Genomic DNA, 59275 nt, shown 5'->3' with positions numbered 1-59275 from the left:
AATAAATAGAATTTACAAATAAAATAGTTCCATTAAAAATTACGTGTACTTGTTGAGCCTTTCTGAGAAATGATCCATGTGATTGATTAATTATGCCTGCAGAGACCAAAAGGGGCCCCAAGAGTCTGGCTGCAGCCACTGGGGGGCGCCATATTGCGCCTCGCTCAGACACATGAAAAATTAGAGGGAACATTGCCCGGCAGCCTACGTCTATTGCAGCATAACTAAGGGAGGATTCAGGGTCACCTGGTCCAGCCCTAACTATATGCTTTAGCAAAAAGGAAAGTTTTAAGCCTAATCTTAAAAGTAGAGATAGTGTCTGTCTCCCGAATCCAAACTGGAAGCTGGTTCCACAGAAGAGGGGCCTGAAAACTGAAGGCTCTGCCTCCCATTCTACTTTTAAATACTCTAGGAACAACAAGTAGGCCTGCAGAGCGAGAGCGAAGTGCTCTAATAGGGTGATATGGTACCACAAGGTCATTAAGATAAGATGGGGCCTGATTATTTAAGACCTTGTATGTGAGGAGCAGCATTTTGAATTCAATTCTGGATTTAACAGGAAGCCAATGAAGGGAAGCCAAAACAGGAGAAATATGCTCTCTCTTTCTAGTCCCTGTCAGGACTCTTGCTGCAGCATTTTGGATTAGCTGAAGGCTTTTCAGTGAGTTTTTTGGACATCCTGATAATAATGAATTACAGTCGTCCAGCCTGGAAGCAATAAATGCATGAACTAGTTTTTCAGCGTCACTCTGAGACAGGATATTTCTAATTTTAGAGATGTTGCGCAAATGGAAGAAAGCAGTCTCACATATTTGTTTAATATGTGCATTGAAGGACATGTCCTGGTCAAAAATGACTCCAAGGTTCCTCACAGTGTTACTGGAGGCCAAGGTAATGCCATCCAGAGTAAGAATCTGGTTAAATACCATATTTCTAAGATTTTCAGGGCCGAGTACAATAACCTCAGTTTGATCTGAATTAAGAAGCAGAAAGTTATCATCCAGGTCTTTATGTCTTTAAGACATTCCTGCAGTTTAACTAAATGGTGTGTGTTATCTGGCTTCATGGACAGATAGAGCTGGGTGTCCAGTTGTAGACGATGATGCTTGAATTCAAACAGGCACACAATATGAAAGATGAGGAAAATCCCTGAGCACTGTGCAGAGGACTCTGAGGACTGAGACGCATGTTGTCATGCATGTGATAATATGACAACAGGACGGCCCTGAGCCCTCAGAGGCCGACACAAAGCTGAGTGTTTATCTGCACGTCTCAAACACGCCTCCATTTGTCTGCAGGCTGAGTGATCTGACTGAGCTCAGCCTCCATTTTCTACAGGGAGACGCTCAGAGAGGCTTTCACTTTCATTTCACAGGAACAGCTTTGCTTCTGTTTTACATGCAGGTGCTGCACAGAACACACCCTGTTCAGTCTGTTTGTGTGACTGACTGCAGCTCAGACTAAAGGCTGGATCAGCTGTTCAACAGCTCAGCAGTTTGTAGTTTGTTTTCATTTTGCCCCGCCTCTGTCAGTGCGCCCCAGGGCCGCTGTGGCTACAATGTATGTCTGCCTTGCCATCACCAGTGTGTGACTGGGTGGATGACTGAATATAGTGTAAAGCGCTTTGGGGTCCATAGGGACTAGTAAAGCGCTATAGAAATTCAGACCATTTACCGTTTATGTAAACACCAAACAAAGTCCTGCACACAGTGAGTTTAGTGCACTGGGTGTGTTATCTGTTAGTAATCGTGTTGAACATTATAAAAGTGTCACAAAAGGTTGATTCTGTTTATCTGGACGCATTCAATTGGAGAAATGCTTTGTCACTCTTCCAAGTGATTTCTTCAGTTCCATTCGATTCCTTCTTGTGGGACATGCATGGAACAATTCACCCAGGAGGCATCCTCGTCAGATGCCCAAACCACCTCAACTGGTTTCTTTCGATGTGAAGGAGCAGCAGCTCTACCCTGAGCCCCTCCAATAGCCAAACTGCTCACCCTATCTCTAAGGCAGAGGCCAACCACTCTTTGGAGGAAGCCCATTTCTGCCACTTCTATCCGCAATCTCAATCGCTATCCGAAAGAATAATGATGATTGATCAATGACCATTTAATCAGTGGCCATGTGCACCATTAACAGAGAGAGTTGTGGAATAGCTGCAATCACAGCATTGTAAAATCAACAAATCAGTTTATTTCTAAGCTCAGTTGATCTGACTGAGTGATCTGAGTGAGCTCAGCCTTCACTTTCTACAGGGAGATGTTGTTTTCAGGCACAGAAGTAAAGACATGTTTACCCACAGCATTCAGTTACAGAGGAAGACGTTGCTCTAAGGCACTTCAGAAACAGAGGTTTGTCCGTTATTGGAGGGACAAAAACAATGAAAAGAGAATTCAACAGGTACATGTAAATCTTTATTAACACTTACACACTTACATAGTGCTCATATTTCATTCAATCACAGAAGGAATTCACTGATTGTCATTGTCTTTAAAAAACAAACTCTTATAAGGCACACATGAACTGAGAAAAACCCCACAAACACCAAGAGGATGTTTCAAGAAGGCCACAGAGAGAAGAGTACAGAAGTGGAGCAGTTCAGTGATGTAGGTGGAGGCGTCACACCATCAGGCCATGAAAATATGAACCATGATTTGAACCTGAAACAGTGCAGAAGCTCTAACAGTGGAGAGATGTTTGGAGTTAAAGCTTCGGTCAGACCAGAGATCAGAGCATCAGTTCATCACACTGTCCTCACTGCTGTAATATTAATGCCACACTGTTGTTCTTTCATGTGCTGATGTGATGTACTCATGTTTACATGTTAGTGTTACTGACCATTAAGTTCTGTAGGAACCACACATTAACACACAGCATACACGGATAAATAAAAAACACCCGTTGATGTCTTTGGACTGTGGGAGGAAGTCAGAGACCCAGAATCCACTTCAGGAGATACATGTATGACCTTTGTTCCTCATGCGCTCCATGTGTTACTTTACTAATTCACAGTCTGTTTCTGTGGGCAACAGGATGACTGTGACCTCCGACACTGCTGTCTCATTACAAATCCACACAAACATGACGTCTATATTTATACGTTATGAGTGGCAAGTTTCCCTAAAATCACAATGTTTCTAACTTGAGCCAAACTGGTGGATCTGAAAATCCATCTAAACAAATGAGTCAAACTTCACCCAAAAGAGCACCAGTGTACAAAAGTTTGCATCATCTATACAACAGTATAAAATGTGACAATATGTTTCATATTTTTGAGTCTCATGGGTCTGTTTATGAAAAGTAATCAGGTCTCAACCCAGCAAAGTTGTTCAGGATGTTTTGCTGGTGTCAAAGGTCAAAGCAGTTTAAATCTGAGCTGAACAGTGTGTCATGTTAAAGAAAAGTTGAAGAGGTTGTCAAACTTCTCAGTGCAGGATCAGAGAGAGACGTTAACAGTTTGTACAATCTGTTAAACTGGGTAAGATTGGTTTACAAACTAAAAACAATGTCAGCCAAAGAGATGATTTTTATACAAAGTGTTTTCCAGTGGACTGTACTTAAAGAAGAAAAAGTCACATGAAGCTAATAAACAATCACACCAACATAAAATAGTTAATTTGTCTAACCTGAAGCTCCAACACTCACTGACTCTGAGATCAGAAATTCATGTGTGTTTGTAACACAGTTTGACTTTGTGTCAGTAAATCTCATGAACAAGATGAATAAACTGTAGTTCAGAGTCACTGACAGCACAGACACACACTGTTGGTCCGAGTCTGAACATGATGATCATCAGAGTCGACTGCTGGATGTTCAGGAGAGTTTCTGTCTGTCCTCAGATCGTCCGACTCACAGTTCATCTCTGTCTCCTCCTGGCTGACCTGCAGGTGAGAAACAGCTGTGAGGTGTCCTCTTCTAGTTCAGGAGATTAGATGAAAAAATCATTCATAACATTTATAAAGTGAGAAAATGTTAATGTTGATTTTTCTGCTTTTTATTTAAAAACATGATCTGACCAAAACTGCAGTCTGGAATCTTGCTTTCACCATAAAAAAAATCATATTTTTTTCAAATACACAGGTCTAACAGCTGCTTCGGGGTCAGAGGTCATGTTGGGTTGATCCAGCTGTTCTTTATAATTTGACCTGTTTGGCTGCAGACTGTGAGAGCTCATTAAAACATGTCTGAGACTTTTGGAAGGTCAAATCCTCGAGTCTCTGAAAATGTGTTTGTTTATTATGAGGCTGAAACATCTGAACCTGTGATTCAGTGACAACAGCTCTGTCACACCAAACACTGTGTACACAGTTTACTACTTTTATATACGAAGCACTTCAAACAGTGCAATATATCAATACCATGCAATATATAATACTATATACCAAACATCATACTTACAGTTTGATATAATTGTTCAAAACAACCAAACATCTAAAAATAAAACTGACTTTTTAGGTTTCTACACTGAATAAATATCCAAAAACATTTTGACTGGTTAAAATCACGTTTGCAGAAGATTTGGTGGTTTCCTGGTGTAGAGTTACTAGAGTTAGAATAGAGTTAATATTCCTTCTTTAATAATCCTTTGTTATGACAAATCAGACTATGAGGCAAAAAGAAAGTGCAGCTTTATGGTTTCATGGACAAAAGAATTTCTGTGGCTGCGATATGATGAGCTAAATAACCAGGGCTGCACATAAGTGGTCCGCAGGTGCGCATTCGCTGTCAAAATAAAAAACACGCACAAGGTTTAGGGTTAAATTTAAAAACTGTACTTTTGAGTTAAAATATATATTTATAATTTTAATAAATGACGAATTAAAAATGCATGAACATTTTTTTGTATCGAAAAAATATCGAACCGTGACACCAAAGTATCGAACCGAACCGTGAATTTTGTGTATCGTTGCACCCCTAATATATATATATATATATATATATATATATATATATATATATATATAAATTTTTTGGGGTGGTTTTGGTTGCATTTTTCAGGATTTATGTTCTAAAACATCTGCAGCTCCATGACACTGAAACAAACCAATTACCATGCAGTACAGCAATTTTACATTTTTTCACATTTAATAATCACTTTTTAGTTTAGAGTCCAGTGCGTATGATTAAAAAAAACTGCTGTTGTTTCAACTGGTCAGTTTCAGTCTTCTGACTCTCCACCTTTGCTTCATGCTCTAATGCAAGTGCAAAATGAACTGTGCAAGATCTTCTTCCTTCCGCCATCAATTTCTCTGGAAATTACAGCAATATTGTCATGTCACAAATTACCATTAAGCATAGTCTCACTACCCGACCCAACACTTTACCTTGGATCTTCTTTTCAGACGTAGTATGTGTGTCTGTGCAAACCTGAGCTTTTTATACCATGACAGAAAGAGGGGTGAATGAGTACTTACTTACTTAAGTACTTACTTAAGTACGGAGGCATAAAGGGGATGATATGATAGTTCTATAAATCTTCTAACATGGTGGAATCAACATATTGTTTAGTTTATGTTCAACGGCAGTGTGAGTACCAGTCAAATGTAGTGTGGACGGGGTTGTTGGAGTGCAGTCTGCTCGTGGTCTGATCTGTGGAAAAAGAACAAAGAAAACTGCAATGATCTCCATTCAGTCACTGAAAACATAACAGCATCTGTGTCATCTGCAAACGTCAATGATTTTTCTACCTGCAGACAGAAAAATAAATCACTGAGCCGACACAAAGTATAAATAAATGTAACTCTAGAAACATGGATGAAAACAAGAGAGGACAAAGCAGAAAGAAGAACAGAACACTGAATGTTGTTTAAGGTCAGACTCTGAGGTGAGGTTAAGGTTCTTCTCACCATTTTGGACTAAGTTTAAAGAAGTGACTATTTTACTGTGGACAGGCTCAATTCTCTAACAATATACTACACTCTGCTTTTTAACATGACCACAGAAAGAAAAGGCAAATAAAGGAAACATGTTATAAAGCACACAATCTGATCTATTAACTAAAAAGAGAGAAATTATGTTCATGATAATTGGACTCAAATGCAGGACACATTGGTTTTACAGTATTTTTTTTATCAAGTTTAGCCAGAATGTGTAATGGGGAGGGCAAGGAGGTCTCTGAGTTTACAGAGGAGAGGACAGTCCAACAGGCACATGGGTGAAGATCCAAGCAGAGGGGAAGAAGCAAAGGTAAGACCAGAGGTAAGCATGAGGAGCATCAGCAGCAGGTAAATACAAAAAAACAGAGATTCAGAGGCCCGAGCAACTGCACCACTGAAACATTCAGTGAGGAAGTGATTGTCAGTGAATCACACCTGCAGTAATGTCACTGCGGCACATGTGTAAAGCTTAACTCATTTTAAATACTTTATATTGTGTTCAGTTTACAGTAATGCATCATTTTCTGTGAAAGAACCACGGATCTCTAAACAGCTTTCAATTAGCTCAGAAAAAAGGCGGATTTAAAAAGGAAAAATGCCACAGCTCAATTTACCCGTGGCATATTAAAGTGTTTGTGCTACTTTATGTAATTTTTATGTCATTCTTAGTAGGCAAGTTTTAATTATGCCAAATATTACTCTTTTTTTGCGCTTTGGTTATTATTATTTTTTGTAAAGATACAAATATTTGGGGGACCCATGAGACTCCACTCAAAAGCATCTTATTTTTCCTGCCCAGTTTAAAATCATTTGCTTGTCCTAGTGCCAAGTTTATATCCCATTATTTACATTTTTTGGTACTTCTCCCAATATAAAACGCACCTTTGGTTTCATAGACTGATCATCTCTGCAGTTTTATTCCAAGACTGCAGCACCCCTGTTAGCTTGTTGTTTAGTTTGTATTGGCTGTTGTTTGTGATATTTAATCAGTAGGAGTAATAAACTTTGTCTCTTCCTGATGTGTGTCTTTTATCCTGTCGCCATCTGCCCTCGTCTCTTTTCCGTCACCCCCAACCAGTCACAGCAGATGGCTGCCAAAACACCTATTGGATCAGTGCCTGTATAACCTACGATGGTGTAACAGCAGGCACGTGCAGGGGGGGGGCTGGAGGGGCTTGAGCACCCGCCCCTTTCCTGATGGGTGCCCAGAGTGCCCTTTTGTTGAGGCAACTTTTAAAAATTTTTTGCGGAGTCTTGTCTGTGCCCCTCAACAATAATATTTAACTATTAATCATAGTTTTGCTAAATAAAAGGATCTGGCTTGCATCAGTCACATGATCACATTTAACCAATGATCACCCTTGACGGCAGAACGCGCTGGTTACGAGCCGGGAACGAGCTCACAAAGAGCACGCGCATTTTTAGCGGTCCGGAGCTGTAGGAGAAACACAAGTTAACTCAGAGACACAGACTGATGCGACACAACCAGTAAGTAGGTGTACAGCGTACACTGTAGTGTGTAGCACCCAGGAGTATCAGCTTATTACGTACACGTTGGTAAGTTGTCTTGTTGCAGCTGACGAACTGAAACAAATGAGCATGCTGTGTGTGCAACAGGGCGACAAACATTACCTGTCCTTTTATTAACTGCACAAGTAGTGCTGGTCACAGCTGCTGGCTACCTGTGTAAGGCTGTCATGTGTCTGTAGCTCTGTCACCGTTTTAGGGAACATATTTAGTTTTAAAGCAAGTTACATAGGTTTTCCTGCCTTTCTGGAGGGATTATATTCCACTAAAAAACGATCTAATATGCATGTCCACATAATTATGCATTATTATAATTATGATATATTAAAAAACACAAGCTGTATGTAACGTTGGACCCAAGAAATATAAGCTGGAGCGAATTTGACGACAGCCGAACTTTTATTTAATACTGTGCGTTTGTACAGGGACACAGACACTCCCGCTCTCTCTCTGCTGTCATGTCCGCCCTCCTCCTCCGACTGTCACTGCCAACATATAAAGAGACACAATCACTGTCAGATCCCAGCACACCTGTTCACCCCGCCCCTGCACCGCCCCGGGAGCTCACTGCGTCACCCCTCCTCTGCAGCTGGCCAGAGACCACACCCACGCCACACTGTATTTTAAAGAACATACATTAAGAAGCAGATTATATTAGATTTATATTTTAAATAAGACAAAATTTGGATTTTACAGCAGTAAAATTATTGTATCTCTACAGTTTAAACATGTAATAAGCTTTGCCCTGCACAGAGTGGATAGTGAAACAAATGGAATCATCATAAATACATTATTTCATATTTATTACTTCCCCCTCCTCTTTGCTTTATTATTGTAGCTCTAGTAATAAATAATAATGTAAGGATTCTGGATCAGCACCGAGATGCCCAAAGTATATACAGTATTCTGAAGGTCTAAAATGTCACTGTGTGTGTGCATGTGTTTGTTTTATGTATATGGATTATTTTTAATTATTACTCATGATATGACATTGTCCAGGCAGAATTTTATTGGAATTCCACGTGAAAGACCAACACAAAGTGGTGCACACGTGAGAAGTGGAACGAAAATCATACATGATTCCAAACATTTTTTACAAATAAATAACTGCAAAGTGGGGTGTGCATAATTATTCAGCCCCCTGAGTCAATACTTTGTAGAACCACCTTTTGCTGCAATTACCGCTGCCAGTCTTTTAGGGTCTGTCTCTACCAGCTTTGCACATCTACAGACTGAAATCTTTGCCCATTCTTCTTTGCAAAACAGCTCCAGCTCAGTCAGATTAGATGGACAGCGTTTGTGATCAGCAGTTTTCAGATCTTGCCACAGATTCTCGATTGGATTTAGATCTGGACTTTGACTGGGCCATTCTAACACATGGATATGTTTTGTTTTAAACCCTTCCATTGTTGCCCTGGCTTTATGTTTAGGGTCGTTGTCCTGCTGGAAGGTGAACCTCCGCCCCAGTCTCAAGTCTTTTGCAGACTCCAAGAGGTTTTCTTCCAAGATTGCCCTGTATTTGGCTCCATCCATCTTCCCATCAACTCTGACCAGCTTCCTGTCCCTGCTGAAGAGAAGCACCCCCAGAGCATGATGCTGCTGACACCACCATATCTGACAGTGGGGATGGTGTGTTCAGAGTGAGGTGCAGTGTTAGTTTTCCGCCACACATAGCGTTTTGCATTTTGGCCAAAAAGTTACATTTTGGTCTCATCTGACCAGAGCACCTTCTTCCACATGTTTGCTGTGTCCCCTACATGTTTGCTGTGTCCCCCACATGTTTGCTGTGTCCCCTACATGTTTGCTGTGTCCCCCACATGTTTGCTGTGTCCCCTACATGTTTGCTGTGTCCCCCACATGTTTGCTGTGTCCCCCACATGTTTGCTGTGTCCCCTACATGTTTGCTGTGTCCCCCACATGTTTGCTGTGTCCCCCACATGGCTTGTAGCAAACTGCAAATGGGACTTCTTATGGTTTTCTGTTAACAACGGCTTTCTTCTTGCCACTCTTCCATAAAGGCCAACTTTGTGCAGTGCACGACTAATAGTTGTCCTATGGACAGATTCCCCCACCTGAGCTGTAGATCTCTGCAGCTCGTCCAGAGTCACCATGGGCCTCTTGGCTGCATTTCTGATCAGCGCTCTCCTTGTTCGGCCTGTGAGTTTAGGTGGACGGCCTTGTCTTGGTAGGTTTACAGTTGTGCCTTTCTCCTTCCATTTCTGAATGATGGCTTGAACAGTGCTCCGTGGGATGTTCAAGGCTTGGGAAATCTTTTTGTAGCTTACGCCTGCTTTAAATTTCTCAATAACTTTATCCCTGACCTGTCTGGTGTGTTCTTTGGACTTCATGGTGTTGTTGCTCCCAATATTCTCTTAGACAACCTCTGAGGCCGTCACAGAGCAGCTGTATTTGTACTGACATTAGATTACACACAGGTGCACTCTATTTAGTCATTAGCACTCATCAGGCAACGTCTATGGGCAACTGACTGCACTCAGACCAAAGGGGGCTGAATAATTACGCACACCCCACTTTGCAGTTATTTGTAAAAAATGTTTGGAATCATGTATGATTTCCGTTCCACTTCTCACGTGTGCACCACTTTGTGTTGGTCTTTCACGTGGAATTCCAATAAAATTGATTCATGTTTGTGGCTGTAATGTGACAAAATGTGGAAAAATTCAAGGGGGCCGAATACTTTTGCTGTATTTAGCAACCAAGACTCTTCAGCATGCTCTTGTATTGCTTATAAGATTGTTCACTGCATCTGGAGGAGTGCTTGGAGTGGAAGGGTCAGAGATTAATTCATTCTCTGAAAAGCATTGAACACTAGCTTTCTCACCTAAGTGGTCAGAGAAGAAAGAAACAAAAAAGGACAGCTGTGGTTTATTGAACTGGAGTGGGAAGGGTGGTCAACCAAGTGTCATGTTACACATGAAGAGTAGAAGTTCATCTTCAAGTTATACCATGTCAGTGACCTTCATGGTTCCTACATTCACATTGGATTTTCTAAAACAACACGTGCTGATTAATTTTATGAACGGCTGATAATCATGGACATTCACTTGTTTATCTCTTTGTAGTCTTGTACCTTGTAAAAGTTGTAAAGATTACTTTATGCATTTTGTCGCTTAGAGTATTTTTGCTCTGAGTTATTAGAGGAATTCCATAATCAAAGGCAATTACTTCCTCAGTGCCAAAAACTTCCAGATATGTTCTTTCACAGCTGCTTAAACATCTGTATCTGAGCACACATTTTGATATTTGTCCTCTAAGCTCTGGTCAGTTGGTGGAAACACACATGCTCATGTTTTACTATCAGTTGACAATCATTGATACTCACTTGTTCTTCTCCTTGTACTGCATCTGAAGTCATAAAGATTACATTAGTCACTGATTCACTAGAATAAGGTTGAATCTAATGCTACAGTGACCTCCCCTCTGTACTGTGTAATATAAAAGTCAGTCAGGTTTGCAGATGACACACAGATACTGTTGAGTTTTCACTGACAGAATGGAGATCACGCTGAAGTTCTCGCTGTTGCTTCTGGTCTGCTCTGTTTCCACAAATCAGACAGAGGCAGATAATGAAATTCTTGACCAGCAGATTTCAAACCAACAACCCTGTCCACAGGAAGTCCATGCTGTGCTCAGAGAGCTGACTGCCTCAGTGGCTGAACAGAAAGTGGAAATCAGGACCTTAAAACAAGAGAATAAAGGTAGAGTATGATGTCAGGTAGTGAGAAAAATGACAGCATGAGGAAACCTTCATATGAGCCCCTGTTACAGAGATATCAATGTCACTTCATGAATCTATCACTAACGTTTCTCATTAATTTTTTTATTTTTATTATTTATTCATTATTTATTCAATAATCTAACCTACTAAAAATGAAAAGATTCAAATGATGCAGATAAATAAAATTCATATTGACTTATTTATGTTCTTTTCTGTCAGACCATGTCGCAAAACTGAAAGACCTGGAAATGCAGAACGTTGAACTTCAGAGACAGAGGTCTGAAATTGACAAACTTAAACAGCAACAAATAATAAATAAATAAATAAACTTTATTTATAAAGCACACTAAAAAAACAAGGGTATACCAAGGTGCTTGACAAAAATAAAATAGGAAAAGGGAGATGGGAGGGAAAAGAGAAAGGACCTGGCACGTATCAATTATAAAAACCATCATAAGATATAAAAGTAGTTCACAAGCATAAAAAATGTACCAGCGCACACAAGTGTTAACTGGGTGGAAAGGCAAGATTAAAGAAATAAGTCTTAAGCCGTGATTTAAACAGTGGCATAGAGTCAGACGCCCGGATAGCGACAGGAAGGTTGTTCCATAAGACCGGGGCAGCTACAGCAAACGCGCGGTCACTGCGAGACTTCAGCCGAGAACGAGGTTGCTCCAGAAGAATTTGGGTAGCAGAGCTAAGTGCTCTGACAGGAGTGTGTAACCTGAGAAGCTCATTGAGGTAGCTCGGCGCAAAGTTATTAATGGTTTTGTAGGTGAAAAGTAATATTTTAAATTGAATACGGTATTTAATTGGAAGCCAGTGCAAGCCAGCAAGAACAGGAGTGATGGAAGAAAACTTCCTGCTACCTGTCAAAAGGCGTGCCGCCGCATTCTGGACAGTCTGCAATCTAACGAGAAGGGTGGAGGAAAGGCCAATGTAAAGAGAGTTGCAGTTCATATCCAGAATCGGATTCTTTTGGTTATTACCCAAAGCTCGTGACCATAGGTGAAGGTGGGGACAAACTGATAGGAAAGAGCTCCTGCCAGCCACACAGCCACCTGCGACAATCACAGACATTTATCTACCGGCTTGACTGGCGGCTGCAAAACATTGCAAGATAATCTTGGTCAGGTATTCTTCCAGTCCACAACTTTACCACGAGTGTTGTTATATCAATTTAATTGTCCCACAAGGGGAAACTTGGGTGTAACAGCAGCAAGAAAACACATATACAAACAAACAGTACACATGACACAGAACAGAAACATACACAATTCTTACATATTTACATGAAGGACAATGGTTACCAAAAACTGAGTACCATACTGTTGTTAAATTAAATAAAATTAAATACAGATAAGAGGCAACCCTGGTTGTAGTGTGAATCGGTTGATAAAACAGTGCACGATACAGCGCTGATGTAAACATCTGTGTTTGTTGGGAGCAGTTCAGATTGTACAGTCTGACAGCTGCAGGGAGGAAGGACCTGCAGAAACGCTCCTTCATGCATCGAGGATGCAGCAGTCTGTCACTGAAGCAGCTCTGCAGTTCAGCAACATCTACATGCATGGGGCGGGAGATAAACTGCTGCTCCAACATACCACACTGTAAAAAATGACAGATGCCACCACAGAGTCATAGAAGGTCTTTAAAAGCGCTCCCTGGACTCCAAATGACCTCAGCCGCCTCAGCAGGTAGAGTCTGCTCTGACCCTTCCTGTAAAGAGCATCATCCCTGTACTTATACTTTTGTGTTGCTCTCTCATCACATCTTCATTATTCTCATCACTGCTTAAAACAACACACATCTTTTTTTAACTGTCCTTTCTCCAAAACAGAAAGTGGCATTACAGTTGTTTCAGGCTGAGAGACACAAAACACTCTTCGTATTATCATTCATATATCATCCACACAACTATTTTATTTCTTTTTGTCCACTGGGCAGGTGACCTGCAGAATCATGTCTGCCCCAGCTGGATACCTTTTCACACACACCGTGACGTCAGACACACTCACAGTCACTTCATTCGTCAGACTTCTTTTAAGTTTGCAGCAGGCAACGCGACTGAGTATTGTGTCAAGATAAGTAGGAAGACCACGCTATAATGGACAGTTGAAGGAAAAGGTCAAATTTACAGGGAATCTTTTTGTTTTGTTTTTGGACAGAAAGATGAGAGTTTGATGTGTACATGGCTGTGAACAAAAATATAAATGTGGTGGATCATAAATTTGATTAGTTTTGAAGTTGTACATCTCTGTTCCTTACATTTCATGTCATGCCCTTATTAATGTTTTATTTGTTGCTTTGACTGTTTTCGAATAGAATATGCAGTGGGAATATAGAGGGAGATAAGTAGTGAAAGTTTTGCCTGGGTTGATTGTGCGTCGATCCATTGTTAATGCCTCAGGGCTCCAGTAGGTGGGTTCGCGCGCTTCCTCCTTCACTCAATACAGACGAGTGAGAGTGAGAGCTGCGTGTCTGTGCCGCTCTTTCACCTCTCCTCACTATTTCCCCTGTTTAAGGGCACAACATAAACACTGAGGCTTCAAAATGCAGCATCTACAACACTGTCACTCTGCCTCCACCATGGAGACCGTCTCCATGGTGATGAGTACAACTGGCAGCTGAAACTGTTGTGAACTTCTCCATGAGTCATATTTCCTGTTTCAGAGCTGCTGATTGGCTCTTTGGGCCCTTTACCTTCAGGAGGTCATGGACGAAGCACTGAAGTCGTTTATCACGTAAAAAATATTTTTAGTTTATAATAATTTGATAAATAATAAAATATTAATAAAAACTGGAGGTTTTTTTAGAACTTAGATTTTAAGCTATTTATGCCTTTTTTGCTGCTCCTTTTTAAACTTATTCCCTTTAAACTGTATTTATTCTTTTTAAAATATATTGGTTATTGCACTGTAGAGGCTGCTGAGGAACAGTATTTCGTTTCAGGCTGTGTAACACGAAATGACAATAACCAATAAAGTCTTGAGAGCTGCCATCATTGTTCCAGCAGGAGGCAGTAAAACACCAAACTGCACCTGTTGTGCTGAAAAGGTGTGAGCATGTGCAGTAACCCAGTAAGTTACCTGAATATCTCTCTCTCACACACACACACACACACACACACACACACAGTACTGATACTAATGACTCGCTCTCACATCTATTTGGGTTTAATGTCAGGGTATATTTGTGGATGAAAGTTTTGGTAGGACACATGATGTGGACAGTCTGGTAATCCCAGAATATTTTAATGTAAGAAAACTCCAGACAGCTCTGGAGAAAGTTTCAGAGTAAAAGCCCTGGAGTGTTTTACATGTTATTCTGTTGGATTCAATCTGACGGAGCTGATTCATAAACACTTCACTGCCAGGTATCAGGTGACCTGCAGAGACTGATCCTACAAACACTCAGAAACAGAGTAAACCAAACTGCACCACAGTGATCAGACGAAACCTTCCTGACATGAACACAGCTCCTCAGTAAAAACTGTGAACCAGCAGAGAGACTACACCCAGCACCATACACCACCTCTCTGACACAGTACACCCTCGGGCAGGTGGTGTCCCCATAAACAGTGTGAGAAGCTCTGATTATTTACTATGTTCAAACAAACTGAGTGTCCACAAACGTCTGAGCTCACAGTGAGAGCTGCTGGCACAGTTTGGAGGTGTTCTGCCCCCTGCTGGACACACAGAGCTACAACATGAGGATCAGAGGAGGCTGGTGCTGCTTCACCTTTAAACCTGTAAAGGGGGAAATCCTGACGAACCAATCCACAGCCAGAAAAGAAGTCTAACTCTGTGCTGCTCCAATCAGGAATCAGCTCTGTTACTGTGTGAGTGTGTAAAGTCACAGAGTAGCTGGTTTCAAATGTATCTATAAAGTTTATTTACATTTTATTTAGGCTTCAAAAAACAGTCCAAGTTTATTTCTTTGGACTTTGTTCACTTAATGGATGTTTCCCTGCATTTCTATTTTCACACACTTTATTTCTTACAGCAGGAAAACTGAACAGAATGTATGTAAGAGGTCAGAGTGAGGATGACGTCACTTAATACAGGAAATACATGTTTGTCTGTTTTGATGATGAAGGACTTCTTCAGCTCTGTAAACAGCTACACTTGAGAGGACAGAGGTGATTTCATGGATCAATAACAATGTGTTTATCAGCTTTCATCATCGCAGTGCAGACATGACGTCAGATCTATCAGAGTGAAGGCCGTCTCTCTGATGACGTCACAGAGCAGAGTCCTTCTGTCCAATAAAGGATCTCAGATCAGCTGCTGCCATCTTGTGGCCACAGTTGGTTACTGTCTCTGAAAGTTGTCTCATGTTTCCTGTTGTCCTGCTAACAAAGGCTGGAGCTCATCATGCTGAGAGGGCAGCAGCATTTTGTGGCTCTTCACACATGTTCATTATATTCTGATGATCCTGGATGGAGACAAACTACAGATAAGTGTGTTCAGCCCAACTAGTTTATCTCATTACAGCAGTTTGATGTTTCCCTTTGAATCCCCCTGAAGATCCTGACAGTGAAGCACGTACATAATACTCCAGCCTTTCAACTCTGAGCTTATTTAGTTCTATTAATACACTGAAATCTCATTTGTGTCATGAAGAAAGTCTTTAATCAAACAGAATTCAAAGATCAGAAACATTTCATATATGGAGTTAAACATGAATCATTGTTTCAACAACATATTTATTGTTGTCATAAACAGACAAGAAGACAACAACAAACTGCTCCTCCCATTCAACACATGTCAGTCCATATCCCAGCAAACTAAATCATCTCCATTTACACATCAAATAGAAACATGAATCACTTGTAATGATTAGAAACTTGATAGAATTTCAAATCTAGTTTGGGGAGTCATTCAGTGAGAAACAGTGAAATGATTTTCCATGTGAAAAGGTGGACAGCAGAAACAGAAAGAAACAGTGAAACTAAAAGAGAAACAAAGAGCTTTGGAACAACGAGGCAGCAGGAGGACAGCTGCAGTTTAACAGCTTCAACTCACTGACAGGAAACAACATTAGAAACATCATCATCCTCAACTCATCTGCTGCACTGACACTGACACCTTCAACGGACACACCTTCACTTTACCATAAATGCTAATGTATGGAAACATCCTGTGAGTGAAAGTGTGTGTGAAGGTGTGTATGTGTGTGTTAGTATCAGGATCAGAGAACGACAGCTTTCCTCTGTTCCAGTCCAGATTCACTCTGATCCTCTGGAGCTTCTTCTGGACTGAGAGAATAGTGAGAGGAGCTGATGGTGAGTGTGCTGAGTATTTACCTTTAGAGAGTCGTGGATCCAGCTGATGGTGACCATGCTGAGTATTCATCTTCATCAAACCATATTCTCCATAATCCAGACTCTATGTATCCCTTCCTCTGCACAGACTCTGCCAACACACCCAGTCTCCACCATGTACTGTCTCCAACATCGACATCCCAGCTGTGAGTCCCTGAGTTAAAGCCCTCAGAGCCCAGGACACAGCAGGAATGATCAAACCTCTCTGGATTATCAGGAAGCTGCTGCCTCTCTCCTCCATATCTCACACTGGTCAGATCTTCAGACAGGATGAGGTTTGGACCAGCAGTGTTTGGGTCCAGAATGAGAGGAGTGTAGGAGACCATGTCCTTCATGTTGTTCCAGATGTTGAAGGTCAGGTTGCCCAGGTGTTTGGCCTGGTCTATCAGAGCTCCTGAGGGCAGCTGTGGATCATCCAGCAGGGGGCAGCGCTGGACTCTTTCCACTGCAGCCTTGTAGTTGTGCAGGAATGAGACGTCTTCAGCTCTCAGCTCCTCCTCTGTGGCTCTGACTGTGTCTGAAAGAGCTGCTATCTCTCTGCTCAGAGCCTCCATCTTCTCCTTCATTATCCCACTCTTCTGCTCCTCTTCCTCCCTCAGTGCAGCCAGCCTGGCCTCCTCTTCCTCTGCTAGAAACTGGTGAAGCTTCTTAAACTGCTCCTTAATCTGCCTCTCCGTGTGTCGGGCCTGGACCTTAATGTGTTCTGCTGTTTGATCAAACTTCACTTGAACTTCTTCACAAACCTTTAACTTCTTCTTTAAGGGCTCCAGAGTTTCCTGAAGTTCCTTCTTGTGTTGTTGTGCAGCTTCATCGATGGGTCTGAATCTGTGATTGGTGTGTTTTTCTGAGGCACAGCAGACGACACACACTGGCTGCTGATGGTCCAGACAGAAGAGTTTGAGTTTCTCAGAGTGCAGACTGCAGAGATCCTCTGAAGCTCTCTGATCTCTCTCCTGTAAGAACGACTCACACAGGTTCTTTAAAGCTCGGTTTAAAGGTGGATCATAAACTGATAATTCCTTACAAACTGGACACTCGTGTATTATTCTCTCTCTCCACCATCTCTTCAGACAGTCTTTACAGAAGCTGTGGCTACATGACAGAAGAACAGGATCTCTGAAGACCTCCTGACAGACCGGACAGCAGAGATCCTCCTCTGATCTGGAAGCCATTGAGTCTGTGAGTGAAGCTGAAAACAGCAGACAGGAAGTACAGTCAGTCCTGGCTCCCCTCCCTCCTCTACCACCTTCACTGAAACTTCCTTTGAGTCGTGTTTTTGCTCAAACTCACATTCAGTGTGTGGAGCGTCAGCAGCTTGAAGCAGCAGTGTTGGAGTTTTCCACTTTTCTCTCCTGTAGCTGGACTCACTCAGAGGAAGCTGCTAGTTTGGTCTGAGCTCAGTCTGATCGTCTGTGCGTCTCTCTTTACTGAGGACGAAGAACTTCCTGTTTCCTGGTTTGTCACATTTGAGTGACGTGAGGGGAGGAGAAAATATTGCTGTTTGACTTTTAACTAAGGTGTGTTTCAATCCTGCCTGCAGCTCAAAAGCTGTAAAACAGGTTTTGTGTCTTTTCACCTCCACAGGTCACAACATGAAACCTGTTGTGAAGTTTATAAAATAAAGTGTCACTCGGTGGTGCAGCTGTTTGTCAGCTTCTATTTTAGACTTTGTTCTGGTTCTTGTTCAGGTTCCCAGCAGTGGGAGTGTAATGCAGTCACACACACACAGGTGGTGTTAAGGTGGATTCACTTAGTTACAGACAGTGGTGTTATTTCCTGTAACTAAGGTGTGTTTCACTCCAAAGTTCAGACATTAACCTGCCAGAAGTTGTAAAAGTTACTAATAAAGAGCTTTTATCTCATTTCACATGTTGTCCACAATCTCCTCGTGATTACCTCTGGAAAGCCCCGTGGCACAGCTCTCCATCCAGTGCAGCTTTATGGTCATTGCTGTGGTTCCAGAATCTTCTCATGATGACCAGTAGGTCCCCAAACAGCATGACCTTTGACCTCAACCCCTGCCTGGGCTGTCAGCTATGGTCCCTACTTCTCGCTGGGTCTCTGAAGGTTTCTCAGGAGATTCCACCCTTGGGATCATTTCTTCCAGCAATGCTCTGCTGCACCTGCATCTCCTCACTAGAGGAAAAACTTCTATTTGGAAAACATGTCAACCATCATCAAACCAAAATTTCCTTTCAGTTCAGTGAACTTCACTTATCAAAAAATATAATTATTTATTAATTATATTATTGGTTTATCACGTTTTCACTTTCACTTATAGGCCATCAAAGTGTTTATTATCTTTACCCAAATAATTGGAGCAGAACTTGTTCCATATTCAGTTTTTCAGCAAAACGTGTTTGAGAAAAGATTCATTCTTATATCTGGAGGAATAAATATATTTCAATAAATATTAACGTTAGCCTGCGACTTTGTTCCAGTTTTGAATTTTGGCCCACTGTGTATTTGAGTTTGACACCCCTGATCCATAGCTGGCGATTTTTTGTTTTTATGGGCCGATGGATTTTTTTTGTTTTTTTAGGAAGGGTATATATAATGAAAGGTGTTGGATTGGCCAGTTGGTCATGATCGACTCTGGGCTGGACCAATTACAGCCGAGGAGGCCGGATGCACCCGCCCCCTTGTTTAGCAATCACGTGATTTTCGCGCATTGCATGCCGGGAACTCGTGGCAAAACAATCCAAGTACCGCAGCAAATGCAAACATTTGCAGCACCGCAAAACGTTCATTCTCCGGTTCCAATACCTTCTTGTTTTTTCTTTGCCGCACAAAAAAGTCTCGACGAAAAGACAAAGAAAAGATACGAGGAAAAAATCAAAGGAGTGAAAGGGTCAGACCCTTACGAGCACACAGAGGGACCAAAGACGTCAGCGTGCTGCCCAACTTTCACCACGCTCATATTTATAATCATACGGTTCTTGGAGTGAGTGCATACACTCATGAAGTTTAGTAACTTCAGGTCACTGCAACAAGCCCAGGTACAGTTTACCGACGGATGGGTGCAGGACCTTGAAATGCACCGTGTAGAACGAAAGACCATCGTACGAACAAAGGTAAGTTTACCAGTCTCACAAATCGTCGTCATAAATACACATTCGTTAACCGTTTATTAATATAACCTTTGAGCTCAATGGTAATTAATTAGTAGTGGAAATAATTTCTGGTAGCATCACAGAAATGTAGCAGTGACAATAATATTGTATGCTGTAATCGTACTGGACAATTAGTGATACAAAAAACCTGTTTTACCCTGTGAATAAAAGTACATGTTTTTGTCAGTGTACCATAATAACAGAAGCGAAACGCAATATTGTGTCAGGACAATTCACTATTTATGCACAATAAACAAAGGAGCAATTTCTGTTCAGTGCCAGACTTGCTTGTAACCTATATCACCAATTATGTTAAGAAAAATGACGCATTAACTACAACAAAACTCTGACCTTTGTGGGAATGCTTGGAGCAGACTAACCTGTGAGCTGGAGAGTTCTGGGACGTTATATTTGGTATATCCAGACCATCCGTCGGCTCTTACTTCGGAAACATGGCTTAAAAATTTTCACTTCAACGACGTAATCCGATAAAAAAAACGATCTCTTTACCCGTCGGCTTCCCGTGGCTGTCATGCGACCGGCTATTGCAGTTAATAATACAACAGCTTCTTGCCATTTTTGTGTTTCTTTTTATCGCTGTGTGACTGAGTTCAATTGAAAGCCTGCGTGCGCTAGTACCTCTTGCCACAAGTTCCCAGAATCCTTTGCGGTTTTACCCCTGAATGACGTCACATTTTCAATCTTCATCCCGACTTTTTGTCCCAGTCCAGCCTTGCCCTGATCTAACCTCTCCTCTTCCTCACAGCTCTGATGTCTCTGAGGGAGATGTTGTGACTGTAATCTGTGAGGAGGACCAAAGCTTTTCTGATTGGACTGTGAGGAGAAACACAAGCAAACTGCAGAGGGCTGAGTGTGGAGATGGGCGGGGACAACAGCAACGTGATCAATCATGTTCAATCAGTACGCTGGTGCCTCACGACACCGGAGTTTACTGGTGTGAGTCCAGTAATGGTGCCATCAGTAACCTGGTTAATATCACAGTCACTGGTAAGCTGATCACTCTCACTTTACTTCTTATTGCATCCACAAATTGAGCTGAACATGCAGGTACATAGATTCTGTGCTGTTCTTCACTGATCACCTACCTGACTGACAGAGTAATGAAGGACTTCCCTCCCTCGGTGCTTCTTAATGTGTGAGGATATTCTCCATTACTGAGTTAAGACTTCCTTATTTAGATCTAAGCTCTGGATTATCTTGCACGTCTCGTGGCTCCCAAATGTCTCTTAAGTTATTATCCTCTGTAGCCTCATACTTTAGCTTTACTTGGCAAATGTGAATGCTTTGTGTGCTGACAAACCCTTTTGCATGTAGTGTTTTTATGAAAAGCCTTATAATTGCCTAATTTTGTGTTTTTGTTCTGTTACAAAAGCAGGCATTCTTACTGTTGTTTAATATTTTAATCAAACCTTTAAGTTTAATTCAGCACAAAAAGCCCCACTGTAAACAAATCCACAGAACAGAACCAAACTCAGCAGCCAAACAGTTTGTCCTCAGTGCAGGTTGACATTCAGAAAAATCAGCTGCCTCAGCTTGGATGGGCTGATGTGGTTTCTCCTTAGTATCTGCCCAGTTTTTGAGAAGACCCTCCAAAGGAACAGATGTTGCCACAATGCACAGTCTCCCCTCCATCACCTTCAACAGGTAGGGAAAGACTGTGGCCTTGGCCTCCCACCAGCTCTGTGGGCCTTCTCCTTGTTGGATGAGGGGCTCCTCAAGATAACATTTCATCTCCATCATAACATCAGCTGTAGTATTTCTCTTTGCAGCATCTCCTGCAGCTCTTTCATCAAAGAGGCTCCACACAGCAGACGTCTGTGGCTCCTCCTTCACTTGGCCCTGTAATGGTGGAGCTGGGTGGGAGTGCACTTTGCTGCTGCAGTTATTCTCTGAAGTGCCTCATCAACAGCTCTGTTGTCACTGAATGCAAGCTTTTTAAATCTACCATCCAGTGATGCAGCTTCTGAGTGGACGGTGTTGAACTCCACACACAGAAACTTTTCACACTCACTGCTAATTTTGTTTTACAGTGAAGCCACTCTGCTCTGCTAGTCCCAATATCTTTCACCTGCAGCAGATGCTGCTTCGTTTGCAGCTGTCAGTCATATTTCTGTGTTTTTGTGTCGCACTCTCCTCCACACTGCTGTCTGTCATCTCACAGGTATGATGTGCGGAGCGATGCTGAACTTCCAATCCCAGCGTTTCATGTTGCAGGATCAATTCCCATATGAAAATATCAATATCTAATTTGATTACATTTGTTTTTCATCATAAATATGACAGACAAAAGTAAATTCGGCAATTAGCGGGATGGTCTGCAATACCCTGTCAACAGGAACTACACTCACCACCTCTCATTCATGTGCGTGTTACGGCTCTGCAAGAGTGTGAGCCAATGAGAAACCAGAGGCACAAAACTTTAGACCACAAAACACACAATCTGATGTTGGTTTGTAAAGATGTTGCTGATGAGACTTTGTAGAAAGCAGCTGGTCTGAGTGATGTGATCAGAGTGCAGCAGATAATGTCTGACAGCAGTTTGAAGAGCAAATGGATTCTGTTCTGTTCTTCATCATCACCTACCTGACACCTCACAGCTGTTTCTCACCTGCAGGTCACACAGGAGGATCTGTTGGACTGAAGGTCAGCCTGTCAGTTCCTGCTGTGCTTCTTGTTGCTGCTGTTTTCTTGATGTAGAGAAAAGAAAAACAACAAAAGAATCAGGATCCAGCCTCATGTTGAGCTGCAGCAAAATAAAATGTCTGAATCTTTTTAAATCAGCACTCTTAGTCTCCCGCTGGTGGTTTCAGCGTTGTCAGTGAACCTGGGGAACATGAGATGATGCTGGTAACAGAAATCAAAGGTAGTGAACAGCAGACAGGGATCAGCTGCAGGTTTAATACACGTCCTGAATTTGGTTTAGTTTGAAGTTTCTGTAAAATAAAACCAAACGTTGTGATTTGTCTCTTTATGAATAAAGTTGAATTGAATTTCTCTCTGAGCTCCTGCTTCTGTTGTCTGTCAGTGATTTTATCAGTTGGACATCAAGTAAAACTTTGGATAAAATGAAAACTGTTCACACAGTGTCTGTAAATCCACGGGTGAAAATAACACATGTAACATTCACACAAGTCCACGAGTGATTGAATGAAATGTGATCATGGAAAAATAAATTCAAAACTATTCAAGACTTTTACCATTAACTGTCATTCTATTATGAAGTAACAGGAAGGTAATAACACTATAATATAATAATAATAAAGAAAATTAAAAAATATGGTATAACAGAGCTCACTGCCTCACACTGTCGATAGCAGCATTTCTTTTTAACCTTATTTCATTTAAGGCTCAGACGATCATCTGTTTTCACTTAAAGTAGTCTAGCTCTGATATCACTTTAGCCTCTGGATGGAGGATTTGCTATGTTAACTTATAGATAATAAACTCAACGTATTACAGACCAAAACCAAACACGTCCGTAGTATAAGACTGGATTTAACTCCCTTCACACCTGTCTCGACACAACAGTCAGGTCAGTCCCTTCCCTTTTAAGAAATCCACCTTAAATGTATTTTAAATGTAAGTGATGCAAAATGAATTTAATATTTTATCTTTAGTTTGTCAGGTAGCATCAGGTCAGATGGATGATGGTGGGTGAGATGGAGCAGACAGAGATGTCATCACAGCTGAGAGGAAGCAAAAGCCTCAACATCCAGGCTTAAAAGTGATGTAGGGAGCTAAAGCTAAAGCTCTGCTTTCTTTGTGTGCTTGTGCTAACAGCAACTAATGAGAAATGTGATGACAATTGTCCAGCTTTGTCCTTTTATATTCTACCAAATGTGAAGTGAACCTGTGGTTATACAGTAACGATAAGAGCATCTTTATTAGTCCCACATGTGGGAAATTTGTTTTGTTACAGCAGGAAGTGGACAGTGCAGTTACATAGCAAACATGAGAGAACCCTGGAATAGAATAAGAAACTGTACACAACTGTACCCAATAGAATAGAATAGAATGATAGGATAAAAATAGAATACACATGCTACATACAACTGAGTACAAATACAACGTTGTCAGAAAAAGAGTGTTACACTTAGTCCTATTGCACATGTGTGTGTTTGATCAGCTGCAAAGTCTTTGTGGTGGAGTCTGACAGCAGAGGGGAGGAAATCTCTCCGTCCCACATCGTGGGTGCTGCAGCCACTGAAGGAGCTGCTCTGAAGTGCTATAAAGGTTTGTGATGATCAATACAGGTTTACAGCTCAGATCATACTGAGTTCATTATGACTGATATAAATATGTGATAGAATAATAATAAATCGAGTAAATTGTGATTGACAAACAGTTTTAAAGAGAAAGTTTGTTAGTTTAAATTGTGTGAAAGGTCAGAGATGGAGAGAACACCAGGCTGGGGCTGAATATCAGTGTATTACATGCAAATCTGATTGGATGACAGGACAGAGCATAAACTGAAGCTCGCATGGATGTTCTGGGTCTCCTGCCTCTGTGAGATCAGCAGGTCAAAGATTCAATAGCAAAACTTGGTTGTTCCAGCAGCGACGCCGAGGGCAGTGAGCTCTAAAAGCCTCCCAGATGAAAACGTGCCCGATCGAGAGGTGATCTGCTGCTGATGGGTGACGAACCTACTCAGGTCTCCAGCTCTTATCAGAGGAGGCAGTGAAGACACCTGAACTTCAAGGCAGTCAGGCTGGGCGAGTCTGTGATTACTTTTATCTAAGTACAATCTGAGTATTTTACCTGTAAGTAATCTTACAGTATTATGTTATATTGTGAGTCCTTCTTACAGATCTTCCTAGGTTGAAAATTAAACAGTACTAAATGTAACAAGTAGACATCAGCACTAAAGGCATCAGTTTAATGGACACAGAGGAAGCTTTTCAAAGGCTTAAGAAGAATAACATGATGCTAGAACATCACATTTTATAATATGACAGTAAAAATAACTCACAGAGATCATCTTCTATGTTTTCCTCCATAAGGGCGGCGAGCCTGGGTCCAGCTATTTGAGTGGTGCCTTGTTTTGGTGAAGCTTTTGAATTGCTTGGCCTTTGAGGCCTGCATGGAGCTCAGGCTGACACTAAGCACAGGAAAGGCCCACAGTGGGTGCACACACAGGATACAGATCCTAGAAACACTGAAATTTCTAAAGTCTCCACTAAATCAGGGTCAGATGTGTGTGAAGGTCCAAGACGTTTGCTGGATGTGAATTATCATGTGCAATGCTCTAGTTTGACCTCACGGGGGCAGTGTTGTTTTACACTCAGACTGCAGGACATAATAACAGTGTTGGAGTGTGAAAGTAAAGCGGCTTTTCTCTCAGTGTATGCAGAGGGATTTCTGATGACATCAAACTGTTTGTGTGTCTGTTGTCACAGCAGCAGCCATCATTGACACCAGCACACAAAAGCAACACAACAGCAGGTTCAGATACTCAGAGGAACAATTCATTTCAATGTCTGACCAGTTTGTAGTTTGTGTTTGAGTTCAGTTTAAAAACTTTAAAATACTGATCACAAGTTTCAAACAAACAACATATAAGAACATAAGATGGAAACAAACAGAGTGAAACAGAGTTTGTTTCCTTCCTGGTTTCCTGGTTTCCTGGTTTTCGTATGTTTGTCACACTTAAATGTTTCAGATCAAACACATTAAAATATTAAACAAAGAAAACACAAACTGAAGTTTGTAAATGAAGATGTTTGTTATTAAGGGAACAAATCCAAAGCTACATCATCCTGATCTGAAACATTTAATAAGTGTGACAAACATACAAAGAACAGGAAATCAGTTTGAGCAGCTGTAATCAAACTGTCAACCTTCACACGTTTTACTAAAACCTTTAATTCTCCACTAACATCACTTTGTATCCACGGTCACTCTAATGGACCCTAGAAAATAAGATAAAACACATTCAAAGACTATTTTGTGTTGAGAAGAAGTTTCTGGCTCTTATTCTATTTTCTAAAGGAGGCAAACAGCAAACAGGACTCTCCAGCTGCCCCGGAGCAGATTGTAATCATTGCTCTAGACGAGCTTCATCATGTTGCAGACACACCTTCATGCTCAGGGCAGCCGTTACCTGTGTGCTCTAAGAGAAGCAGGAAGATTTAGGGTCAGATTTACTAACATGTGGAGCAGCAGCAGCCGCATCACAAAGTTTAGTATGTTATGTATTTGTAATTTTGAGTTTTACATCTCTTGGAGAGAGATATCTTTTGCATACTTATAAATGCACCATGTGGTAAGCTGTATACTGTGTCTACTGCTGTATTGACAATAAAGCTCTTGAGTCTTGAATGTGTATCTGTAAGAGTGTCACTGTCAGGAGACGTGTCTGTCATAGTTGCTGCTGGGAGGTTATTACTGGGAGGGAGATGTTATCAGAGTCATCAGAGCTTCATCGGCTCAGAGTCGTTATCGCAGCACCAAAACTTTGTCAGTGAACTGGAATGAGCTGGATCTGAAACAAAGGCAGCTGTTACTGTGTTAGATTCACGTCTGCATGTTGAAACATCTTATTAAAAGTAAAGATGTGCACATACAGGCACGTGTCACAGTGACGCTGAGGATCCTCAGAGTCCTCTGCACAGTGCTCAGGGATTTCCTCATCTTTCATGTTGTCTGTCTGTTTGAATTCAAGCATCATCGTCAATAACTGAGCGTCTGACAGCCTCAAACAACCAGAGCCTGAAAATAAAAAGCCTCTTTGGTGGAATTATGCTCATATTTAAAATTTCTGTCAGTTACTTTATTTTCTGAGGGTTTTTTTGTTGTTCTTAAATTAGTTTTCAGAGCTATAAAGAGTTGAGTGCAGGGGTGTCAAACATAAGGCCTGGGGCCCAGAATCAGGCTGGCAAAGAGTCCAAATCGGCCCAATGGACGTTTTTGGAGAATGTGAAGGAGGAACTTCTCTGCCATGACCACTCATACAAAACCAAATGAATGAAGTAACAGAGAAATGACAGAAAGTTCCTGTTTTTTTTTTCAGTATTTACAGAAATTTTTAAAAAAATATTTCTTTGCATTAACAAAAACTTTTTTACAGATATTTAGATGAGCTGCATTCCTCTGATGAGGACTTATAGAAAATGTGCATAAGGACTCAGAGTGTGTGCAGAGAGTCGTCATGCACTTGATACCATGACAACAGGACGGCCCTGAGCCCTCAGACCCCCAAACACTGAATTCAAGCCACAGTACTCTCTGAAGACTGTGAAGCATGGCAGTGCAAGCATCATGATGGAGTCTGTTTCTCTTACTATGGTGTCGGGCCCACTTATCTCATATCAGGGATCAATTTGCTTATATCGAAATACTTGGAGAGGTCACGCTGCCTTATGCTGAAGAGGAAATGCCCATGAAATGGGTGTTTAAACATCACAACGACCCCAAACACACCAGTAAGTGAGCAGCATCTTGGTTCCAGACCAATAAAATTAGGGTCATGGAGTGGCCAGCAGAGTGCCCGGACCTTAATCCAATAGAAAACTTGTGACATCAAAAATGGTGTTTCTGAGGCAAAACCAAGAAACGCAGAGGAATTGTGGAAGGTTGTCAAATCCTCCTGGGCTGGTATATCTGTTTACAGCTGCCACAAGTTGGTCGACTCCATGCAGCACAGATGTGAAGCAGTTTTCAAAAACAGTGGTTATACATCTTAGTTTAGTGATTCACAGGAATGTTAAATCTTAACATTTTTTCAGTTTATTGAGTAAATATTTGAGTTTTTGATCACTGTTTTCTTCATAAATGTAGACAGACAGACTGATTTCACTCATTATCATTTTCTTTACAAACCAAACTTTTATTTCCAGAGATATAAAAAAAACAAAGTTAAACACAACAGTGTTAAAAAGGGCACAGCCGAGCAAAACACCACAAACACAAAAACAAGCTGTCTCCCAGTGGGCTGGGCTTGAGGAGGAAAAGTCACATGGGGCATCATCAGTTTCTTTCTGTCCTTGATCATGTTTTTCGTCGCGCTGGGTAACAGTGACTTCATGGAAAGTCAGTCTCAGCATTATTCAGCTTTGAATACTTTGCAGCCCTTTCAATTGTTTTCTTACGTTTTTTTCTCAGGTTTTGTTTTGTTGTGCTAAAACCCCTCTCATATTTTCTGCAGATCAGATTAATAAGAAGAGCAACAACAACAAGAAGCACAGCAGAAACTGACAGACCAACTATCAGTCGAACAGATCCATCCTCCTTCCCTTCATCCTTCCTTCCATCCTCCTTCCCTCCATCCTCCTTCCCTTCATCCTTCCTTCCATCCTCCTTCCCTCCATCCTCCTTCCCTTCATCCTTCCTTCCATCCTCCTTCCCTTCATCCTTCCTTCCATCCTCCTTCCCTCCATCCTCCTTCCCTTCATCCTTCCTTCCAACCTCCTTCCCTCCATCCTTCTTCCCTCCATCCTCCTTCCCTCCGTCCTTCTTCCCTCCGTCCTTCTTCCCTCCGTCCTCCTTCCCCCCGTCCTTCTTCCCTCCCTCCTCCTTCCCTCCGTCCTTCTTCCCTCCGTCCTTCTTCCCTCCGTCCTCCTTCCCCCCATCCTTCTTCCCTTCATCCTCCTTCCCTCCATCCTTCTTCCCCCCATCCTCCTTCCCTCTGTCCTTCTTCCCTCCATCCTCCTTCCCCCCATCCTTCTTCCCTTCATCCTCCTTCCCTCCATCCTTCTTCCCTCCATCCTCCTTCCCTCCATCCTCCTTCCCTCCGTCCTTCTTCCCTCTGTCCTTCTTCCCACCGTCCTCCTTCCCTCCATCCTTCTTCCCCCCATCCTCCTTCCCTCTGTCCTTCTTCCCCCCATCCTCCTTCCCTCTGTCCTTCTTCCTTCCATCCTCCTTCCCCCCATCCTTCTTCCCTTCATCCTCCTTCCCTCCGTCCTCCTTCCCCCCATCCTCCTTCCCTTCATCCTCCTTCCCTCCGTCCTTCTTCCCTCCATCCTCCTTCCCCCCATCCTTCTTCCCTTCATCCTCCTTCCCCCCGTCCTTCTTCCCTTCGTCCTTCTTCCCTCCGTCCTCCTTCCCCCCATCCTCCTTCCCTCTGTCATCCTTCCCTCCATCCTTCTTCCCTCCATCCTCCTTCCCTCCGTCCTTCTTCCCTTCGTCCTCCTTCCCTCCGTCCTCCTTCCCCCCATCCTTCTTCCCTTCATCCTCCTTCCCTCCGTCCTTCTTCCCTCCGTCCTCCTTCCCCCCATCCTCCTTCCCTCCATCCTTCTTCCCTTCGTCCTCCTTCCCCCCATCCTTCTTCCCTTCGTCCTCCTTCCCCCCATCCTTCTTCCCTTCGTCCTCCTTCCCTCCGTCCGTCTTCCCCCCGTCCTTCTTCCCTCCATCCTCCTTCCCTCCGTCCTCCTTCCCTCCGTCCTCCTTCCCCCCATCCTTCTTCCCTTCATCCTCCTTCCCTCCGTCCGTCTTCCCCCCGTCCTTCTTCCCTTCATCCTCCTTCCCTCCGTCCTTCTTCCCTTCGTCCTCCTTCCCTCCATCCTTCTTCCCTCCAGCCTCCTTCCCTTCATCCTCCTTCCCTTCATCCTCCTTCCCTCCGTCCTTCTTCCCTCCGTCCTCCTTCCCTCCGTCCTTCTTCCCTCCATCCTCCTTCTCTCCCTCCTCTGTGTCTCCTCCTGTGTGACCTGCAGGTGAGAAACAGGTGTGAGGTGTCAGCTGTCAGGTAGGTGATGAGTGGAGAACAGAACAGAATCTGTTTCCTCTTCTAGTTCAGGACAACAGATTAATACAAACTATTCACAATATGTATAAAGTGAGAAAATACTGGTGGATTTTTCTTAATTTAACAAAGGAAACGGATGATCTGACTAAATATGACTAAAACTGATCGAGCTGTTCTTTATAATTTGCAGACTGAGAGTTCGTTAAAACATGTCTGAGACTTTTGGAAGGTCAAATCCTCGACTCTCTGAACCTGTGTTTGTTTATTATGAGGCTGAAACATCTGAACCTGTGATTCAGATTCAAGCTCTGTGGGAGTTTCCCCCCCAAGAGGGACAAAAGGACCCCCCTGATGATCAACGATGGTCGCTCACAGTGGACGTAGATGGCTTCTTTCACTCCTCTTTAAAACCATCTGTCCTCTCTGTCCAAAATGTGAACATTAGCATCCTCGAAAGAGTGTCCTTTATCCTGTGGAGGTGGCTCTTCTATGTCCATCAGAATGGTGGGATCAATAGGATCAACAGGTGCTCCATGACCCTCCTGGGGGACACTCCCATAGGGCTTAAAAATCTGGGAGATCCACCAGTTGCTCTTAGAACTGAAGAAGCTTCTCGGATTAAACGTTTTAAACAAACTTGAAGAGGTCCAGCTCCTTACAATAGTTTTTTACAGTTGTTACACAGACCAACTGTGTATTCTGGCTGTTATGTATTTGCTCTGGCAGGTAAGTTTATAGCACAAAGATAATGTGTTCATTTATCAGCAGTTTATCACAGCTGGTCACAGAGATACTGATGATTTCAGCATGAGAGGTTCAAAGCCACACTGTGATCAGTCTCAGGAGTTTGGAAACTGCTTACAGATCAGTAACTCTGCTCAGCTGGTCTCATTACAACGAGAGGGCAGCCATGTTTTTAACACAGCTGCAGTAAAGATACAGTGGGGCAAAAAAGTATTTAGTCAGCCACCGATTGTGCAAGTCCCCCCACCTAAAATGATGACAGAGGTCAGTAATTTGCACCAGAGGTACACTTCAACTGTGAGAGACAGAATGTGAAAGAAAAATCCATGAATCCACATGGTAGGATTTGTAAAGAATTTATTCGTAAATCAGGGTGGAAAATAAGTATTTGGTCAATAACAAAAATACAACTCAATACTTTGTAACATAACCTTTGTTGGCAATAACAGAGGTCAAACGTTTACTATAGGTCTTTACCAGGTTTGCACACACAGTAGCTGGTATTTTGGCCCATTCCTCCATGCAGATCTTCTCGAGAGCAGTGATGTTTTGGGGCTGTCGCCGAGCAACACGGACTTTCAACTCCCGCCACAGATTTTCTATGGGGTTGAGGTCTGGAGACTGGCTAGGCCACTCCAGGACTTTCAAATGCTTCTTACGGAGCCACTCCTTTGTTGCCCGGGCGGTGTGTTTTGGATCATTGTCATATTGGAAGACCCAGCCTCGTTTCATCTTCAAAGTTCTCACTGATGGAAGGAGGTTTTGGCTCAAAATCTCACGATACATGGCCCCATTCATTCTGTCCTTAACACGGATCAGTCGTCCTGTCCCCTTGGCAGAAAAACAGCCCCATAGCATGATGTATCCACCCCCATGCTTCACAGTAGGTATGGTGTTCTTGGGATGCAACTCGGTATTCTTCTTCCTCCAAACACGACGAGTTGAGTTTATACCAAAAAGTTCTACTTTGGTTTCATCTGACCACATGACATTCTCCCAATCCTCTGCTGTATCATCCATGTGCTCTCTGGCAAACTTCAGACGGGCCTGGACATGCACTGGCTTCAGCAGCAGAACACGTCTGGCACTGCGGGATTTGATTCCCTGCCGTTGTAGTGTGTTACTGATGGTGACCTTTGTTACTGTGGTCCCAGCTCTCTGCAGGTCATTCACCAGGTCCCCCCGTGTGGTTCTGGGATCTTTGCTCACCGTTCTCATGATCATTTTGACCCCACGGGATGAGATCTTGCGTGGAGCCCCAGATCGAGGGAGATTATCAGTGGTCTTGTATGTCTTCCATTTTCTGATGATTGCTCCCACAGTTGATTTTTTCACACCAAGCTGCTTGCCTATTGTAGATTCACTCTTCCCAGTCTGGTGCAGGTCTACAATACTTTTCCTGGTGTCCTTCGAAAGCTCTTTGGTCTTGGCCATGGCGGAGTTTGGAGTCTGACTGTTTGAGGCTGTGGACAGGTGTCTTTTATACAGATGATGAGTTCAAACAGGTGCCATTCATACAGGTAACGAGTGGGGGACAGAAAAGCTTCTTACAGAAGACGTTACAGGTCTGAGAGAGCCAGAGATTTTCCTTGTTTGAGGTGACCAAATACTTATTTTCCACCCTAATTTACGAATAAATTCTTTACAAATCCTACCATGTGAATTCATGGATTTTTCTTTCACATTCTGTCTCTCACAGTTGAAGTGTACCTCTGGTGCAAATTACTGACCTCTGTCATCATTTTAAGTGGGGGAACTTGCACAATCGGTGGCTGACTAAATACTTTTTTGCCCCACTGTATATACTTTACAATAAGCACTGCCTGTATTCAGATAAACTGCCAGCTTAGTTTGATTTGATCTAAACCTGACAGAGTGACAGCAGCCGTCCTCTCTCTGTAACAGCAACAACATGCAGGGAGTCTGCTCAGCTACACATGGATTAAACTCTACGGTTAAACTATCAGGACATAATAGAAGTCAGTGAATTAATAAATAACAAACTAGCTCAGCTGGAGTCTCACATTGTCACAGATGAGGATGATAACACTGACTCCAGAGTGAGCAGGACACATCTGTGCTAAAGAAAACTGATGGAGGCCATCTGAGTGTGGGTGGATGCTGGACTCCAGCAGTCAGTCAGACGCTCGTCTCCATTCATGCGGTTTGATGCACTTCATATATATAAAGGGTAACTTGGTTGGATGGGACAGAGAGCTGTGACCATTGACCAGATCACAGGTACAGCAGAGTTTTAGCCTGATGCTAAAGAAGCACGTTTTCAAACACATGATGATTTACTTTTCAAAAGTCTCAAGCCAAACATGACCCCTGACCCCACATGGTTGTTGTGGGCGATCGTGGCTCAAGAGTTGGGAGTTCGCCTTGTAATCGGAAGGTTGCCGGTTCGAGCCCCGGCTTGGACAGTCTCGGTCGTTGTGTCCTTGGGCAAGACACTTCACCCGTTGCCTACTGGTGGTGGTCAGAGGGCCCGGTGGCGCCAGTGTCCGGCAGCCTCGCCTCTGTCAGTGCGCCCCACGGTGGCTGTGGCTACAATGTAGCTGCCATCACCAGTGTGTGAATGGGTGGATGACTGGATATGTAAAGCGCTTTGGAGTCCTTAGGGACTAGTAAAGCGCTATATAAATACAGGCCATTTACCATTTAAAGATGTGGTGGGAGCTAAAGAAATATTGGAAATTATATCCATGAATTGTCACATCAGCCAGTGTGTGCTCCAGCCGTGCTGGAATAGTGCAAACGTGCTTTTGTTTTGTTCTGGTTGTTTCAAAGCAGGACGGCGACTGTTCTTTGGGTGAGATCACGTGTTTCCTGTGTAATCTAAGTTTCATGTTTACAGACGAGTTAGAGAGCAAGAGAAGAAGAGACGGATTCATAAATGTCTTTGTTTCTGCTCTAACCAAACAATGCTGCTCTACAACTCTAGACTACCAGCCACAAAGACAACAGCTGGAGAAACATCTGTCTACCTCTGACATCCACCAGCTCATCCATACAACAAACACACATCAACAACCAGGAAGCAGCTTCACCTCTGGGGCGATCGTGGCTCAAGAGTTGGGAGTTCGCCTTGTAATCGGAAGGTTGCCGGTTCGAGCCCCGGCTCCGACAGTCTCGGTTGTTGTGTCCTTGGGCAAGACACTTCACCCGTTGCCTATTGGTGGTGGTCAGAGGGCCCGGTGGCGCCAGTGTCCAGCAGCCTCGCCTCTGTCAGTGCGCCCCAGGGTGGCTGTGGCTACAATGTAGCTTGCCATCACCAGTGTGTGAATGTGTGGATGACTGGATGTGAAAAGCGTTTTGGGGTCCTTAGGGACTAGTAAAGCGCTATATAAATACAGGCCATTTACCTCTGATCACACACACACTCAACTCTACTCACTCACCTGGAGGAACACTCAAGTAGACGATACTGATGATCTTCAATGAGCTGGTTCTTTCATTGAGGACACGACACATGTATGTTCCAGTGTCATTGATCCTCACATCCTTCAGATTCAAAGACACGTCTCCATACTTCATCTGTCTTTCCTGCAGATCCACCCGGTTCTTAAAAGATGGATGCTGGTGATCTGTAACAAAGCGACCAGCCTGGTACAAAAGCACAAATCCTGGCTTGTCAGTTCTGCTCCATACTACACTTCTGATCTTCTTGGTTGGAGCTCGACATGTCAGAGTGACGTCCTGTCCAGACTCAGCTGTGATGATCTTTGGGTCTGAAAGAGGAAACAACACAGAGCAGAGAGGTTAAAGGTCAAAGTACAACTATGATCAGAATGACTGACTTTAAATATTTTGTTTATTTCCTTTGACATTTGAGTTTTTAGTCATGTTGGATTTAATGAACCTCTGAACATCCAGCAGGTCACCAGTGACCCACTGAGGGGGAATTTTAGCCTCATGCTAAACATGCAAAGTGTCAGAAACTACAAGATGTTAGCTTCCACAGAACAACAACATGTGCTGATAATAAGTAAGAACAAGTCAACTCTAGACTACCAGCCACAAAGACAACAGCTGGAGAAACATCTGTCTACCTCTGACATCCACCAGCTCATCCATACAACAAACACACATCAACAACCAGGAAGCAGCTTCACCTCTGATCACGCACACACTCAACTCTACTCACTCACCTGGAGGAACGACAGCCAGGTGGATGATGCTGGGAATCTTCAATGAGTCTGTTTCTGCCATGAACACATGACACTCGTATGTTCCAGCGTCATTAATCGTCACGTTCTTCAGAATCAAAGACACGTTTCCATCCTTCATCTGTCTGTCCTGCAGATCCACCCGGTTCTTAAAAGATGGATGCTGGTGTGTTGAATTAGAGAGACCATCCTGGTACAAAAGCACATAATCTGGCTTCAGGTCAGCGTTCTTCCAGTACACAACTATGATGTTGTTGTTTGGAGCTCGACATGTCAGAGTGACGTCCTGTCCAGACTCAGCTGTGATGTTTTTCTGCTCTGAAAGAGGAAACAACACAGAGCAGAGAGGTTAAAGGTCAAAGTACAACTATGATCAGAATAATTGACTTTAAATATTTTGTTTATTTCCTTTGACATTTGAGTTTTTAGTCATGTTGGATTTAATGAACCTCTGAACATCCAGCAGGTCACCAGTGACCCACTGAGGGGGAATTTTAGCCTCATGCTAAACATGCAAAGTGTCAGAAACTACAAGATGTTAGCTTCCACAGAACAACAACATGTGCTGATAATAAGTGAACATAATGTGTGAGAGAAAGCAGCCTCTCATTATAAGACACTGTGAGTCTCTGCATGCTGCCTTTATGGAGCTACAGCTGTTTGTATACACTGAACAAGAAGCTTTGTAGCTGCATCCTGACTCCTGACACTACAACACATCACACTGACACACACATTACACTTTGTCTCTGTCACAGCTGGATTACAGATGTTTCCACGTGTCCACACAGACAAACTAAATCCATATTATTATCATTGTTATTATTACTCTTAACAACATGTAAACTAGTCGATGCTGGTCTATTGTTGTCAGATAAACTCAGTTTAGTTTCTAACTGTAAACCTCACCTGCAGAGGCGAACACGACGACGACAGCAAACAGCAAAGCGGAGCAGCGTGATGCAGTTACGGCAGACATTTCCGTGTCATTATTACTGATCATCCAGCGCTTCTTTGATTTGTTCTGAAGTCTAAATCTGTCGCTAATTTCAGCGAACAACTGAACCTGAGTTTAAAACCTGATGAGATTCAATTAAATTTAAGGTTTAAAAAAGCTGAAAGATTTAAGCAACTGACTCCACACTTCCGATTTAACTACTACTACTCAGTTTTGCCGACTCCTCGGTAAGGGAAATTTCTATTGGCTGTCCTAAAATTCGCTAGAAGTCGTTAAATGACGTCATCACCCAATTTGAATAATTGTAACAGATCCTGTAGGAGAGAGAAATGACATCGTGGAAGAGACAAAGTCAGTTAAAAACACCCTAAAAGAACTTACTACATATTTAGAACTGCAACCTTTTCATGGCACAACTCCAACCCTCCTTCTTTATGATTGGAATCAGTGCATCGATTTATTTTAGACAAAAACAATGTTGTACATCTAGCGCTGCTCCAGTCAGAACGGCAGCGTCGCTCATGAGAGATTCATTTGCAGTTTGGACCGTAGGGTGAACATCTGTTCTGGCCATGTACTGTGCAATTTTTGAGTCGTGCGACGGTTTTGGGGATCGGCCGAGTTTCGCCTTCATCGTGTGTCGTGCATCGTGTAGTATACGTGGGGTAGAGAAGAGATTAACACCTCACGACCATCAATCGGGAGGATTTCAAACCTGTTTGAAGTCCTCTCGGCCGTCGTGAGGGTGTCTCCGCAGCCTCTCACACTGCGCACGCGCAAACACAGAAATGTTAGCGAACAGACGGAGCAGCACGTGCAGTGCAGCGTGTGATCTGGACACAAGCGATGGAGGCACAACTTGTAGAACTTTGGAAAGCTCATCCGAGCCTTTTCGATGTGGCCTCACAAAATGATCACGACCACAACAACCGTGAAAATAGTTGGATCTACACTGCTGCTCAATCACAGCTGCCTGATCATGTTTTTCATTAGCAATTTAGCAAAGTTGATGGTGGTGGTGTGTCTGTGTGAGTGAAAGACAGAGAGGGAGTGAGCGACAGATTTTGTGTTATAAGCTTCATGTTATGGACGCACAGTGTGAGCTCTCAGGTCGCATCTGAGCATCGGGCCGTATAGTGTGAGACCTTCTTCTGAACTTCTAACCCCTGCGAGTCAATCGTGCAGTTTGAGCAGAAGCTGAACAACACGACTGAAAAAATCGCACAGTGTGAGCCCAGCTTAAACGGTGTCTGAAAAGTCGCTAAATATTGCGACAAAGTCGCTAAGTTGGCAACACCGCTACTACTACCTCTTCCGCAATGATGTGTTTTCCTCTGATTGGGAGAAAAGAAAGGGGAGTGTACGTTATGATTCGATTGTCTGTCTGAGATTGTCATTGTTACGGTTCTAAATAAAGTTTATTTAAAAACTACGACTACCTCTTCCTCTATCTTTTTATCGCGGTGCGCAGACAACTTCAGGTGCCTTAGTGGATCGGAACAGCTTTTTCTCATATTAACAGCAGTTGCTCTCGAAAACCCAAATATTGTCCTATTAATTACATCACCTGTATTCCTCTGAAATATTTATTTTACCTTTAACTGAATACAATTCTTCTGTTATTCAAATCTGAGTATTTGTTGCTTTCCTGTTATTTACCACATTCTAACATTACATGTTCAAATGTCTCCTCTTGTCCACAGAATTCACAATTCCCTGTGTCATGCTTGTTCATATTTTTAACATGAATATTATATATATATATATATATATCAGCCCTCTTACCTTGTGTAGTAAATGAAAATCAGGAGTTCTTTGTATAACCATGGTGGTAAAACTGAAAATGATGCTGCTGAACTAATACTTTTCTTACTAATTCCTTTCTAATGTATTTTTCCCTGTAATTTAACCAAAACTTCCTGTTGATTCCCTTTATTTTTCTTGTTTTTGACAAGGTTTAACTATATCATGTGCTATGTGTTTTTCACCATGTCCCTTTAACTTTGCCCAGTAAGTTAAAGCTGATGTCTTCTTATTTCTAACAGTAGTTCATTCATTTCGACTTGCAATTGAAACATTTTAATGGCCCCAAAACACAACCTCAACACTTGATACTGGGTTTTATCCAAGTGATTTAACAATCTTTTAGCTGCTGAGCCATAGACCAGACATACATAATCCATGATCTAATGACACTTATATATAAAGCTTTTCATGTTGTTTTTTCTGCAACCCATTCGCTGCTTTTGAAACATGTAAAATATTCAAAACCTTTTTAGATTTCTCAGTCATTTCCCCAATATGTGTTTTCCATGTAAGCCTTTTAATCAAACCTAATCACACGAGCCAAGGTGTGAGAATGAAGAGAGGCAGGGAGGAAAGGGCGATGGTTTTATGAAATCCAAAGCAAAGTGGTGGAAATGAGAAGTACAGGACGAAACAGGAGAGTGGAGACGGTTATATCTCGACTGAGATTCGGACACACTGGTTTAAATAGCACATTTTTAATAAGTAAACACTGTACAGAGGAGTGTGACTGCAGTAGGGAACAGGAAACAATAGAACATGTTTTATTGCATTGTCAGAAGTATGATATGGAAAGGAGACAACTGCTCAAAAAGCTGGACGATACGAAAGTGAAGTTGGACTTGATTGATTGTTTCGCATGAGCTCTATAAGTGAAAGTTATCAGGCTGTATTTTGGTTTTTAAGGCATTTGTTCGGAAAGATTTACATTATTATTATTATTTATTTATTTATGTCATTTCGGTCCAAACTCCACACCAGTTGGTGGCGGTAATGCACCATTTTGCCGCCAATAAACCCTATACAGAAGAAGAAGAAGAAGTCGAAAGCGTAGCCTCTGCATGAGCGTCTCAGACACAGATTCGTAGTCAGTGACTTTCAGCTTTATTTAAACCTTAAATGTAATCTGATGTGTTCAGGTTTAAACTCAGGTTTAGTTGTTCAGTGAAAATACTAGTGATGGGCATGAAACTTCATGAAGCACTGAAGCTTTTCATCCAATTGGTTCATCCCAGCGCAAAGCTTCATTTGCTCTAGTAGGACACCTACTGGACGTAAAAATATTAGTTGGCATGAATTTGAAGAGTGTGGCCTTTTGCACACAGCCTGTAAATGTCAACAACAAAAGGAGTGTGTAAAACATCTATATTGTAGTGATGGCAGTATACTGTGTATATTTATAGTGGCAGTATGGAAAATGATTATTTGGAAATGCTTGAAATGGAAATGATCATTTACTGTGAGGTGAGGTGTGGTTGGGGTGTGGACAGTGGTTGTGCTTTTGTAACGTTGAGGTATGGACAGCTACACACTGAGGCTTTGAGCCTCAGTCCTGCCTGTTCACATTTTATTCAGTAAAAACTAAATTTTCACTGCTTTTATAACCTTTATTGGGGAGAACATAGCTAGGATTTAATGATTTAACACATCTTTTGAATCCTTTGTCCTCCACAATGCTAAATGGCTGTGAGTCCTCAATCACCATGCTGACCAGGTCTTCATCTATTTGAGATTGTTCTCCTGAGGAAAGACAATAAAGATAAAGCACAAATATAAATATCACACACGTAACTTATAACAGCTGTATAATATTGTTATATCATTTAGTAACATTACTGCATGCTATATTATCATGGCATTTGATGGCTCACCTGGTCTTGCTCCACAATCGGTGTTCCCCTTATTCTCATGCAAAGCTCTGTAGTGCCTAAGCATGGATGAGGTGTTGTTGTTATATCCCAGCTCCCTGGCACATAGCAAACACTTCACCTTGTACAAAAGTACAGACAGCTTAACATAAATTGTATTGCACCATCAGTATTATGAAAATACATCTTCTGTAGAAATCTACATACCTTGTTGGGAGGATCCATCCATCCATCCATCGTCATCCGCTTTATCCGAGGCCGGGTCGCGGGGGCAGCAGCCTAAGCAAAGAGGCCCAGACCTCCCTCTCCCCAGCCACCTCCTCCAGCTTATCCGGGGGAATACCAAGGCGTTCCCAGGCCAGCCGAGAGATATAATCTCTCCAGCGTGTCCTGGGTCTGCCCCGGGGCCTCCTCCCGGTGGGACATGCCTGGAACACCTCACCCAGGAGGCGCCCAGGGGGCATCCTTGTCAGATGCCCGAACCACCTCAGCTGGCTCCTTTCGATGTGGAGCAGCAGCTGCTCTACTCTGAGCCCCTCCCGGATGGCCGAACTTCTCACCCTATCTCTAAGGGAGAGGCCAGCCACCCTTCGGAGGAAGCTCATTTCTGCCGCTTGTATCCGCGATCTCGTTCTTTCGGTCACTACCCACAGCTCGTGGCCATAGGTGAGGGTAGGGACGTAGATCGACCGGTAAATTGAGAGCTTCGCTTTTACACTCAGCTCCCTCTTCACCACGACGGACCGGTGCAGCGTCCGCATTACTGCAGCTGCAGCCCCAATCCGTCTGTCGATCTCCGGCTCCCTTCTCCCATCACTCGCGAACAAGACCCCGAGATACTTGAACTCCTCCACTTGGGGCAGGAACTCATCCCCGACCCGGAGTGGGCACTCCACCCTTTTCCGGCTGAGAACCATGGCCTCAGATTTGGAGGTGCTGATCCTCATTCCCGCTGCTTCACACTCGGCCTCGAACCGTTCCAGTGCGAGCTGGAGGCCCTCACCCGATGAAGCCAACAGAACCACATCATCTGCAAAAATCAGAGATGAGATTCTGAGGCCACCAAAGCGAAAGCCCTCCGCCACTTGGCTGCGCCTAGAAATCCTGTCCATAAAAATTATGAACAGAACCGGAGACAAAGGGCAGCCCTGGCGGAGCCCATCACCCACCGGGAACGAGTCCGACTTATTGCCGGCAATGCGAACCAAGCTCTTGCAACGGTTGTATAGGGATCGAATGGCCCGTAGCAATGGGCCAGACACCCCATATTCCCGCAACACCTCCCACAGGACACCCCGAGGGACACGGTCGAATGCCTTCTCCAAGTCCACAAAACACATGTAGACTGGTTGGGCAAACTCCCATGCACCCTCAAGTTTGTTGGGAGGAATAAGATCAAAATGTTCCCACACAGGGGAGGACATCCTCCTCTTCTTAGCTGGCTCCATTCTCTCCTGACTTTCTCTCCTCACTCTCAGAAACCTCCAAACTCTCACTAACCGCAACTCTCAATCAAACACCCACATTTTGAATGAAGTCTGAGGGGTTTATATCGCTGTCATAGCTCGCGGCAAAGTTCAAACCACTTCATGAACCAGTCACGTGGTACAGCGAGGCTTCGGACGTCATCATTTTCAGCTCCTCCCATAAATGAAGCAAGCCTCGATACGCGCATCGCGGAAACGCCCCCTCCATTACTCGACACACGCTTCGAAGCCTCGATACAAAACGTCGCATCACTAGGAAATGCCAACAGACTCAGAACAAACTAAGAGTCAGATCGGCAGAAACAGAGATCACGGACATGTCTGCTGTAACTGCAACGCTCTGCTCCACGCTGATGTTTGTCGTGTTCGTCTCTGCAGGTGAGGTTTACCTGTTTTAAGCCCAAATATATCTGACGCTGACATAAAGACGATTAAATAGTATCAGCCTCTTTATATGTTAACAAAATTTCGTAAAGAATTACTTTCATATGGATTCAGTTTGTCTGTGTGTGACGGAGACAAGAGGCTGAGTGGACACTTAGCATCTGTGTGGACAGGAAGTGTCCCACTGTAGCGACCGCACGCGCCGGAGCACGCGCAGTAGTGTAGTGCGGGTCGATCCTGAAATATCGATTCCTCCGATACCAATCATTTATGTTCTAGAATCGATTCTCACATTAAAATATCGATATTTTAGTAATTTAGGGTACATTTGTAGTTTATCATTAACAGGAACACAGTGGGAAGAAGCTATAACATTCGGATTGTCTACATTCAAAGGAACTACTTCCTCTTCCGCCTCTCATAGTCATGTGCGAAATATGGCTGTATAAATGTATGGCTGATATGGCCAATATTATAGTTATTATATTAATCATTCTAAGTTATTACAGCAGTGAGTTTGAACTCTCAAATCAAATCACTTCTGTTGTCACGTCACATGTGCAGGTACACTGGTACAGCACATGTGCGTGAACTCTGTGTCAAACACTGAGCTTCAGTAAAGACTCAAGTTGCAGTTATTATGTCCTATCACCTTAAATCTTCACTCGAAGACACTCAAGTATCTGTGACAGTGTATATGTAGATGTATTATATTTAACCTCGTAAGACCCGAACTCTTCCATGACATGCATTTTTAATTTCTCTTTGATATCTGGGCACATTGAGGCCTGATGAATGTAAAAACAGAGAATTATCAGATTTTTTTTTCACCTTATTTTTGTTTTTAAGAACAATAAGAGCCACGTATGAGGATATTCGTTTAAAATATTTGACAGAACAGTGGCAGTATAACGTCCTGGTACGTGGATATCAGGCCCATGCAGAGCAAAATTGAGTATTTTGGTCTAAATAACCCAAAATGTGATGTCCACATATGTGGACGGCAGGTCCTAGGAGGATAAGAGACAAATGTGCCTTCAGTATGTTGGCATTACTAAATTTGGCTCAATGCTTACATATATGTGTAAACAGCAAATGTACGAGCTGTGATAACTGTTTCTGATAGAATGAAGAGTCGACTGATATATGAAATATTCCTTTATTGGGTGAGAAAATCAGACCATGTCATAACTGCTGTAAGTCATACAGAATAGATATCAGAGCCTTAAACAGGCTGACTTCTGCTAAATGGGTCAAACTGGGCAGAAAGTTATAAACACATAACATCCTTATAGAATATGATGTAACACTATAGATCAACTTACCTCAGAATATATAAAGCATATAAACAATTACAGCAATATGATGCAACAAACACAGCAGCTACTGATCCAAAATACTCAAAGCTTCATAGAACTGAAACAAACAGTTATTTTTATATACAGCTACAAAGCTTCTTGTTCAGTGTACACAAACAGCTGTAGCTCCATAAAGGCAGCATGCAGAGACTCACAGTGTCTTATAATGAGAGGCTGCTTTCTCTCACACATTATGTTCACTTATTATCAGCACATGTTGTTGTTCTGTGGAAGCTAACATCTTGTAGTTTCTGACACTTTGCATGTTTAGCATGAGGCTAAAATTCCCCCTCAGTGGGTCACTGGTGACCTGCTGGATGTTCAGAGGTTCATTAAATCCAACATGACTAAAAACTCAAATGTCAAAGGAAATAAACAAAATATTTAAAGTCAATCATTCTGATCATAGTTGTACTTTGACCTTTAACCTCTCTGCTCTGTGTTGTTTCCTCTTTCAGACCAGAAAAACATCACAGCTGAGTCTGGACAGGACGTCACTCTGACATGTCGAGCTCCAAACAACAACATCACAGCTGTGCACTGGAAGAACGCTGACCTGAAGCCAGAATATGTGCTTTTGTACCAGGCTGGTCTCTCTGATCCAACACACCTGCATCCATCTTTTAAGAACCGGGTGGATCTGCAGGACAGACAGATGAAGGATGGAGACGTGTCTTTGATTCTGAAGGATGTGACGATTAATGACGCTGGAACATACATGTGTCATGTGTTCATGGCAGAAACAGACTCATTGGAGATTCCCAGCATCATCCACCTGGCTGTTGTTCCTCCAGGTGAGTGAGTAGAGTTGAGTGTGTGTGTGATCAGAGGTGAAGCTGCTTCCTGGTTGTTGATGTGTGTTTGTTGTATGGATGAGCTGGTGGATGTCAGAGGTAGACAGATGTTTCTCCAGCTGTTGTCTTTGTGGCTGTTTGTTTGTTTGTTTTTTACTTACGGTACAGAGTCATTAATGTCTGAGCGAACTATGTTACTTCCTGTGTCAGACTCTGTTTTTACCTGGTTAAATCACCATGGTGACTAATGTTAAAAACATAACCTGGTCATGTCCAGCATGTGTTCAGTGTGATGTCGATTCTCTGCTGGGGGAAAATGTTTCATATGTGCAGCTTTTTAAACTGTATCTCACTAAAACCACTGAGTGTAACATCAGACTCACAGAGTTTTAATTTAGTGATGTGTAAACCGTGTAAATGTTTCGTACTGGATTCTAATCTATTGCCCAGGCTGCTGACGTTAAAGCTACTAGAGGATAAATTATAAGCTTCATCAGGATATTTATCCCCAAGAATACATTTTAAATCCAATTAATTTCATTTGATCAGCTGACACCTCACACCTGTTTCTCACCTGCAGGTCCGACAGGAGGACACACAGAGGACGGAGGGAAGGAGGATGGAGGAAAGGAAGGCAGAGGGGAGGAGGATGGACCTGTTGGATTGGCAGTTTCTGCTGCGTTTCTTTGTGCCGCTGTGCTTCTTGTTGTCGGTGTTGTTAGGTTTTGGATACAAAGACGACTTCAATCTAAGACTTACGATGATCCAGAGATCACACAGCCTCTTACGTCTGCGCAGGAGGACAGTTACACAGATGACCTGAAGATAAGTTAGAAATGAACCATCGTTAACATCCAGGTTAATTTCATTCAAATTAACTTTAAATTGAGCAGTTTTTTTGTGTTGGTTTAAAATATCGACCTCGTGTGGCCTTTTCTTCTTTAACTGCAGCACAGTGTGAAAAAGTTTGTATAACAAGCTTGTTTTAGGTGCTGTTATGAAACTAAAAATTCATGCAGCTGAACTGTAGATGTTTCTCTCTGACTCTGAACTGTGAACCTCGCCAGCTTCTATTCAGCTCCTGATGCAGGAAGATGAAGTGAACAATATAAATGTCCTTAATGTGTCTTCATCTCTATGTCCCATCTTTACATTTATACCTGTGTAATGTTGTTTTTTATTATGGGTGTTTTTGTAACGTACAGAGGTGAAAGGTTTTCTTTATGTTCTTGCAGTTATGAAATTATGATCTTTATCTGTTTTGTGAACAGACTTCTGATTGGCTGTTTCATGTGATGAACCAGAAATAAATGATTCATGGTGATGTTGTTCGTCTGCTGCAGATTTCAGGCCTGACACGTCTTCTTTTCACCTCCACATGCACATCATGCTGCATTACACCAACATGCAAGTTGTTAGCTTGAGGATCACCTTGTAGCAAAAAAGCTATTTTATAACTGTACAGAATGGTGTTCATCAGTTTAATGCTGGATTGTGTTGCTGCACTAATCCTCAGTCAGAAGCCGTACATGCACGAGAACGTTTGTTTTGTATGCAATGTGACGGTGAATGAGGAGCAGACATTAAATGTTGTTTTTACAGCTCCAAATGTCACCTCAAGGTGCTTTATATTGTAAGGTCGACTCTACAATAATACATGATGTGGTTTGTGAAAAAGAAACATAATTGGCCTAAAACACTCACATAACAATCTTCTTATAAAGTTTCATCACCCTGATTTTGTAAGCAAGCAAAAACTGCATGGTGCATTAAGGATTCTGAACAATTCCTAAATGCACCACAAGATGGCAGTCCAACACAAAGAGTAACAGTTCACAATGTAACACCTGTTTACCACAGCTACAAGAAGTTCAGACATGGAAATGAACAACTAAACCAGGGGTGTCCAACTCCAGACCGGTAGAGCCGCTGTCCTGCAGGTTGTAGAGCTCACCCTGGGTCACCACACCTGAATCAAATGATTAGGTCATTACCAGGCCTCTGAAGAACTTCAAGACATGTTGAGGAGGTCATTTAGCCATTTAAATCTGCTGTGTTGGATCAAGGACACATCTAAAACCTGCAGGACACCGGCCCCTGAGGCCTGGAGTTCGACACGCCTGAACAAGTGCAGACACTATCAAGCCGACTACTGAGCCACGGTTACATTTTGAGAAGAAGAAAACAACTCAAAGGATAGATTACTCTAATCTGTGTGATTGCGTCCTGCTGTACCACTGATCATATTGATATCTTAACCTGTAACCAGTGATGTCCTTGCATCCATTTTGTTGTAGTTTTTGATACACAAATTTACATCAGTTTGTTCTGAACAAAGTTTACATCTGTTCAAAGTTTGGATGTCGATGATAATGTGGTGATTCTGTGCTATAATATATATAATACACATATACTTCTCTGTTGACAAGAATATTATATTAGGTTATCTAATGTTGGCATAAAGCACAGCAAACCAAATGTGCAAAGTCACGAGTTTCCTTTATCAAAGAAAAACTATTTTCTGAGTTATTTCTTGTTAAATTGGCCATTTTTCTCATACATTTCCCCTTTAATCTAGAAGAATTTGAGTCACATAAATAAATTGCTTATTTGCTGGTTCATCCTTTGAGTTAGGTGCCTTTTTATGCTTTTTAATGATTCATATGTCAGTGTTTTTAAAAACATCTTTTATTTAAAGGACAAAGGCACACAGCGTTACAGAGACTTGAACACTTTTACACGGTTTATTCACCTTTATGCTTGTGCATCATATCTCTCTCTCTCTCTCTCTCTCTCTCTCTCTCTCTCTCTCTCTCTCTCTCTCTCTCTCTCTCCCCCCACAGGTCGCAACATCCTGCTGAAATAGGGAAGGCATGATTAGATGATGGAGGACAGGTGTGTGGAGCATCCCCTGGCACCACACCCCACTGCTCCACCCCTCCCCTGCAGCTGAGCCACAAACCATAGCTGGACCCATAAAGATGACTCAGCACACAAAGGCTCGTAACTAAAAGAGTTTTATTATAAGGAAAAGACTTAATAAGGGTTTATGATTGGAGAGGCTGAGTGACTTCAGTGTGAGAGGAGCATGGGAGCTCTGTCAGAGATGACATACGTTGGTAACTACTGTAGTCAACAGCATAAGTAAAGATATCATCACACATCAAAAACACATAGAAACAGCAAAACTCACTTTTGGCACAAAACTAGCAGGTGTGCGACTGCAGGAATCTAGATTTTGACTTATCCAGGTAATTATTGGTTAACACCGGGTTTTCTACGAAGGTGGTTCACTTTGAGGTAAATCATCATGGTAACACATGCTGCGACACTAACCTGCTCTGGTGCTTTTTATTCATTATTATTCCTTTAGAATTTAGAGGTGGGTATTTATTACTACTGTACAAACATAATTGAGCTTGACAGTCATGACGCATTCACAGCACTAACAGGCGCACGCCTCCCTCTAGTGGTCACATTAAGTTCAAACATAGAAAAAGTGTTGGCTACCTATAACATAGTCCTGGGGTCCCTTCCAGGCCATTCAAGCCCCCACTCACACCTTGACCCACGTGACCTCAGTAACTCAGTTGACAGCAGGGTGGGTGAGCCACTCTCAGGACCACCGCCAACATCACAACCTCACTAGGAGTTAAACACCCGAGACTCTCCATCAGCTTTCAGAACTGAAGAGGTGAAGCATCCTCGTGACCATAAACAGAGGTCCAGTTGTCTTCAACTCAAACTCTTAAAAGTACCATGACCTGGATGATGGAGCATGAGGGAGTGCATGCATGGTTAGATAATAATGCTAACAGCTAACACTGTCACTGTGCTTTTCCCGTGTCCCGTGTTTCATGTCTAGTCACCTTGTCTCTGTGTTAAGCTTGTGTGTCTTGTGTCTGAGTCGGAGGTGTGTTTCCTCTTTTATTTTGATAGTTCTTATCCTGTGTGCAGTGTCTTGCTTCCCCTTGTCTCGTAAGGTCGGCTTAGTCCCAGCTGTGTTCCCCTCCTGTTTCCTGTCTCCTATTCCCCCTGTGTATATATGGTGTGTGTTTCCCTCAGTTTCTCAGGGAAACAAGTCTGGTTTTTGTTCATAGTATTTTTACAGCCAGAAATAAAGGCTCGCTTTTGCTATCTTTCACCCTTGTCTCCGTGTGCCTGCATTTGGGTGGACAATCACCTCACTCCATGCTATCTGCTTTGCCAGATGTGGCAAACACACTGTTAATTCTTACATAAAGTCAAGTATAAATAACATTTTTGTGTTATTTAGTTATTAAACAGCGAACATGACAAACTGAACCAGTATATGTTAATAATTAAAGCAGATCACATTGAAATCGACATGCTAGCTAGCATGTGGATGCTAGCCTCCATGTAAAATACAAAGACAGTTAATGAGCTGCTTCAACAGCTCACAGAAAGTTGTAGTTCTTGCATGTTATAATGTTATAATATCAGAAATAGATCTTATTGTTTACAACACTCACATCCTCCATCTTTCTCTCGTTGCTCACATGTGCCACCCAGCCTCCACAATCTCTGATCAAGCTCCACTCGCCTGGGTAACTTTATATCACTTTGTAGGCTATCGGGCAGATTTACTAAGCAGAACAAATTGTTATTCAGGGTGATCTACTAACAATTCACTATGATTAAAAATAATTATAATTTATATAGAAAGATCCAGCCAGTTCAGTTGAGTTATTACTGGCACTGATTTAGGGCTTTCAGTGTGAGTTAAGGTTTTAAACGAGGCAATTCAAATCAATGAGAGGAAGCTGAAAGAGAAGCAATATGTTCATGATATCAGGGTTGGTTCTCTTGACAGAAATCACTGGGCACTGTGTGGACTGAGACTAAAGTGGAGCTCAGGATTTCTCCAAAGGAGAACTGCATTTTTACACATTTAATCCACCTTAAATGTGTGTGGAACAGCTGACCCAACTATTAGACAATAACATTTTGTGTGGCTTTCATTCACAAAGTGACTCTGAGCTTCTTTCATGAATCCAGGGGCTTTTTAATGTTAATTCTTTGCACTGTCAGTAACTCTGGCCCTAAATGTTTTCCAGTTTTGTGATGAAGAGATATTTTTACAGGCTGCTCTCATTTAAATATCATTTGCATAAAAACATCAGGGTACAAACACACTGTGTGCATTTTGGTTTCCACAGCAGACATCCTCCACCACATTTTTAATGAGACCTGTATAAAGTCATTCAGATTCTCAGCACACTTCTCTTTTTCTTTTTTTTCCAAGATATGTTTATTGAGCAATTCACATGCTTGTATGACAATGGGGTTTACAGCATCAGATAGTTGCTGTTTCTGTACATTTACATCACAGGCTCTTCTCTTTTTCTAAGTCCTTATCAGGCCACCTACCCACTGTGATGACATCCAAGTAAAGGGAAACTGGTCAGGAAAAGGAGACTAAGTTGATGTAATAAGTTGCTGTGATTACAGCAGAACTGCCAGAGAAACATCATTAAAGGACTGAAATGTTTCTTGCAGCCAAATTATCTGCAGTCCTTTTTCCCTTTTTTACAATATTATGAACAATGTCCCACCAGGTGGTAGGGAGCTGCAGGACAGTGACACTGGTCCTGTCGATCCTTCAAAAGGACACAAAACCAAAGAGTCCAGATCACCAAACAGTCTGACCAGGAGAGTATTAGCCCCGCCCTCAACATCCTAAACCTGAACATCATGCTGTGCACCAGAGTTATGCTGACCAGTGTTCAATATGATTCTGATCAGAAACAGGGATACGAACTGGGAAGTGGATTAAGTGGGTTACTGGTTCCAGATGAATGTGATGTGCAGTTAGTGGGAAGCAAGTTTAATCTCTGAAAACACTTCATCTGAATTCATGACAAGCCGTCAGACTTTATGTGACATGATATAAAGCAGAAACAACCTGAAGCCAGAACAGGAAACATACTCCATTACTGTTTTGTATCTGGTCTGAAGTCCTGTGTGTCTTATATGTTAGATTCACATATTATCAGGACATCACTGCTCCAAGGCAGAATCAGTTAGATGGAGTCAGGTCTTTGCCAAAGGAACCACAAGTAATTCATGAGCAAATATGAAATAATAATATAATTATATAGATTAATGCATCGATCAGTTTTGCTGTGGTATTTGGGGCAGGGTCATGGGGGCAGCAGCCTAAGCAGAGACACCCAGACCTCCCTCTCCTTGGCCACCTCTTCCAGTGTCTCCGGGAGAACACCAAGACGTTTGCAGACCAGAGACCTGAGAGATATAATCTCTCAGGTCTTAATTAGTGCGATTGCAATAATATAATTTCCCAGGTGCAGGTACGTGCAGGGACTGCAGGTAGTTAAGCAAGTAACGTGATTTGATCCCCTACTCCTGTGTGCTGGGAGGGCCTCTGAGTCGAAAACACACCCGGAGTGTTTGCAGAGTATTTGGTTTTATTCAAAACAAAATACGTCAGTGAAACAAATTCCCATTTCTGACTTCAGGGATTTGTTTGTCTGTGAATGGATGTACAGGCTGGTTTGATCTGTATTTTTTTGCTACAGATGTCAGTTTGCCCACAATTTCTTTAATTTTATCTTTTGACTTTTCATTCTTGAGTGATTTACTTTTGTAAAATGTTTTGCTCACATGAAATGAAACTTAAATAAGTTCCTGCCGACCTCGCACTGTTTTTATCTGTGGATAATTTTCCATCCTGATGTTCAGAAGAGTGTTTGAGGGTTTCAGATCCTTCAGAACAACAGTAAGTGTTTAAAATGATGCCTTTCAGTTTCTTAGATAAGAAACAAAAGCTGTCAGACTTTATCTCTATATTTTTTAACTGTTTGATGCTGTATGTTCTGCTGCTTCTTTATTCCTCAAAAAAGTTCTATAGAACAGCTTTTATGGAGGTAAATATTGCTTCCTTCATAGTGCAATATCCATTTTTAGACAGAAAAAAATACAAAATATAAAATATATCAAATCTAAATGACATCCATTTAGATTTGATATATTTTATATTTTGTATATAATTGTTTCACCTTTTTTTAACGATGCACTTCATCGTCCAACTACAGTCCAACGTAACACATCACAACGTCACGTGGCTCAATTTCTTTAAGAGACAGGTCGTCCATTTTGAGATCGAGTGAACGGGTGACAGAAAATTTTTGATCTTTATTTAAACCTTAAATTTAGTCTGATGTGTTCAGGTTTAAACTCAGGTTCAGTTATTCAGTGAAACACCAACAGACTCAGACATTTAGAACAAACTAAGAGTCAGATCGGCAGAAACAGAGAACACGGACATGTCTGCTGTAACTGCGTCGCTCTGCTCCACGCTGATGTTTGTCCTGTTCGTCTCTGCAGGTGAGATTTAACTGTTAGAAACTAAGTTTTTAACAGAGTTTATATGTGAGATAACAAGGAATGAAGCGAATGAGCCTGGGTTACGCGTTAATGATATTCCCCAATAATTATTTTTATATTATTTGGTTTGTGTCGGTCGGAGTGATGATGCTAAAGTCAGTTAGCAGCGCTGCTTTAAGGTGAAATAATTTATATGGAATCAGGTTTCTGGCAGAAATATCACACAAGATATAAAAGACAGGACAAAGACACATTGTGAAATAGAGCCAGAGACCAAAGATAACTAATTATTAAATACTGAGGTGACCATCTCTGCATTTATTTCACTCACCATGTGATCCTATGTCTGTCCAATCTGTATGAAGCTTTAAACAGTGAAATCAGTAACCAATAATCTATAACCTGCTGTGACTGGTCACACTGATCAAACATCACAGTCAGTGTGTTTAAAGATGGAGTTGGATGACCTCAGGTGGTAGAGCAGGTCTCTTACTAATTGCAGGGTTGATGGTTTGATTCCAGTCTGCGTGCCAAATATCTATGGGCAAGATGCTAACACACAGATAAATCCAGCAGACTAGGAATGTGTGTTAGATAGAAATCAGTGACACAGAAAAAAGTGCATGGGTGAATGAAGCAAGTTGTACAGAGCATGTTTGAGTAGGAAAGCACTACATAAGAACTAAATGTAGTTTAGTCTCTTGTAATGTCTAATGTTCTCCCTCTTCTTCAGCTCAGCTGACACAAGAAGAAACACCATCAAAGATCATCATCTAATAACAGAAGACTGTCTTTTATTGTGTGTTTCTGATTGGCTGCTGTAGAAGTGAACAGCTGTACTTTGACCTTTAACCTCTCTGCTCTGTGTTGTTTCCTCTTTCAGACCAGAAAAACATCACAGCTGAGTCTGGACAGGACGTCACTCTGACATGTCGAGCTGCAAACAACAACATTAGAGCTGTAGAGTGGAGCAGAGCTGACCTGAGAGATGAATATGTGCTTTTGTACCGGGATGGGATGTTTGATCCAACCAACCAGCATCCATCTTTTAAGAACCGGGTGGATCTGCAGGACAGACAGATGAAGGATGGAGACGTGTCTCTGATTCTGAACAATGTGACGATTAATGATGCTGGAACCTACAGGTGTGGTGTCTTCATGGAAGAAACAAGAAGTGAACACATCACCATCATCCACCTTCATGTTGTTCCTCCAGGTTAGTGAGTAGAGTTGAGTGTGTGTGTGATCAGAGGTGAAGCTGCTTCCTGGTTGTTGATGTTTGTTTCTAAAGATGTTGCTGATGAGACTTTGTAGAAAGCAGCTGGTCTGAGTGATGTGATCAGAGTGCAGTAGATAATGTCTGACAGCAGTTTGAAGAGCAAATGGATTCTGTTCTGTTCTTCACTCATCACCTACCTGACAGCTGACACCTCACACCTGTTTCTCACCTGCAGGTCAGACAGGAGGATCTGTTGGACTGAAAGTTGGTCTGTCAGTTCCTGCTGTACTTCTTGTTGCTGCTGTTGTTGGATCTTTATTCTACAGAAAACATAAAATAAAAAAACAGAGTCAGGAAACAAACCAGCTTCCAGCTGAACTGTGAGTCTTCTGTTGCTGTTCCCAGGATTCAATGCAGACATATCATGGCAACATCAGCAACATCTGACCAATCACACAGATGATTGTAGCTGAGCGGCTGATTTAAAATAAAAAAGATTTGAAAAGCTTAGACATAAAACAGAAAAGTACCACAGCTGCTGGAGACAAGGCAGCTGAATGAGATCAAAAACAGTATATAGTAGTTTTTATTTTAATATTAAAAGCACTCTGTGAATATGTGAAAGCTTTACATGTATTGAACAGTAAGAATGGAAAAGAGAAAGAGCTGCTGCATCAATAAAGTTGAACTTTTTGAAGGCAGGAAGAAAAGAGAAAAATGCCAAGTGTTTGAGTTAACAAATGTATCAGTATCATAAGTTTATCTTTAACGAATTAGAGAAACCGTTATCATCAAGCAGCAAGAATCAAATGTAGGCTCAGTCCACTTGCTGTTGCTCTAAAGCCCACCAGTACAAACAGGTATCGCGATTTATATAAATGTTCATGAAACAACATATTGTTGTAAAATCTATGACGAGTGTATCCTAATTATGGAACAATACAATTCCCCACTTTGTGTTAAATGTCTCAAAATGACTTTGAACATACCAAGTATGCTTACAAAAAAAACTGAAAAAAAAATTTAATTTTTTTTTTGCAGTTTTTTTAAAAAATTAAAAAATAACAGGTATTGAAACTTTTTAAAAGGTTTAAATAAAGTATTGAAATGCCTTTGAGATTTGGGCTCCATGTGTTTTTTTATTCATATATTTTGTGTGCATTGGCTGTGCGTGTGTGTGTGGATGTTTTCATGGATAACGGAGCTGTCAGAATAAGTGTATCCTGATTTAAAAATAAACACTTATCCAAACAGGGGTCGTGGGGGGGATTGGGGCTCAAGTTTTAATGTACTTCTTTAAATATTTCTTTAAGATATATAAATATGATTAATCTACGATTAATAATGTGCCCTCCTTATAATTTATTCCAATCCCGTAAATCAAAAAATAAAATGAAAATGATCACTGTTTCTGTTTCTGTGGTCTGTGTTTTTATTTTTTTTTTTTTGGGTTCTTTCCTTTGGGAGTGAATAAAGTTGGATGATGGTGTTCATGCAAGGTCTAAGAGTGAGAGATGTTTCAGCACTAAAGGTTTAAAGATGAATTATGTTTTTCCCCTAACGACACATTTCTGGACATGAAAACATTCATGAAGGAAACTTTCTATCAGTTATTCACTGTGCCATACATCATGATTAGACTCAGTAAAAGAGAATAAACTGACAGCACTGACTTTCTGTGACTTCACTATGTAACAATATGTAACTATGTAATAATAAAATCAGAATTAAACTCAAATTGAGCTCCTAATGAGCCTGTGACTGTGGTTAGAAACAAAAAGACTGCATGTTGTTTTAAGACAATTCTTCTGTTTATCACAGAGAACAGATTTGTTCTTCTTCTGTGACTCTAAAGTACAAACTAAGCCTGATGCGTGAACACACTGCTGACCTTTGATTCAGCTGGTTCAGATTGATGAGTGTGTAGCCGGATAGGCTACTCGCCTTTCCTTTTCTCTCCCTCGCTCGCTCTCTCCTGCGCTCGCTCTTGGCTGTGCAACTAGGTTGATCGGGAACCCACCTGCATATTGATTGCAGGGTGGCGTCAGCCCGTATATAAGGATTTGGGGGAAGATTTGGGGAAACCTGCAGCCAGCTGAGACTGAAGAAGTCACTCGGATGAGTGACGAAACATTTCTCCCACAAAACGCTGCGTCCAGATGAACAGAATCAACTTTTGGAGATTTACTTACCTGGATGATTGAGATGCATCAAGATGTTAAATTTGTGATTGACATGACATTGACCAATCAGCTGACAGGAAGAAAAATGGGGTCAAAACTTGTAACTTGTAATTTGAGTGCAGAGTTTCACATATATTTTTTGGCTAAGTCCACACAAAAATCTTTTTTTACACACACACACAAATTCTTTTTACACATACAAATCCTGATTTACAAGTACAAAATATTTATGACCACAATTTGAGCCCATACAAGTGGGCCATCACTAATAGATGGCTATTTATTAGGATCTGAAATCTGTGAAATACTGGGAAGCTGCATCAGCCAGTTTGTCAGAGCAGGATGGTTTCTGGGACCAGGCGAGCTATCTCACCACGAGCTCCGGTAAGGGATGCTACATGAATGTTAGCGCCATAAAGACATGTAGTTGACTGCTGTTAATATATGTCCTGTTTAAAAACAGCCAGTCGGAGTTGTGATATTTATGTTTAAAGTACTGTAACATCACTGATGTGTAAATATTCCATTTTAAGTGCTAAGCAATATATTAAAATGTGCTCGGGCCAATAGTTAACCGCTAGTATTAAGCTACTGCTTAGCGATTTCTGTGTGTTCTAACATTACTGTGATTCAGTTGAGTTAATTAGCTTTCCAAAACAGGATAAATATGGGAGAGTGGATCTTACAAGTTGATTTATTCTTAAAAGGGTAAATATAAGGGTTAGGTAATAAGGTATATTTTCTGTTGCACTAAGACCTTGTGTGATGTAACTTAAGTTATTTCATGATGGTTGAGACATCGTATAACTAAAATAATTTGTTATACTTGAGCAATACTTGACTGAAAGATGAGTGATGGAAAAAACATAGATAAAATAGTCATGTATTGGGGCGACCGTGGCTCAGGGGGTTGGGAAGCGTATCTGTAACCGGAAGGTCGCCGGTTCGATCCCCGGGCTCTCTGTCCTGGTCGTTGTGTCCTTGGGCAAGACACTTTACCCTACCGCCTACTGGTGTTGGCCAGAGGGGCCGATGGCACGATATGGCAGCCTCGCTTCTGTCAGTCTGCCCCAGGGCAGCTGTGGCTACAACTGTAGCTGCCTCCACCAGTTTGTGAGAGTGAATGAATAGTGGTATTGTAAAGCGCTTTGGGTGCCTTGAAAAGCGCTATATAAATCCAATCCATTATTATTATTATGTATGCACTCTGAACTGTGTGCATAGATTGGTTTTTGACCAGGACTGAATCATTCGAGATCTGAACCCTGTGGGTTCAGTGGCGAGCCAATCCCAAGAGAGTGACTGTCGACGGACCAGAGTGCGGTGTGGCCAGCCGTGGGATCCATCTTCAGCGAACCTCAGGACTATTACTACCTTCCTTGATACAGATAAGACTAACACTTTAAAACTCTACCCGGGTAGTGTTAGAACCAATGGACAGAAACACACACACACACACAAGGAACTCTAATTTCTCTTCCCAAAGAGAAGTGGAGCAACAGGAGCAGAAGCTCTTTAATTGAAACTCTTTGGAGAATTTCCTTAAAGAGGATGTTTGGTTTTGATTTTATTTTTGGACCCTTTAATGTGCGTTTGTGCACTGTAGGAAGCAGACTTTAGACAGGCAGGGTTTGTAAACTTTACAACTTTCAATACAGTTTCTATTCAAATCACATCGTATCTATCACTGAGTGGTTCCTTCTCTGCTGATCCTTTCAAGGCTCCATAGTCTTACCTAGAACTTTCTGATTCTGGTCCAAAGTTGTCGAGACAATAATTTAATGTGTATCTCATATTATTTAATTGTAATACCTGTTACAAAAGTGGTGTCAGATAAAGGATGGATATCCTGGATAGACTTCACTTGTGTTGTAGCAGTGGGCCCAGGAGAACAAGAGAAGGATGAAGACTACAAAGATGGAGGGAAGCAAGACAGAGGGAAGAAGGACAGATCGTTGGTCTGTCAGTTTTTGTGCTTCTTGTCCTGCTTTTGTTTGTTTCTTAAAATGAAAACTTTGTGTTACCACGGTGTCTGTAAATCCACAGATAAGAATAAAATATAATATATATAAAACTCTACTTTTGACCTGTTGTATTATTTTTTCTTCTCTCACGATCATAATGACGTAATTAAACTTCACTCTTTTTATTTCAATAATCATGTTCTGCAAATATTGTGTTGACTGTATCAGTGCAGTAAGCTGAAGCTGAGGTTCTTCATCATGTTTTTATTAAAGATTTACGTGTTTGTGAGCAGATTTTATTGTTTTAAATGATTTTACTCTATTTTTATTACACTGACTGAACAATACTGTCTTTACCAAACAGCCGGTCTGCTACAAGCTGACAGTATCACACACTGTCCAGGTCTGTTAGCAAACTTTGATCTGAGGACAAGTTTAGATTTGATGACTCATTTTACACGTCGTAGCCTTTAAACGTTGATGAGCGAGTGAATGAAATGTAGGATAATAGAAAAAGAGCATTTAGTTCTATTCAGACATTTGAAGAAATGGAGACATTTATAAGCTGTCATTACATTATAAAGTAACAGGAAGGTGATAATTTACCAAGAAAAATTTACTAGAAAACCAGCAACAACAAGCTGCAAGAGCGCAGACAATACTGGGATAAAACACGCCTTCAGATCTGTATGTGTCCATCTCATCTCCAAACTCTCCTCTTCCCACAGATAAGAACAGAAACAAAATTAGCTCAAGCACGTTATTTTGATAAATACATTTTGATTCATGAAGTTAATTCATTATACTTTGACATGATTTTTTTTGTGATTATTATTTTTTCAATTATGCGTTTGCTTCTGTCCTGCTAAATTCTAAAAGTTCCTGCAATTAAAGTCTAATTGTGGACGTTACATTCTTATTCCTTTGTGAAGCAGTAAACTATTGTAAATACGTTACTTGTAAGTAACTTCACAGAATTGTTATATTGTACTTTTTACAGATGTTCCTGTAAAACAGTTCTAAATGTAACACGTACAGCAGCACTGATGTTATCAGTTTGAAAAGCTTCCTCCATGAAAGGCTAAAGAAGAATAACATGATGCTAGAACATCACATTTTATAACGTGACAGTAAAAATAACTCAGATTGCCTTTGATGTTTTCTTCCACAATCAGAGCTCTGAGCTCCCTTCATTCAGAGGGAAGTGCAGAATCCTTCAAAGTAAAAGCCTTTCTGGTTTGGATAGCTCTGCGCTGCTGAGCATAAGTGGGGTGAGCCTGGGTCCAGCTACATGAGTGGTGTCTTGTTTTGGTGAAGCTTTTGAATTGTTTGGCCTTTGAGGCCCGTGTGGAGCTCATAGAGTAGGCTGACACTAAGCACAGAGACCCACAGTGGGGCCCGCAGTGGGCGTAACACAGTATACAGATCATACATAAAGCACCTGTCTGTCTGTCACATCAGTGTCTATTTATAGCTTTCCACTGAAGAGGAAGAAGTGTTTTCTGTTTGAACCATGTGCCGAAACAACGCCTCCACATTATGTGGAAAACTGAGGGAACCCGCTGAGCAGCTCCTCCACACTTCACCTCAGTGATGCTTTTATTTTATAACACAAAGATTTAATCATTTATACGTTTGTGGTTTCCTGTTTGTTGCACTAAGAGCAGAGGTGTTCAAGCTTGTTCCACATGAAGCTGCTCAGCAGTTTGTTTGCATCAGCTGATTCAACAGATCAGTAAACTTGTGCTGAAAATAACTTTACTTCACAAACAAATGAAAAAAGGATCATCGGGAAGCTCTTGTGTGCTGTGATGCTTGTTGATTAACTGAGCATTAATAAGAAAAGTGACACTCAGCTCCACATCGGTGCTCTGCTTGAACTTCATCTCACCTGGAAACAAGTGACGTGAACAGAACAGCGCTCCGAGCGCGCTCAGAAGCTCCTTTGTCCTCACTGCATTTCTACCTCCAGCTAAACCTGAAAAGTGCCGTTTAGTTTGTGCACTGAGGCCTGTGGATGAGTGATGTCGATTCAGGACCACAATCAGATGTCAGACCTCAGGTTTGAGGGTTTATCATGGGTATGTTTTTGCTCTACTGAACCTGAGGAAATGTACATGTTAGTGGTTAAAGGAGCGAGCGGTTCTCACACTCCTGTTAAAGAAAAGAAAATCCCCCACCCGCAGCTCACTTCCTCTCAGCTGAACTGCTCACACCTAAAGGAAAAAAATGCAGCTTGTGTTTTTCTTCCCACCAGCTGGAGACTTAATTTACATAAGAAAACATGTTTTAGGTTCAATACTTAAAAAAAAAAAACAAAAAAACAAAAAAAACCAAGACAAATAAAAGTTTATGAATCTTTCAGATTAAAAATAGAAATTTCAGGTTCTTCGCTTAAACGCACAAAAAAAAAAAACCATCATTATTTTCCTGTCAGTGAACGCACCATGCACGTATCATCTGTGGCTGTTTTCTCTTCATATTAACCTTTTTTTAAGTTTTATCTCTTCTTTGTTACTTTATGCTGCAAAACTAAAGAAGCTGGCAAGAAGGTAAAAGGTGAGAAAACCACAGAGTCAATCACAGGAAGGAGGAGGGTTTAAAAGACGTGAGCATGAGCGGACCAGAGTGTTGGTAACATTTCCGAGACAGAGGATGGAGGAAACAACGCTGCTGTGTCTCCTCTGTAAGTACAATATGTTTTTATGGATGCTGAGATTTAACAATAACCTCAGAAACTCAATGTTCAGCAAGTTTGCGGGTTTATAACATGTCAGAGTGTAAAGCTGGTCTGCAGGTTTTGCAATAAATGTTCTAAAACAGTCGTCGTGTTCAGAGTTTTTAGGATTTTTGAGAGAAGATATGAATCCCTTTCTCCTGCCCTAATCTAAGGTTGAGTTCAGAGTAAATGATATCACTGGTAACCGATGTTTGCAGTATTAAACAATCACACCTTATCCTTCAGGCTGATCCACACCTATCTACAGTTTTAAGATCTCTTTCCTTTTGGTATTGGCAAGTTTCTGAACATTTGCCTAAAAGATAATTGAAGCCGACTTTAGTCACAAACCAGTTTAAAGAGTTTAAACTTTGGCAGTAAGAAGGAGAGGGACAGTTATGAACTGGAGCAAACCAGACAGCCCCACACTGAGAGAAGTGAAGTGGAAAATGTTGGTGTCACTGTCGTCTTCATGAGTGCGAAACCTCAGACTAACCTGCTGCTTTCTTTTAGTTCTGACTGCAGTGCTGATCTGCACGACACACCAAGGTCAGTGAGCTTCTGTTATACCAGTGTCTGAAAGTCAGAAATAAGCAAAATGATCTCATGTTTTGTGCATTTATTGCTGCTGATGTACTGACGGTCAGGCTGTGGTGCAGCTCTAAGACACCACATCCTCTCTGCAGCTGTCATGCAAAGACTTTCCAGCTTTAACCGCTGCCTGAGCAAGAAGGAAGAAAGAAAAGACCCAAAGCTTAAAATCTGTATGTTTGCTGCTCTCTAGAAATGTTTGTGGGTCTTATAGACAACAAAACTGATAAACTATCCCACAAGTACAAAATAACTTAACGTGGAAACAAGTTACAAAGATGTTGATTCTGAAAGATGTTTAAACAACATTAAAACTGAAACTTTATTTCTTTGGAAAAATATTTTCATCTAAATTTCATGGAAAAAAATCAACACTTCT

The 59275-nt window shown here is 41.8% G+C and overlaps 3 protein-coding genes across 10 annotated transcripts in view; 2 read left to right on the top strand and 1 right to left on the bottom strand.

Moving 5' to 3' along the window:
* Nucleotides 1-15822: 15822 nt before the first annotated feature.
* LOC146712882 (nuclear factor 7, ovary-like) lies at nt 15823-17640 on the bottom strand. 8 transcript variants are annotated; one of them, XM_085445343.1, is made up of 2 exons: nt 16463-17640; nt 15823-16410 (listed from the first exon to the last, which is right to left on the bottom strand). In XM_085445343.1, the coding sequence occupies exons 1-2, from the start codon at nt 17638-17640 to the stop codon at nt 16203-16205; spliced, it is 1386 nt and encodes a 461-aa protein (XP_085301469.1). In that variant the 3' UTR covers nt 15823-16202. The 8 variants fall into 8 exon arrangements, with proteins under 8 accessions (XP_085301469.1, XP_085301479.1, XP_085301460.1 ...); XM_085445353.1 differs by having other exon boundaries at nt 15823-16417; nt 16470-17640; XM_085445334.1 differs by having other exon boundaries at nt 15823-16420; nt 16473-17640.
* Nucleotides 17641-40499: 22859 nt separating this feature from the next.
* LOC146712881 (uncharacterized) lies at nt 40500-44176 on the top strand. The gene is made up of 3 exons (XM_085445562.1): nt 40500-40694; nt 42517-42852; nt 43433-44176. Exons 1-3 carry the CDS (start codon nt 40634-40636, stop codon nt 43684-43686), a joined length of 651 nt encoding a protein of 216 aa, XP_085301688.1. The 5' UTR covers nt 40500-40633; the 3' UTR covers nt 43687-44176.
* Nucleotides 44177-58217: 14041 nt separating this feature from the next.
* Nucleotides 58218-59275, top strand: part of LOC146712880 (Fc receptor-like protein 2) — a 9125-nt gene continuing 8067 nt past the window's right edge. Inside the window, exons 1-2 of the mRNA XM_085445075.1 lie at nt 58218-58272; nt 58819-58854. Of these exons, the coding sequence (XP_085301201.1) occupies nt 58242-58272; nt 58819-58854 (67 nt within the window). The 5' untranslated portion in view covers nt 58218-58241. The remainder of the gene's footprint in view (nt 58273-58818; nt 58855-59275) is intronic.

This window comes from Copadichromis virginalis, linkage group LG3 (genome assembly GCF_057382275.1).
Source record: "Copadichromis virginalis isolate Kocher_CV1m ecotype Utaka linkage group LG3, C_Virginalis_male_GT1.1, whole genome shotgun sequence".
Classification (NCBI taxonomy): Eukaryota; Metazoa; Chordata; class Actinopteri; order Cichliformes; family Cichlidae; genus Copadichromis; species Copadichromis virginalis.
The sequence above is the reverse complement of the archived record's forward strand: the minus strand, read 5'-3'. Positions and strand labels throughout refer to the sequence as shown.

Excerpts from the sequence above, each read along its gene's own strand:
- LOC146712882 (XM_085445291.1), bottom strand. The coding sequence starts at position 17,640 with ATGGCTTCCAGATCAGAGGAGGATCTCTGCTGTCCGGTCTGTCAGGAG. Across the intron at positions 16,463-16,505 it reads ATTATGGAGAATATGGTTTG|GACTCTCTAAAGGTAAATAC; the intron begins ATGAAGATGAAT and ends AGCTGGATCCAC.
- LOC146712881 (XM_085445562.1), top strand. The coding sequence starts at position 40,634 with ATGTCTGCTGTAACTGCAACGCTCTGCTCCACGCTGATGTTTGTCGTG. Across the intron at positions 40,695-42,516 it reads TGTCGTGTTCGTCTCTGCAG|ACCAGAAAAACATCACAGCT; the intron begins GTGAGGTTTACC and ends TTCCTCTTTCAG. Across the intron at positions 42,853-43,432 it reads CCTGGCTGTTGTTCCTCCAG|GTCCGACAGGAGGACACACA; the intron begins GTGAGTGAGTAG and ends TCTCACCTGCAG.